The sequence below is a fragment of the Numenius arquata genome, chromosome 11 (assembly GCF_964106895.1).
Source record: "Numenius arquata chromosome 11, bNumArq3.hap1.1, whole genome shotgun sequence".
In the NCBI taxonomy this organism is placed as follows: Eukaryota; Metazoa; Chordata; class Aves; order Charadriiformes; family Scolopacidae; genus Numenius; species Numenius arquata.
Window position 1 is genome coordinate 41,635,005 of NC_133586.1, and position 66,629 is coordinate 41,701,633.

The 66,629-nt window shown below is 46.6% G+C and overlaps 1 protein-coding gene across 1 annotated transcript; it reads right to left on the reverse strand.

Annotated features, from left to right (window-relative positions):
* Positions 1-30,475: 30,475 nt before the first annotated feature.
* On the reverse strand, positions 30,476-52,824 carry TGFBI (transforming growth factor beta induced). The gene is made up of 17 exons (XM_074155660.1): positions 52,712-52,824; positions 48,227-48,325; positions 41,517-41,581; positions 40,481-40,638; positions 39,508-39,672; positions 38,865-39,011; positions 38,022-38,163; positions 37,220-37,432; positions 36,934-37,071; positions 36,552-36,697; positions 36,258-36,394; positions 35,511-35,641; positions 33,471-33,595; positions 32,409-32,511; positions 32,125-32,204; positions 31,737-31,761; positions 30,476-31,608 (listed from the first exon to the last, which is right to left on the reverse strand). Exons 1-17 carry the CDS (start codon positions 52,822-52,824, stop codon positions 31,553-31,555), a joined length of 2,043 nt encoding a protein of 680 aa, XP_074011761.1. The 3' UTR covers positions 30,476-31,552.
* Positions 52,825-66,629: the final 13,805 nt, after the last annotated feature.

Below are 66,629 nucleotides of genomic sequence, written 5' to 3' on the forward strand. Positions count from 1 at the left end.
CTTCCACTTCCTAAGAGTGTGTCAGGGCTACCAAACTGTCGGCAGTTATTTGTGAACACATTATTTTACCCAGCAGATGAAAGATAAATAATTGATGCTTCACCGATGCGGAGAGCAGGATGCTATAGCACGCTGCCCGGGTCCTGGGCTCAGGCAGAGTGGAAGGGGAACAAATCTGGCCTTTGCTTCCAGAACTGCTCCATCTGATGGCGAATTGATGTAAAACACGTTCCATAACCCTAGAAGTGAGAGCCCAGGTCCGGCCGAGAAGCTCTCTTTCGGTAGCATCTCAGCAGGGCGCAAGTGCTCGCACCCAGCAGTGATAACGCCTTCAAAAACAGTTGGGATTCACCTAAATAAATCCCTCTGCCTTCAGCTCCCGGCATCTCTATGCCAACACCGCTTCCCGGTCGTGGAACATTTCTGACACTGCAGACTACACATCCCTGCCGTATTCTTCTCTCTAAAGGCATGATCTTGGACAGAAATGGAGCAGAGAAATTGCCTCCATCTCTCCCAGTGAAAACGGAATAGCTATGAGTTGTCTATCAATATATTTTCACTGGAACATAGAAAATTGCTCTGATGTTTAGGAGGCTGTGGAAAGCCTGCCAGCGGACTGCAAAAACACCAAGATGCTCTTATCACAGCAGCTTGAGTGCTTAGGAGAGGGATGGCATGAAACTGCCCATCACAGCTGTGTCTGGAAGGGGACTCCAGACCACCAACTCTGGTCTGACAATCCCAGAGCAGCATCCCAGGACCCGGGCAAGATATTTAAAGCGAGGTGATCTCGGTCCCATCCTTCCCAAGCCTGGCAGTGCTCCCGGATGCAGTCTGTCACAGAATCATAGGATGTGGAAGGGACCTGGAAGATCATCTAGTTCCAACACCCCTGCCCTGGGCAGGGACACCTCCCACTAGACCAGGTTGCTCAAAGCCCTGTCCAACCTGGCCTTGAACCCCTCCAGAGATGGGGCAGCCACAGCTTCTCTGGGCAACCTGGGCCAGGCTCTCACTGTCCTCCCACCAGAAATGCTGCTGGTGAGCCCGCAAAAATCAGTATCATCCCCAGGCTTTGTCAAAGGGAAATCCTCTGCAGAAATGCTTCTGGACACAGAACAGCAAGGATGGTAGGAGAGTAAGCAACAGATCTGCATTGCTTGGCTACGTGTTCCCTCTGGAGGGTGGCACTGGGGGGCTCTCCCAGCTGGCCACTGGTCACCCTCCCACTCGCTGCTGGTGCCAGGCGTATGGCAGCAAAGGTCAGGATTGCAAACAGAGCCTCGCTGTTAGGCTGGGTAAAGCCTAACGTAAGACAACGGAGGCAGTTGGAAGAGATAAAAAGGGGATTATTCTGCTACTTCCCATAACGTGACTCTATATTGTGCTAGTGAGAGATGAGGACACCTTCTGTTAAGTAGAGCAGTTTGAAGCAATAATGCTATTTCCCTCCTTTCATTAGACCTTCCTGTTTGACACTGAAGAGGACAGTCCTTCCTGCTGTCCTGTATCTGCATTCCTCAGCATCCATGTCCCTTTCCCCCCCGCCTCTACTTATCTTCATTCCCAGGCAGGTATTTGCAGAGCAGAGCAACCAGCAGCCGATGGGCATGAGCCCCCCCTGCCCCTCTGCCCTCCGTTTCCCTCGGTGCCGTAGGTTTCTGGAAACAATGTTGGATTGCTGCTGCTTACTAAATCAGTGCCGTTTTTTTACAGCGCCATTTAAACTACTTCCTCAGGAAATTTCACAGGCGCACTGGCAGGCATTGATTTCAAGCAGAAAATATCCCAGCAGGAAACTTAAAAAGGAAAGATGTGCTGTAATTATATCTCTTCTGGGCTCGCAAGACGGAGGAAGACAAGATATAAACCAACACCGAAGCTATAACGCGCAGTAATGCTGTAATTAATACAATCAGAGCTTTCAGAGCACTTTTCTCACCATCAGTGTTGAAGGCCAAAGTGCACAGCGTTCCGTTTGGTCGCGCACACACGATCACAGCAGTGTCATCACACGGACAAGCTCATCTCATCGCTCCGCCATCCGGTTAAACAGGCACAAGCTATTAAATACCTGCGACAGCTTCTCATTCACAGAAAGGGCCTGAGACCCCAGCCCAGGTTTTCAGTCAATTTCTAGAAGCAATAAATGCTTTAATAAGAGAAAGACAACTGTGGATAAAGGCTCTGAGGAGGTGTGAAACTACTTCATGCTGCCACAGCAGACATTAATTTTAATATTTCTTTGAAACTACCTTTTCTCAGCCAGTTTCAGGATCTGCACACACGCTCCCCCCTTTAACCTAAATGAATGTTGAAAGGCTGAGGGACTTGGGTCTTTTTAGTCTTGAGAAGAGAAGACTGAGGGGGATCTGATCAATGCCTATAAATACTTAAAGGGTGGGTGTCAAGAGGATGGGGCCGCTCTTCTTTCAGTGGTGCCCAGTGACAGGACAAGAGGAAATGGGCACAAACTTGAACATAAGAAGTTCCATCTAAACACGAGGAGGAACTTCTTTCCTGTGAGGGTGGCAGAGCCCTGGCAGAGGCTGCCTAGAGAGGTGGTGGAGTCTCCTTCTCTGGAGACATTCAAAACCCTCCTGGACACGTTCCTGGGCAACCTGCTCTGGGTGGACCTGCTTTGGCAGGGGGATTGGACTAGAAGATCTCCAGAGGTCCCTTCCAACCTCGTGTAATTCTGTTATTCTGTAAATGTAGATCTGTGATGTCTTTTTGCTCAAAGAATACATGATTTACAAAGCATTGACAGGTTTTAGGGCGATAATTATTTTCAAATGACATTCCCACATGGATAAATGAGGGTTGGAGGGGAGGACTAGATTCACAATAGCATCCTACCTGTTGGACTGTGCTTTTTGCCTGTAGTACTTTTTAAAGGCCGATATCCTCTGGCTACAGAGCAGACATAAAGCAGATTGAAAGTCTCTTGGATTAGTTTGCTACCTGTCCGCCTTTTGAAAGGAGAACATTGCAAATAAAAAGGGACATCCCACTCCTCCAGTGTCCCAAAGCCACCCCTTCGTGTTGGACAGCAATGGGGAAAGTCGGGATTCAGACAGTGTAAGACAAAGGTTTAGTGAGGGATTAACCCTTTTAGCCAAGGTCAGTTGGAATGAGGTTGCCACCACAGACCAGGCCAAATGTCACTCAACAAGTGACACCAGGAGTCACTCAACAAGAACAGTTTCCACTTTTAACGACCCAGGCTGTCCTTGAACTTGCGCTGCAGAAGACAGTCGCCCTGCAGAACGCTCCCAGGAACTCAGCCAGTCCCTCTCTAAAATAACAAAACTTTTGGGTGAAAGTAACACCCAAAGGAAGAACACAAGGAGGATGTAGGTTTTGCTAGGTTTTGATCATACTATTGAAAAAAAAAAAAAAAATCACTACCCAGTACTTGCATCTGCAAATTTGTCAAGCAGAAACTTCAGTTTTATTATTCTAAACCGGATTTTTCAGGAGCATTATATAATAAATAGCTTTTTGTCTCCCGCTTCTATAATTTAAAGCCTATTTTGGCTTTGCCACATACACTCAGGTACAAATGTCCCCTTTATTTATAAAAAGGGGAAAATGTACTTGTTATTTTACATCTCTCCTCAGAGCAGATTTACCTGTTGTGGTTTGCTGGGAAAAAAACAAAAAAAAAAAACCCCACATAATAAAAAAATTCCTCATTTTTGGCACAAGCAGGAAATTCAGGCATAACTTTAGAACCACGCTTTATAGATCTGATCTGCGGGTGGGGCGTTCCTGGAGACGCTCCTTTCTCGCCCCGCCGCTGCCGTGCGACTCGTTCCACTTTTCCTCACCTCGGAGCTGAAGAAGGAACGAAGCTTTTATTTCAAGGCTCGGTTTTGCGTTATTACCAGCAGGGCTATTTATAATCCCGGGAACAATAGCTGACCTTGGTCCAGCGCGAGCACTTGGATACCCTGCGCCTGCATTGTCCCGCAGCATTCCCACCCCGCTGCCTCCCCTCCCCAAGGCTGCCAAGCCCTTGGACGCAGGGTGGGGACATCACAGAAATCATAAACAAAGCCAGGCGAGCCACCACACTCAAGGCTTGACCCACAAGGCGGCCAAAGCCGGGGAGAGGTGATTTCTCCCTTCCCCAGCAAGCGCAGGGAAAAACTTCCCCGCTGACCTCTGTAATGAGATAGAAGCAATTGCTGATAACACACGGCAAACTTCGAAGTATAAAGCAAACTCTTCCCCCCCCCCCCGTCCCCCCCCCACGGTGGTTTTCTTCCTGGAAAATAAGCCAGGTGTCCTGGTTTTCCTCCTGGGTTATTTTTGCAGTACGGAAACCGTGATTAGAGAGGAGCGGGGCACACACCGCTGCCTTGACCCTGCGACGCCCCGGCTGCCGGCAAGGTCCATGGGCAGCCCTGCTATGGGTCAGCGGGGGGAGACCCCCGGCTCTGCTGTGAGGGAGGGGGATGCTACCAGCCCCCACTGCCCTCCTACACCCCAACAGCACCTGGATCCCCTCTCTCGGTGCTTATCTGCCGGCCCTGGCAGGGCTCCTGGGCTGCACACTGGGCAAGTCCCCTGGCGTGTTTGCAAAAGCAGAGCTGTGTGGAGCGATAAAGCCAAGGCCACCGGCCAGCGTGCGGCCGAGGGGCCCGGCAAGGAAGGGCTAGTGAAGTGTGGGGGGGGTGGCGGGGGGCAGCAAGCAAAGAAGAGTGTCAAGAATCTGCCCCAGAGCAAGGGCTTCCCCTGCCTGCTGTGGGGTCAGAGTGGACAGACCTGTTGGTTTCCAACGGGGAGCAGGTCCAGGGGTGCAGGGAGCTGCCAATCAGACCGGCCAGAGGTCCAAGTGCTGCTGCCTTGGGCTGGCTTTTGAGCAGAGATCCCCACCAGAGGGACCTCTTGCTCAGAGCTGGGGAAACCAGGCTCCGACCGGGCTCCAGCCATCCTTCTGGGCTGGCTCCTGCCCCGGTGCCCAGGCTCCTGCTCCGGGGTGAGACATGGGCTGGCCAGAGGCCACTCTCAGGTCCATGGGGCAACACCTGGGTTCAGCTCTTCCAGAGAAGTAGCCTGGATTTGCTGGGGAAGGGGTGGGAGTCTCATGCGGGCAGGACCCCATCTCCTGCAGGTACAGGGGGGAGGAGGGAGGGCAGCCCCACACTTGGCTGTGTCCCCTCGGCACAAGGCCATCACGCTAATGTGAAATTTGGCTATCTGATGATGTCAAATCCCTGTGCAGTGATGGCCAGGAGCAGCAGCCCTTGCTTTGAGCCCAGGCTCGGGTGAACGTCTCGGGATACAGCTACCGAGCTCCCAGAAGAGCAAAGCCCTGTTCTCATTTTGCAGCAAACGACACATCTTCCTTGTTCCGGCAGCAGCTGCCGCCGGTGCACGTGAGGAAGGAGGTGCAGGAACGACAAGGTGCTTTTGACCTCACTTCTCGGCAAAGCTGCCGAGGGGCCACCAGGTACCAACCGCCGGGGCATGGGGACTTCAGCATGTCAACAACTCCTGCTTTTCTCCATCCATCCCAAATCAAACCTCATCAAACGAGAGAAAGCACGCGTGCACGGTCCTTGTGCCACCCCATCAGCTGGCCCAAAATCCCATAACAATTTCATTGGGAATCATATTCCTTTTCCACCCAATTTGGACCAGACGCTTGAGTTCGCAGCTTAAATCCAAAGGGGGATGGAACCTTTCACACACAGCCCTAACATTTGTGTAGGATTTTAATTTAATTCCTTCTGATTTTGGGATTTCCCAACCAGGGTGAAATCAAATCAGTACATTTGCATCAAAGCCTTTGAGAAACTGGATTCCCCCTCTCCCATTAAAAACCACTTCACTGTGGGATCTCCCCATCCGCACCTGGAGGAGAGGCAGAGCTCCCTTCTGTGCTCAAAGCCATGGAACCACGCACAATTAACCCTTCCATGGGTAGGTACGAGGCTGCACCGACCAAGTGGACTTTATGAGAGCGGCTATTTAAGGTTGAACGATTTCCTCCTCCCTCTCCTAATGGGATCCTCAGCTGGCACGGGGCCCGGGGGCAGGAGGAACCTGCCAAGGAAGCAGTTCTGAGCCCCAGCCCGCTCTGCTGGGAGATTTTTATTTCTCTCTGGCATGACTCTGAGTATAAATAAGCTCTGACAACAATTGGATTAGAGGTTAGTTTGCCTCCCCGAATCCCCAGGAGAGCAGCAAAAACAACAAGGGGAGGATATGGAGTGCCTGAGAGGCAGCTTGTGCCAGCATGTACCTGAAGCAAACCCCAACCAGCCTCACAAACAACCCAGTGGGTCGGGTAACGGGGGGAGGACGGGTGGCCCGACAGCACCCATCGCCTCCTATTGACACCACATTGCTTGTTCACCTTAGCATGAACAGCCTCAAAGCAGAAATGCTGGGATGGGGTTTAATTGCTGATGCTATTAGGGCAAGTAAACGCAGACACAAACATTTACGAGCAGAAGCCTGCGATTAAGCCCACTTTCCAGCTGGCTTCTGTGGAAATGCGCCAGAATCACTGCCCTATCACAGAATCACATGGGATTGGAAGGGACCTCTGGAGATCTTCTAGTCCAACCCCACCGCCAGAGCAGGTCCACCTAGAGCAGGTTGCACAGGAACGTGTCCAGGAGGGTTTTGAATGTCTCCAGAAAAGTAGACTCCACCACCTCTCTGGGCAGCCTATTCCAGTGCTCTGCCACCCTCAAAGTAAAGTTCCTCCTCATGTTTAGGTGGAGCTTCTTATCGCAGCCTGTGTGGTGTTACCAGGCAGCACCAGAGCTGAATAACACCTTAAAACCCTTTCCCTGGAGCCGGTTAAACACAGAGTTTTCCTTCCAGCCCTGCTTCCCAGCACCACCTGGTGCCTCCATCCAGGCTGGAGTTCTGACCCGCATTACCAATTTTAACAGAGCTCAGTTTTAAAAGCCCCTTCCTCTCCCTCATGTCATTGCAAAAGCCCCGTTGAGCAGTCAGGGGAGCGTGGCTGGGCTCTGGGCTCGGCCCGAAGGCAGCGATGCTGCTGGCGCTCAGCCAGCAGAGGGGCTGCAGCTCAGGGGCCAGAGCAACAGGGGTACCCCGTTATCTGGCATCTAGTCATAGAATGATAGAATTGCTTAGGTTGGAAGGGACCTTTCACACCATCTAGTCCAACCATCAGCCTAACACTGAGAAAAAACATCACTAAACCAGAGTCACCTGGCTCTGCACCGATCCAGAGTAACTGCCCCTATAAAGTATAATAATAATATATGTATATAAAAAAATGTATATATAATTCCATGTAACTCAGTGTAACTACCCTTATAATAAATATATATTTGCTATCACAGCATCAGATGTTTTATTGCCATGCCAGGGAGCATCTTTTCCATAATCCCATTGAGACCCACCACAGGCAACAAGCCAAGGGCTGCTCCTTCCTCTTTCCAAAACCGCTTTAGTGAGGGGAGTGAAGAAAAAAAAAATAAAGTATCTCAGGTCATCCTCCAAGAGCAATGGTGGAAGCAAGGGAACCAAAGAACTTTCCCACCTCTGGGAAAAACCTCAGAGATTAACACTGTCCCTGCAGGACAGGAACACTGCTCTCCGGGTGGAAACACCAGACATGGTTAGACAACAGCTCACTGGACACAGTGTTCATTTGTAGTTTGGAAATAAGAATGTGGGCATAACAATTTACCTTTTAAAATATTTTGGGGCTTTATGGTTTATGCTTTCATATCAAAGAGACTAAACCCTCGGGAATTAAACCACATGAAGAGCAAGAACTTTCCTGTTACATAGGCACCGGAAGCAGATGGACTCAGCTTTTGACTTCGGTTGGTTCTGGGGGTTTTTTTTGAACCATGAAGCCATAGTTAGAGCCCACGCTTGATTGCACCACACTTCAAATATGCTTTGAAGGCACCGTGAATCAGCTATTGATTTATTTAATTTTTTAATATATAAATAATTTTGCTGTGGAGCAATTTTCAATGATGATGAACATGGTAGTCCTAAATGGTACCTCAAAAAAGTGGTAGTCACCCACATGCACGACTCCACCTGGTTATTAATAAACTTTGTGCTGACAACTGAAACGCTTAATGATTATATGGTAAAATTCCAACCTCAAAATTGTTCCACAGCCTTTGCAAACAGCTTGTGCTTCCTTGCATGAGTGGTAAGGCCCAAAGCGAGCAGCTTTTCCACAAGTGAGAAACAATGGCTGCAAGCTAGGACTCACAAGTGCTCTGAATTATGTGCAGATTAATTCTCATATTGATGTTAAGGGGGTTTCCTTTCTTGATATGATCATTTCCTTTAACTGCTGAGCTTGGAAGGGAGCCGTCCCCTGTGCCATTGTGCAGGGCTGCGCCGCGCTGGCCGTGGGGAGGGTATTTTTGGGAGGGCGGTGTGTGCAGATCCTGGCTCCGAAGGAGCTGCCGTGCCCTGGGGTTTCATGGTGTGGCATGGGGGAGTCCTTCTGCAAACATCAGCAGTGAGCTGCCCTGGCCACGCTCTGCTGCCTGGCAGAGGAGGAAAGTCCCCAAAATCTCACTTTGTTTTGCTGCTCATACAGGGGTGTCTGGAGTACTGTTTCCAGTTCTGGGCTTCCCAGTTCAAGAAGGAAAGGGAACTGTGAGAGAGGGTACAGCAAAGGGCTACAAAAATGATCAGGGGACTAGAACATCTATTTTATGAGGAAAGGCTGAGGGACTTGGGTCTTTTTAGTCTGGAGAAGACTGAGGGGGGATCTGATCAATGCCTATAAATACTTAAAGGGAGGGTGTCAAGAGGATGGAGCCAGTCTTTTTTCAGTGGTGTCCAGTGACAGGATAAGGGGTAACGAGCACAAACTTGAACATAAGAAGTTCCATCTAAACATGAGGAGGAACTTCTTTCCTGTGAGGGTGGCAGAGCCCTGGAACAGGCTGCCCAGAGAGGTGGTGGAGTCTCCATCTCTGGAGACATTCAAAACCCTCCTGGACACATTCCTGTGCAACCTGCTCTAGGTGGAACTACTTTGGCAGGAGGGTCAGACTAGATGATCTTCAGAGGTCCCTTCCAGCCCCACGTCATTCTGTGTCACCACTCAAGTGTGACAGCCCCATGCCAACTTCCTGCTCTTCCATTAGGAAACCCAAGTCTTGTGCTGTTTAGTCTTAGTTTTCTCCTGTTGGACAAAGTACAGCTCCTCCCCAGCATTGCCTGGTGTCCTCAAAACACCCCACTCTTTCCTGACCCATCACTTGTTGCCTGTTCCAGCCTTTTACCTTCTCTGTTGAGCCCTCTCCAGCCCTCTGTGGTCCCTCTCCAGCCCCACAGCTTTCACTTAGTGGCACATGTGTGGATGCTGTTTTGATGGGTGATTAAGCAACATCTCCCTGCAGCACCACACCGACATCTGCTTCGAACCCTGTTTTCCCAGGGCCCCAGACATGATTTCAGCTCAAAGCAGCTCTTCATCATTAGCAGAAGCAACGATGCTCTAAGAATTACGTGCCTGGCTCATCACGCTGCTGCTGATTAACACTCCGCAGTCTTGGAAGAAACAATTCAACAAAACCCAAAGAGCTACAAAGGGAAAAATATTCCCTATAGCCAAGCTGAACTCCTACTGAAATCCCTGTAAGTGTTTCCACTGGCTCCGGGGGGAATTGGACCAGTCGCTGTCCAGGAGACAACCTATAAATGGATGAGATTTCTATGTGAGTCATCTCTATATATAGCCAAATTTAGCTCCTTTCTCCAGTGGGTCTTTTGTCTTGTCAGTGCTGTTTATGTGAGAAGCTCTGTCCTTCTGTCACCTCAATACTTTAATGGCCAGACACCTGGCATCACACACAGGCTGGTGATTGCAGACTTCAGAGCATGAAACATCACCTCCTGACTTTCTGCTTGAACGTGAATTCATTTGTTCCTTCACGTCAGCATTTGTTTATGAAAATCACCTTCCACAATACAAATCTTCTCCCTCCATTTTGAAATAACACTTCACCACAAACAAGAAGCAGGGCTTGAGGAGACCACATCAATTTGTAAAGGCATTTTGTTAGGTGGCATTAAAATAAATACCTGCCCAGACCCACTTCCCAGGAGGAATGCTGCTCCCCTGGGATCTCCAGCAATGCTCTGCGCAGTAGCTGTCAGGTAGCCCTTACCATCCTCACCGATAACTTTAACCAGCAACAAGAGACTGTGGGGTCTGGAAAAAGATGTCTGAAAATCATACTGGAAAAATGGCTTTCAAAAGCCAAAAATGGCTTTCATTTTTTTGGATAGGGAACTACTGGAAAGAGTCCAGCGAAGGGCAACAAAGATGATTAAGGGATTGGAGCATCTCCCTTATGAAGAAAGGCTGAGAGAGCTGGGACTCTTTAGTCTGGAGAAGAGAAGGCTGAGGGGAGACCTTATCAATGCCTATAAGTATCTCAAGGGTGGGTTGAAGGAGGAGGGAGCCAGACTCTTTTCAGTGGTTCCCAGTGACAGGACGAGGGGCAACGGGCACAAGTTGGAACATAAGAGGTTCCACTCGAATATGAGAAAGAATTTCTTCCCGGTGAGGGTGCCAGAGCCCTGGAACAGGCTGCCCAGGGAGGTTGTGGAGTCCCCTTCTTTGGAGATTTTCAAGACCCGCCTGGATGCAGTCCTGAGTAGCATTCTCTAAGCAATCCTGCTTCAGCAGGGGAGTTGGACTAGATGATCTATACGGTCCCTTCCAACTCTAAAAAAATTCAGTGAAAAACTTTACGCAGCACTCAGCCATGACCTGACATCTGAATGAGCAGCAACAGTGAAGGAGCTACACCACCACCTTTGTAGGTTCAGACATCAGAAAGTCATTAACCAGTAAATTCTGTAGCTGGAGACCTTCAAACTGTTTAAAACAAATAAGCAGCCTTATCTGTTACAAGGGTTTAAGCAAATTGAGGCCAAGACAGTTCTTCAAGAACACCCAGAAAAACAAGCAGACACAGGAAGTCTTCCAGATCCAAATCCACCCGTGTCTGCTTCACCAAACTACCACTCAAGTCAATTTAAGGGGATTTAGGAGCACTTGATGTGTTTTAAGAGGGGATTGCTGAAGACTCTGGCAGAGAGAGAAGAAATGCAGTAATGAGAGGGAAGCCCTTAAAAGCAGTGTCACACCATGTGTTTGAGACAGAGGAACAAACAAAAACTGTAATTACTAGAAGGAAGCATTTCCAGAGCCAACAATTATCTAATTTAAATAAAGGCAGATATATACAGGACAGACCAGAGGACAAGCAGCAAGTCCATGTCCCCAAACTGGCCTTCTATAAACAATGCTTTCTGCCAGAAAAACGGGCTTTCTGGCAAGACACAGCCAGTCCCCACTTTGAAGGATTCTTCTCTTTTTTTCTCCACCTCAAGCGCATCACACCAAAGCCAAGGTTTCTACCAGCCACATCCTTCCCCCTCTCCAGGGCTCCATAAGGACTCACGGCCTCAAAGACTCAGAGATCTGATGCAAAACAGGATGCTACCAGGTGGTGACCAGAGATACCTCTAGACAGTGTAACAGGACCGCATTCAGAAGGTGAAATTAAAGATCTTCATCTGCTTAGTGGATGTTTTTCCTTCAGGAGACAGGAGAGCTGGGTTTGGTTGGCTGCCTCCCATGCTTGAAACATATACCCTGTCCATTTGGACCTGTCCAGACTTCATTGACTGAAGTCACTCCCACCTTACTTGGCACAATTGGCCAAGTGTAATCCCAGAAGGTGTTTAACTCTCAAATTTACATAGGCTACAGCCAGAAGCTCAGTGTTATGACCATCTCTGATGTTAAAGTCATTGCTTCACGCTACGGAAACCGGGTATATAATGCCTCGCTGTCACCTTCCAGGATCATCTTCCCCACACATCCCAATGCTTTACTCTACGTTTCATTTCTTGGTATTATACATTAAATTGCCCTCACTCTGAAAGATGAGAGAGCAGATTTTATGGTCTCTGCAGTTAGAAGGAAAACATATTAAAATATAAACTTTAATGTAATAACCTCTAAAAGTGTGGGTGAGTGACAGCTGATTTTTTGTTAAGTGTAATTTTCAACTTGTCAAAAAATCCATTTAATTAAATTCATTTATAGCAACAAAACTGGAATCTAGATAACCAGGGAAGTTTCCTTTCATTTACATTTTTTTTTTCACTTTTTTAATTGCTTGGCTCAGAAGCAAACAGAGCTTTTCTTATCAGTCTTCCATGTTTATTGTTAAGTTTCTTCTATAAACTAAACTCCAGACATCTTCCCTGTAAACGCATGCCAGAATTTACAGTGGCACCAAGCTAAAGCAATAATTCCGGTAGAAACTAAGTAGGTTTCATTACTGTCAGCATGTTTTCCACATCAGAGGAAAAGGTTGGACAATTCAAATGTCACATAAAAGGTGGGATCATTTTACTAGGAAAGAGGGCTGGAGGATCTTACTCCCCTTGGTATTTTAGCAGCCATAATTTCTCCTACAAGACAGAGGACTGAGCTGCAGAAATCTAGAGACAAAATATGGAAAGAAAAGCTTTCTCTTGATTTCAGCAGAATTTGGACCGGCACAGGTATGCAGAAATAAGCTTGTTTTGCATCTCCTTCAGCTCTTACAGAAGAATTTGGCATCTTTTACCTGGAGCAGGCTATTCCCACAGAAGATAGGAGGTTTGCCAAACTGAGGAAGAAGCAAATAGACCTTCAAAAGATAAACCCGTACTGGAGGCCAACATCTAGATTTCTCATTAATTCTCTGGTCATCTCGTGCAGCCCCGAGGAATTAATCCAAGAGCTCAGGGGCATTGGGCATTTATCTTTAAATCAAAGCCTGTCCTATCAGCATGCCATTCATTTTATTTTTAAGTTAATTTTTAAGTAAGTCTCCTTTCTCTCTCCCTCTCCTCGCTTTCACCTCCTATAAACTCTTGTTTGAATGTTTGGGATCAACAAAACTGGATCCTGCAGACCAACAGTTTCTCAGTCTGCATAGACTATTGCAGCACAAGAATAGCAGATGGCCAGAGTCCTTCTTTCTATAACCTTGAAATACATTGTCATTTGGAGAAACTGCAGGAAAAGCAAAAAAAAAACAAACCCCAAGGGAATATAGGAGAAACCCAGCACACAGAGGGGAATACAGAGATACGTCTTTTTACCCCCACACAAGAGTAGAGGCACTTTCAGTCTGAAATCACGAACGTGGACTGGCAAATTCAAGACGACTCCTTAGAGCTAAGAACCCACTGGTAAGAGATGGAAGGGTTTCTTGCCCCAAGTAAGGGCGAGAGGAAAGGCAAACAGCCTCTAAAAAAAAAAAAAAAAAAATCCTTGAAGGGCTTCACACCTTTGGGCTGTTCTCCTGCAAGAACAGGCTGAGAGGGATGCCCAGAGACCTACATTTGTCTGCACTAGAGCTGAGTTTGTTCCCCACAGTTTGTGTACGTCGTGCTGCTGAACCAGTGGCAGAAGAAGGACTTAGGAGAATTTTTTTCCATTTACCAGCCCACACCCATGTTCTTCCACTTTTCAGTGGAGTAACAGGAAGCCTACCAAGTCCCGACACTGTTATATAAATGAAAATCATCTTAATTACATGGTAACAGGCACATATTTATGTTGATGTTTGACAGCTGATGAAGAAATGAAACTCAAGATTAATAGTTGTTTTTTTGAAGGAATTCATGACTTTACCATCAGTACTGACCCTGAAGGAGGTTCAGTCCCAGAGAGACTAAGGCTCCAGTGTGCCTTAACATCACTACCAGTGATTGATTGCTAGAGACATTAAATTAGGAGCCAACTGGTGCGTGCATGGCTCATGCGTGGCTCTTGGTCTGCATTAACATTCCACATCACACAACCGATGGTGGAATAACAAAACCACATGGAAAGCCGTAGCCATTGAAAACCACGGGACCCAGCCAAAGGCCTGGGCTTTTTGGTTGCAATAGAAAAAGAATATTTTCTCAGTAAAGTCAGAGCCAAATGCTTTCTTCAGGACCTTAGGGTCACACTTAGAATTTAACATGTTCGCTACAAGAAAAAAAAAGCACATGGTACAGCAACATTCAAGAATCCTCATGATGGTACTACATTGCTTTTGGTTTTGACCATGAATGTTCCTCATCACAACATAAAGTAGTTCTCCATCAATTTTTTTTTTTTAAATTCAAAATTAGCTGGAAAAATGTCAAGCTAATATGCAAACCATTAGCCACATCTTTTTTCCACTAACACCACATTCAAAAGCTTTTGTGTGACATCACTCCCATGACCTCACTGTTCACCATCCATTTCTGCTTGGCATCCGGATGCACTAGACTCCAATACATCCACCTCCCAACAGCTAGCAAGAAACAGAGGGGCTTTTGCAAGAAGAGGGGAGTCTAGGACTCTTTCCAGGAGTTTGGGGAGAACTTCCCTGATGCGAAGATCCACAGGGAGCACAGGGAACAGGAGTGGAAAGATGGTGCTGACAGACCCACACTCACAAGGCGCAGTGCTCCATTCGGGACCTACCCAAAAGTGCATGGGAAAGGAACCTTTCAGCCATTGCCTGACCTTCAACCAGCCTTGCAGCCACCACCTCTGCAGAGCCAGGTGAGATGCTCTGGATGTCACATTACAGCCCAAACCTGGCCCCAGGCAGGTCTCTTCCCTTCTGAAAAGTGATCCTGTTCAGATCCCCAGCACCTCTGCAGAAAGGACAAAGTGGCCTGGGACCGACAGGTCTTGGGTGCAAAGCTTGGTGAAAATCAATCCTGATTCTGCAGGGCAGAGTGTAGGCACTTTTACTTAGTCCAGAACGCTGGTTGTTGAGGAAACGGATCAAGATACAGTAGCACATTTAAAACGACTTTGCAGATGGCGAGTAGGCTGCAAAGGAAAACCCAGGACACGCAATATTAGAGACGAAATGAAAGCTTGAAACAGCAATAAATTTAAGGAAATGATTTCTGAAATCCCTAGACTGTCTGTGTCCAGTCTGACCATATTAAAATGACTGTGCTCTTTCCACAGCTAAAATACTTGACATGCCTGAAGAAACCTTATGTAAACAGGCAAATATACTTGCTTACATTTTATCCAGCAAAACTGCCATTTGTTGTGGCACTGTGCTGTGAGCGTTGACACAGCAAGTCATTTTCATTTTCAAAATGGAACAAGAAAGAGGAACGAGTAGTGGAAGAGACCCTCCCAGGAAAACCACACAAAACCCTGCAAAATACCCTGAATAGCAATGCTCTGCAACACCTGCCTTCCCTGCTCTGCTTCTAAAGGAGAAACTTCGGTGCCTGGAAAGAACAGACAGGGCAAAGCAATTAGGCGTTTCCAAAGGACAGTTCTAGTTTCTTTATCTAGGATTAAAATTTGCAGGTTTGTGTGACGCACCTTCATGGCCTCTCTTTTCCAAGTGTTTCAAATGGAACAGGCTGCCCAGGGAGGTCGTGGAGTCCCCTTCTCTGGAGATTTTCAAGACCCGCCTTGATGCAGTCCTGAGTAATGTGCTATAGGAAATCCTGCTTTAGCAGGGGAGTTGGACTATATGATCTCTAGAGGTCCCTTCCAACTCCGAAAATTCCATGATTCGGTGATTCTTTTTCTGTTAGCTGCTTACCATTTGCAGGAGATAGTTGCTTTGGAGAAACCATCAGTATGCCAGAAGCCAATCCAAAAAGGCTACAGTTTGGACATGACTGCAAGAAGGGAACAGCTTTCAGTATTAAAAAAAAGACATTTTCCATTAATATTTGGATGTCAAGTGAGCAATTTCAGCATGTGGAAGCTACTGCTGGGAAGGGATGTTCATGTGTTAGTTAATGAGCAAAGGTCATCTAGCCCATGCCACCTCTCTGGAACAGACTGGGTGCTGGAGATGGGACAAGTGGAGCTTGACTCAAAATAATATGGCCTGAGCCCAGCTTCTGCTAATGAGTCATTTTGATCTGGGAACATTTCTTCAGTACAGCTGCCTTCAGATCTGAGCGTTGACATGCACGGTTGAAGCCTTCAGAGACGTAGGAGAGTCAGCCACAGTTTCCAACACCCCCTTCAAGAACAGGGAGTTCAAGTGCTTCAAGCATCAGGCTCCACGTACGGAACCTCCTTACTCAAGTGTCACAAGTGCTGGAAGTGGCCAAATCTTCTCAGTCTTTTCTCCTCAAAAAAAAAAAAAAAAAACACAAACAAAACCCTGCATCAGCAGATGTTTCCCACACAGAAGTTGGAAGAAAAAAATTACTATCAATATTCACTGTCTTAGATCTTTGACTCTGTGAAGCTGAGGATTTAACCATCTGCAGTCAGAGGAGAGGGATTCAAACAGGGGTAGCTCAGCTACACTCCAAACTGTTTCCTGACAGCACCTGGCTCTGTTGGACAAGCAATGCTCAGATAGCTGACTGCATCGGAGCTGCACCTCACCTGGAGATGTTCAACACCATCCTCTGAGGAAGATGACCTCCTACAAACCGGGAAGCCACCTACACTGTGAAATCTCTGCTTGCTGGCTCTGCTCATAACCTGGAATGATTGAACGGTTCTGGATGTCTCCAGAGACTTTCCGGGTTTCTGCTGTTACCGAACTGCTCCCTGGAGAAGGAGTTCCACTCAGAGTGACTGATGGAAGAGCACACAGAGGCAGTATGCTGGATGTTTTCCAAAACTGATACACAGCAAGAAGGATATTGGTATGACCACAAGTGAAAGAGAAATATAACCCAGCAGAGAGGTTGTTCCTCTGAAGACTGTTTGCCGAGCTAGCTTAATGCGATATTTAACATTCTTACAGCCCAGTCAGGCAAGGTCGAAGATGAAGAGACAGAGCAAATGGAGGGAAGGCAGAAGAGCCAACGTTTGTAAGTCACAGGTGAGGAAGCCAAAGCTGAAAACACAGGCTCAGCAGCAATAGGAGGAAGAAAGCTGCAAATATGCTCCGCAGGCTCCCAAGGTTTGAATATTTGGGCTGGAAGCCACTGGTGCCCACATTCTGTATGCTGGTAGCTACTGGGAGCAGGAGAACGACTCGAAGAAGCCACATGATCCCAAAGCAGCCACCCCGGGACAGCAAGTCTGTCTGTAGGATCTCTGGGAAGAGATGAATCCAACAGACACCTTTACTAGAGCCATTTCTTTGCACCAACGACAGAAGGGAGGCTGAGGACCTGCTCCCAAGCAGCAAGAGACCGCTGGAGACCAGGATGATCCATTTAAAGAAAAAGTTTTGCAGGTATAGAAAAATTTACAGCTGCCCTATGGCAGACCAAGGCCTGCTCTATCAAGCACGACTTAATCAAATAATTTTACCTTTGTTACCATGATTTAATGAATGTAGGAGTAGGAGGGAAAAACCCAAGTGCCTCCTACATTCGTCCAAACCTTCCATTTGCTTCTGACATTCCTTCCTTCCCTTCTCCCCTTGGCCTCCCAGGGCCAATAACATTTCCATGCCATAAGCTGGAAACAATTAATGCAGAGACAACAGAAAAACATCCTTTACAGATTAGTTCACATAAGTAATTGCATTAGCCTTCTCAGCAAAACTGTGCTGAAGCCAAAAGGCTCCTGGCTTCAGTGACTGCAGGTGGTTCCAATTACGGTCACCCCCTTACAAGTAAAAACACAGGCTTGCTGCAAGTGACAGTGATTCTGCTCCTACAGTAATTGTGTGACATGGTTATGATATTTGACTGCTAGAGACATGGCTATCTAGTCTCCAGAACCAGAAGAGTGTGGATGGAGTTTATAGTAAGCATAATTATATTACTACCTTACAGCGGTGGTACATTTTCTACATAAGGCTCATAAAATGCAAGGCATCTGTATGTGCAAAATGTAAAGTGATGGAGAAAAAAAAAAAAAACCTCATTAAAATCCAACAGATGAAACACAGAACAAATTCCAGAGTCTTTGCCAGTATTAAGCTAGCAGCAATTACAGCCACTGGAGACCAAAACTTTACAGACGTCTGCATCCCATCAGCACATAGTTGCAAAAGGACAGGTAATGGTTCACGAACAGACCTCGTGCCATGGTTTGAAAGGCCACACTAACCTGAACATGCACTTCCTACCTGGATGGAGCTGCTGCTCCTGTAGACCTAACAGTGGTGTTACAGTACTGCATTATATATTTATTAAGTACTTATCTATTTATTTAGGCAGTTTACTTAAACGGAGAGGCAAATTTGCATGGCTGACAACACTTGCCACCGCGCTTGCAGCTGAGCTTCAGCATTGTCCCAAGCATGATGCCATCTGATACCATGTCTATGGCCAAGCTCGATGAAGTCGAGATGGGGTAGGGAGGGACCAAACCAGAAGCTGCTCTAAGGCAGGCAAAACCAGTGCCATCGGGTGCATTGCTCCCTATCACGTTTGCAAATCCTTGTTTGAATTCTAGCCCTGGTTAAAATTAACAAGGGAAACAGAAGGTAAAGACATCTTTTCCCAAAGGAGTGGGCTGGAAGTGCATAACTCCAGGGTACATCTATGATCAGATCCCTGGTGGATGGAGCTCTTTTGGAACAGCAGCACTAATACATATCTTTGCCTTTGGGCCAATGTGTGGCACACACAAGTCACCAAAAGGCGTTATTGTTAGGGCTAAGTCATGTGGCATGATCCATACAATTAAGAAGGAGCCCAGAATTACCAGGACACAGGTGCTCAGACTGCTGACCTGGGCTGATGGCCACAATACTCGTCTCCAACCTGCTGTCCTGAGCTGCATGATGTTGCATGGTTGTGAGTAGGTTCAACTGCAACCTCCAGCTGCAGCAGAGCCTTGTTCCTTCTGACAGATCCAGTTCTAAGAATCTGTCTAGGAGAAACTGATTAATTGACAGGATAAATTATTCCAAGGGGCTGTCCCACTTCCAGCAGGACAGCCTCATTCAGCTATGTCCCCCAGCATGCAGCAGAAAAGCCATTCGTTGCAGAGCAGCCCAAAACCCAGAAGTTAGTATTTCTTCCTCTTTTCCATCCCTCTCTAATCAGCTGCTGTCCCGAGCAAACAGCTGACAGAGTCCCAGAAGTCAGGGAAGAAAATAGTTTTGAGGTAAGAGTCATTGCTTTGGGGATGAATTATTAGAAGCAGGGTGTAAACAGGCATGGTACATTTTAATGCATATGGGGATTTAATTAAGCTTAATTTCCTCTTGCACTATTGCAACTAGGAAGAGTCTGTGGATCTGTAAGATGTCAAATGTTTAAACCTGACAAGTTAATTCCTGCATTGTGGAGCCAAGAACAGATGTGAACCCATTAACCTCCACCTGTTGTAAATCTCCAGCAAGCTCTGTGCACTCCAGGGATGCCTCATGACCATTGAACATTACATGGCTGGTCAGGGGAGATAGTCTAGTCTGGTCTCCAAGAGACCCCTTGGGCTTTAGGGAGCCAGCTGGCTCAGATGCTCCCTGACGTTTGGTTCATGGCACTGCCCGAGTCCATACAAGGAGATGGGAGACCTCCAGAATCTCTTGGAGGTGACGTGAGGGGAAACCACCGAGCTGCTGAGGTATGGGTGAGCTCCTCTCTAGCCTAAATCCACCCCGAAATACCAAACTCGGCTTCTTAAGCCAGTGGGAGCTATGCTGTGATGGCCTTCATCTCTGTTACTGAAAAGCCCACTCAGGATATAATGAAAAATCTTTATCATTATACTAAGTTTTGGGTTCAGTGAATCGACGTTTCTCAGCAAAGAAGGATTTTACTGGAACATTCCTAAACCAGATCTAATTTGCTCCTGAATGCAATAAAAATTCCAGACCAGGTCTTCAAGTGCTGCAGCTCCAGCGCCCGAGGCAAGGTGGAGTGATGCCACCTCAGCAGGGACCTGGCACACAGCGCTTTGGCCAGCTACTTTCCTCTCGCTCTTTTTGGACATTCCAGTTTGCCTTTACCTTAAACAACCCAGTCTGCAGTGGACAACTGTAATATTAGACCTGTAGCTTGCTCCTTTTTTCACATCTTGCTATTCAAGCTGTCATGGTGGTCTCTTGCTCTGAACTATCTGTAATCTTATGCTTGGCAGTGGGTGGTACAGGCCAACACATTCAAGATTCAATGTTTGTCTTGGTCTGGAGTGAGTCAACTTTGCCTTTCAGGACACGGTCATCTACTCCCTTATGGTGTTCTCCCTCAAACCTTGCAAAAGAGGCTCTCAGCATCGCTCTCTTCCTGTCATTCCCTATTAATCACATGGAGGTTGGAAGAAAAATACCAGAGTAGCACCTTAGTATTTATTTATGTTAAGATAAATAAAATGAAAAAAATAATTGGGTAGGAGTCAGGCAATGCCCATCCAAGCTGATGGGCAGAGACTTAAAAGTAATCTACAGCTCAAAGAGATATAGCACCACATTGTAGGAAGAGTAAAGTTCCTTCAAAACCACCTTCTTATTTAGAGCTTAGTGAAAGGCAGCCAGAATTTTCTCATCAGTTATGCAGAAAATGAGTTTAATTGCTGGCTTTTCAAAACTAGACTTGTAAATGGGCCTCCTTGTCACAGCAGTGGCATCTGACCGCAGCTCAAATTGATTTGTCTCGCATCTGCATGTTTAAGATGTTGCTGAATCCCTGTGGTCAGAGGAAGACGTTGACCATGGAGACATCTGAATCTAAACAAGAGTCACAGGACAGCAGACAGCGAAGAGCTGAGGCTGTTCCAACAGTGCTGATGCGCAAAGGCAGGGAAACACAGACCTTAGGCCGTCTCCTTGTCTATGCATGCAAGATCTACATCAAAGCTTTGACCAACCATTCGTTAAAACCGTCATCACGAATTATGAAAAGCCGTACCTCTGGAAGGAAAGTATGTGTGAAAGAGCAACCAGTTGAGTGCCGTGGCCTCACACTGTTAGATCTGTATTTAAGAGTGCATCAAAGAGCTCAGATACTTTCCCAGTGGCAGTGAAATGCCTTAACTGCATTTTCAAGCCTCACTTAGTGACACTTGGGGCTCTTAAGCATTAACTAAGAGTGAGACAAAACATTTCTCTCTGCTAAGATGTGCCCCTCCTGGCTGCCTACACATCTGCAGAGGCTCAGAGGCACATTTCTTTCCCACTAAGTGTCTGGCTTAAATTAGACTCAGAAACTTGTTCCAGATACCAGAACATGGAGAACTTGTGACTCACGCTCCATCATGCCTATTCTGGCCCAGGGGAGCCTGGTGCCTCCTATCAAGCAAAGAAAGGAAAACCCAGTGATGCTTTAAAGGGTACGGCAGGAGGGTGCTGCAGCATCAGGGAGCTGCACATCAAGACCAAGGGGTCTGCACATCACACATGTACTCAGCCAGGACTTGCATGCAGAAGTCAAGCCTCGCATGCAGGTGATTTAAGGTCTAGGATAGAGATTCACTGTCCACAACAGGACAAACACGCACTTCTGAGCAATTCCCAATGGAAAAGTCGCTCAAGCATGGCAGATTGTACCTTGGCAAACCTGTACAGTGAGGGAGATTCCACCTTAAAGGGAGCTGGAGGATTGATTACGTGGTGACAACCAACCAGTGAGATATCCTGTTTAAAACTCTTGTGATTGAGAGCATTTGGATGGATACTATCCAAAGATCCCCACCTTTCTTTTCGGCTGCTGCAGTGTCTTTCCAACCACTGAAAAATTTAACTTGGTTTTCCGTGTAGTATCTGCAGTGATAGCGTGAAAAAAAAAGGAAAAATAATTGCGAAGGGATGTTTTCTCTTATGCATGGAAAAATACAGGCAGGATTAATGCCAATACCATCTGCCTGTGCAGGAAGGAGACCAAACCCTTTCTTTTTCCCCACGTGCATCCTTCCAGGGTGCCTGGGTAACAACAGTGAGAGACCAATCCTGAAAGCCAAAAGTTTAGCAGCAACCTACAGAGATGATCAGCAGAATGGAAAGGATGATTTTTAGGGATAAAACTCCTGCAGTTCTCGTGTGATGAATTTCTGGATAGTGAGCTGGCAATGTAGCACACCACATGCCCAGGGAAGGTGGTAGAGACCCCTGAGCACCACGGTTGTTTCTGGCCATTCAGTCAGCAACACTCCCCTTCATCCCACACCGGGCTCAGACTTTCCTTCCTCACAGTCTCACAATAAAATCAAGTGCTCACAGGGCTGCCCACCTGGGTGCTTTATTTCCCACCCATAATTGAACCAGATAGCGTCCATTCAAGCAGAAAAGCTATGAATAAATTTGCTGCTAAACTCCACATTTTATCCCATAAAAAAGCCTTCGTAAGATCTGACTACTATTAGTCGCTAAAATTTACAGGAATCCTTAAAACTTCATTTCCTAATGCGATCTTTTTGCCTCTTGAAATGCATGCTGCTCCCCAAAAACCACCCAGACAGTGAAATGCAATTCAGTCTATGCACTGCTGCAGCCAAGCTCACCATACACCAGTGACTCGTTTCAAAGAAAATAAACTCATATAAAAGAAGTGGATAAGGATTTGCTACCAGCAGCCAGAAGTTAAAAATCAACAAAAAAAATTCTCAGCATCAGAAAACTCTTTTTCTTTCCATTAAGGTATCATAGTGAACAGAGTTCATTGAAAAAGGAGATCAGAAATATCTGTATATGAAGGTAATTGTGGGGATGGTAGAAACTGAGTTATTTTGATAATTCAGTCTTCAAAAGACTCAAGGTTTTAGATCTGTACTTCTCCACATCATTTTGAAGATGCTTGAACTGAAGAATACAGTTTCAGAGTTAATATGCACACTGAGGATATTTGCTTCATTTCATCCCTATTTCAATATCATTGACTATGAAATGAATCAGTTTTTAAAAGCCTAATAATGCCTTTTGCCTGAAAATGAATTTAGTGAATTCATAAACGGCAGAAGTTGTTTAAAACAGCAAATTCCACAAAGATTTAGTGTTACATTTTTTCCATGTTTTAGTGCTCCAAAATATTGCCTCAATACCAAGTAATGGATGAACAGAAACAAGAAAATCCTAGAAAAGAGCTTGAGAGGGGGAAAAAAAAGCCCAAAACACAAAGTGCAAGACAAAACAGGGCTCCTTTCCCTCGGGTGGCCACTGCTCCCACCAGCCTCATCCCTGGCTCATGGCTCTACATTCAAGTTCTATGTGTTATTTATTTCCTTGAAATTACATTAACCAACAGCTTAAAATGTCAGCCCTCCGAGACAGACAGCTACCACGAGAGCAGGTACAACAGATGGACCTTTACTGAAAGCTTCCCAACGGCCATTCCCGCTGTGAGACAGCCCTGACGTAGAGACTGTACCGTTGTGTGGGGCTGTCATGTCACACAGCACAACTGCCTGTGTTGAGGTATAACCCAATTTTCTTTTTTAGAGAAACCGTCTATCTCACTGTGCAGATATAATGGCTACAGAAAATGGCCTATCTGGAAGGGACCAAGTCTTCTGAACTTCTCTCAGGATATGGAACAGTGGACGCCTGTTGCTATTTAGACTTTTTTTTTTTTTAAAAAAAAAAAAAGAAATACTGGTCTTAGCTACAGTTTACTTTTCCCACTTAGAAACGTGGAAAAGTTTGTTCAGCTTAAAATTTCCTGTTTGGCATTAGCAGCTGCTGGCTATGATATTTATAAATATTTCAGCAGACATTTCTAGGGGCATCTGGTTACAATTAAACAGCAAGCAATGCAGCTCTGCTGCCCCTCACTCCCAGGCAGAATTTGTGCTGCCCGAGGTTACCCGTGGGAGAAGAGAGGGGTTGCTGCTGGGCGAGGCGTGTGTGCTGTGAGGTGAGCATTAGCCACCAGCGGTGTAACTTCAGGGGGTCTGTTTTTAAACAGGAAAGTGAAATCACTTGCTCGTGATGTCCAAAAGTAGTAGCCGGGGAGGCACATTTGGTCAGCAGACCTGGGACCACCTACTCCGAGCATTACTCATGGCGCTTCCCTCGTTCCCCAAAGCCCCTGAGCATCTCCAGGTTGTGAAGGGCAGAAAAGCGGTTCTCCAAGCTAAGCATCCCTCTCTGCCCATCAGCCCCACACATCCCAGCATTTCATGCTCTCCCTGGGTACACCCAGCCTCCATTTCTCCTGATTCTTGTTAGTAACGACCTAAAGCTAAGCAAGTTGGAGTGAAGGGCAGAAAGAAGAGCCCAGATGAAGACGACCCTTTGATTTCCCAGGCAGGGCTGCCCACAGCTTTCTGAATCATTCACCTCCGCTGAACCAAAGGCAGGTTATTTCTCCCCAGGCAGCCACCACCTCATTTCAGGGCTTCCCAGGGCCAATTTCTTCCCATCTGTTTTTAAATAGTCTCAGATATTATGTGGACTGCTCTGGTCCTTAAAAAAAGGCCTTCAAACATCTCAGCATCTCCTTGGACTCAGCAAGGCTTTTGCACAGTTGGTGCACAACATCCTGCGTGGATTTGCTTTCGACCCTTAGTGCCATCATCCAGTGATGGCAGAGAAGGAGGAGAACGTGGCTTCCCAACGAGCCAGCTCACTCTGAGGAGTCAGGAAACCCAAAATAAACAATGAGGCAATGGTATTGCCTCAGAAACCACTAACCTGACACAGCAGCTGCCCTTTTTACTGTAAAGGTACTTAGCGGGGGAGAGATTACTCACAGGAATGGCCGGTGGAGAGGACACATGCACCAATGAGTTGCTTTCCCCCAGGCTGTCTGGTTTTTACATCCTTAACACTACATCTCACCCTCTCCCTGTGTAAAGCCAGGGCAGTCCCAGAGGCTCTACACTGTGCCCCAGTGGCACCAGGCACACAGCTGGGACCTCACGGCAAGCACGGTTCCCATACCCAAGGCCCAAGCACGGGATGAGCATCGTTCTTGCCTGGTCTATGCACCCAATGGAGAGCATCTCCCAAATCTGCACCAGGAGCTTTGTAGGCACAGCACAGGACCCACAGCACATCTGAGCCTGCACAGCTCAACCAGTCCTACTGTGGCTCATGGTTCACTGCTGATCCAGCTCACGGTGTCCCATCTTTTGGGACCTAAATGCTTCACAGGCATTTCAGAAAAGCTTGGAGAACAGGTCATTTTATTACTCTTTCCCTACATTTCAGGGTAACAGCAGCAAGAAGGTGAGGTAGAAGCAGCCCAAAAGAAGAAAGCCCACAAAAGCTTTTGACTGCAGAATTGTTTATGGGAGAATTGACTTCAAGTTCCTCATTTGCTGATTTTATGTAAAAAGAGGCAAAATATGCTGAGCAAATAAAAGGTATAATTGCACAGCCTCACCCCCAGTTTCCGGCCGTGCGCAATAGCGGCGTGAACTTCTTAAAGAGCAGCATTTCCTGAACCTCAAGTGCTCGCAGATGGTGTTGTCCTGGAGCACTTTCTGCTGATGTTCCGTGGTTCCCTTTGCCTTGCGTGACTACTCTGCAGCTTGGGTTTGTTTATTCCACTTTTTCCTGCTCTTTATTTATGAGCTAAGGAAGGGAACCAGGCACTTTTGCTAGTTTAATCACTTGCTGGTGCCAGTGCACGTCGGCAGGGGTGATTAACGGGGTGGGTCACTACCATTCATGTGAGCGAAGATTGCAAAATCGGGTCCCTTTAGCTTGAGTGCGGGGATGGATGTCCCGTTGTCAGGGACGAGTCTGTAAATATTTCTATCTGAGCACTTTGGGGTCTACATGGTAGGAAGGGTGAGGGGATCTGTTGTCTGTCTGGGTGGAGAACCAGACACACAGGCTTGGTAGAGTACCCTGTCCAGCCAGATGACCATCAGAAGCCAGTTCCAAACTGGAAGCCACATCACCACAAGCTTGTCTGGTGTTCAAAGTCACAAACACCACTGTTTCTCTCGCTAGGAGAACACCCACCATGCTAGGTATGGGGATGCCTACAGTTTACAGCAAATGGATATGTCTTCAGACTAGTGTTACAAAAATCAGCCTTCATTATAAAGTCATGACTGCGGTCACTGTCATCGTGATACTTCACCTTTCTTCAGAGCCATCCTCTGGCTCTTTATAGGGCTTGGTAACTCCACAAGTGCTGCATGTACAAAGATAGTGTTGTAATACTTGGGGGTTATATGGGATTGCCACCTAACGGTCACTGAAAAAGGCCACATCCCAACTGTGTACTTTGAAACAAAAGCAGAAAGCTAGAAGAACTACACAGAAGCACTGGTGGAAATCCTGAAATCCATGAATTCATCATCCCCCGCCTCCACAAAACCACACATTCAACAAATGCCCTCAGAAGGCCTCCAGGTTTTACACAACGATTTTCCAAACAGGAGATCTCTGTTCTTCTTCCAGAAGTAACAGTTAAAATACAACCAGTTTTGCATAATAGGGCTTGATGCACAAGCTGCATGTGGAAAACAAAGAAGGTGTGACTTCAGAAGTCAGATGAAGTCCCATTGGAAAGACTGACTGAACAGAGAAGGAAGAGACAGGTGGCAAGAGCAAGTCAAAAGCCCAAGAGGCAGTCAAGTTCTCTAAAAAGCTGCAGAAAAATCAAGGGTAAACAAGGGTAAGGGAAAGAGATGTGCCCGGGCCAACTCATGACAATTCTGTAAAGAATTTTTCATTGTACCGTGAATGGTAGCATCCCACAAGCCCTTCCTGTCACCTTCCTTTCCAGGAGGGGATAACTGATCCTCAGCAAAGTTATTCTACCTGAGGAGGAGGATGCCTTCCTGCGGCGCCGTGTGCTGCCTGACTCACTGCACACTTGATACCCCTCTACTCCTGCACCAAATGACTTCTAGGAAAAACAGTGAGCTTTTGCAAATCATTTACTCATAAAAAATATTACAAAACAGTAAGGCATCATTCACTGTTGGAAAGAAAATCTCCCTAAGTATTTTACTTTGGGGAATTCACAGATTTCTGCAAAACTTCTCAAATGTCTCACCAAAAAGGACTCTGAAGAAAAAAAAATGCGAGAGTTGTCTGAGCCACAGCTGGATGCTTCCCATGCTGATTGCTCCTTTGAGCTCCTTTCACCAGCACTAGTATTACCCTTAGTTTTCCTTTTTGCTCCTCCTGAGACAACAGCCAACAGGTGCAATGACTTTCCAATAAATCACATGCAGAAACAAGAATTTATGTACAGCAGAAAAGCAAGGAGTATGATTTCTTCCAGTGGTGGCATGTGGGTGGCTTCACCCCTGCCTTCAGGTTTGACTTGCAGGGGTCATCCTCCTGCAGGACATCTGGCTGCGATGCCTTGGCTTCATCCAAGCCTCTGCCTGGCCTTTGACACCCCCAAAGGCTTTTGCCTTTCCACCTCTGACATTGTGAGGCTCCGGGAGCTGCCATCGCCCACCCCACGGCCAGATCCCCCAAGCACAGGGGGCAGGTCAACTCCAAACCTCCCTCATAAACCAAGCAAACAGTGCTCTGAGGTTTCCATGATGCTGGAAGAGCACATGTTTTCCGCTACAGCACTGCATGCGAGATCTCTCCTGGGACGAAGCACAGCCCTGCTTTTTCTCTTGCTTTAAATATATTTGCAGAAGGCCACTGGAAAGGAAAAGAATTTTCTAGAAGAAAAGAATCTCTGGCTCTTGTCTCAAATGTAAATGAGCGAAACCACCACATTAAGCTTCCTGCAATGCAGCATTTCACATTGTTGTGAAATTTTGCTTTTCCAGCCCTTCGGAGGTGCTGCTTTCTTTTCACTGTCCCAAACCAGGAGAGCCCTGGTGCTCAGCCGGGACAGGAGCAACCCACCAGCTCAGGCACAATCAGTAGGCATCAGCGGGATTTCAGGACTTAGCAGAGCACACACTTAAAAGCTGTATTTTTCCTAAATGGATTTCTGCATACATTTAATTATTTTGTTGAACTGGAGCCACTGCAAGTGAAGGAATCATTATTCTAAAAAAGTAAACAAGGGCGGCTGCACATTCCTGCAAATTTTCAATAGAAAACCACTCTTGACTCCAGAGTAGGAAAAAAGCAAGATTCTCCTCCAAAAGCCCCATATTTGCTCTCAGTTTGGCTCCTTTTGCCCTCTCCCTGGAGGGAGTTCCTGCAGAAGACAGCCCTGGGTAGAGCTTGCGGTGGCATGTCCCCATGCACTCTGGGTTTCAGATGGAAATACTCTGACAACATGAGAACCCAAAACCCACTGGTGCAGTTTGGTTATGTACTGAACACCCCAGTGGTGTTTGCCACAAGAAGGCTAATCCTAAATGCTGCTTGTCACGCAGCTGCCCCAGGGACTCCACAGCAGCCTGGACCCTCACCCAGCAGCACCTTAACTGGGATTTGTTTCTTCCCACCCCCCATAGCGTTGCTGCCTGGAGACTCCTGGAGCTGTGTGGTGGGTTCACAGGGGAACCCCAACTCCTCCATCCCATCACAGCCCTCAGCTGGGATATCCTTCAGGTTCCCACACCCAGCCAGGCTCACAGGAGCTCTCTGCCCCTCAGCCAGCACTTCCCCAGGAGACTTATGTTTCTCTTCAGCACCAGCAACTTCCTTCTTCCTTTCACTTCCACCTTTTGTCACATCAAAAAAAAAAAAGTTAAAAAAAAAAGTCTTTAGAAAATGACAGATAAGTTTTATATTCCCATCATCTCAGCACTCCTCATTTCCCCATCTTTCAGCTGCTCTCCTCTCGCTTCCTCCCTACGCACTCCTCAAAGGCTGAAGCAATAACATCTCGCTCCCTTAGGTGGGGTGACTGCCAGCACCCACCCTCACTCCACAGGGACATCCATTTCCCCCATGGCACGGGGGTCCATAGGGGAAAACATCCCCAAAGCGTCACTGAATCAAAGCAAGAGATGCAGTCCCCGCTGATCAAGCAGAGCAGCTCAGCCATGGCTGCTGATTTAAGCCATCTGGGTAACCCTCCCTGAGCACAGTGGGGTGAGAAACCAACTTGGAGCAGGAAAAGGGAGGGAATTAAGTCATCTCAAGAGTTTCCACCAACATGAACTGTCATCTGGAGACACCAAAACCCTGGGGGGCTTCCAAGCACAGAGCCTGTGGGAAGGCACCCTGGGATGGCTTCTCAGGATGTGGAATCCCAGGGAAATTATAGAGGAAACACAATGGGGACACCAGCCCTGCATCCGTGGCACTGTGGGAAGCTGCTGCTGGCACCCACAGCAGCTATGGGGATGGAGCAGGCAGAAGGAGGAGCAAGGGAGGGAGCACTGCCAGAGGGCCAGGGAGGATTAGCAATGGGAGAGAGCAAAAAGGGAACGGGATTGAAAGGATAACACACCTCTACCTACTGTAAAGTCTGCTGGGACTTGTAAACCTGGTGTCCCCCTCAAAGCAAGCCTAGCAACACCAGGCCATATGCAAAACATGAAGGAGATAATTGCTGCATCACCACCAGCCCCAGTGCCTGCCCATAAACCAGGCAGGGGAAAGCCAGGGCTGTATTCTCAGGAGATGAAAAATGCTCTCTCAGCAGATGGGATTTCTTGTAGCTATTAAGCACGTCCAAGCAAAGTTTCCTCTACTACCATCTACTCAAGTGGCTTCATTTTGCAAAGAAACACTACATTAGTCACCAGGCCAAACACCAAGAAGGCACCAGCAAGAGGCACTCACCTAGATGAGGATTGGATCTGCTTTCCACCTTCCCAAGTTGTGAAGGACTTCATATCACTTAGTCACGAAGCATCACAAAGGACAAAAAAGCAAAGCAAAACAAACAAGAAAAAAAGGCAAAACTCTACCCTTGCAATTACACATACTACTACTCAGCAAGATGCAAAGTGGTTTTCCCTCTCTCTCAGGCTTTTGTAGGAGTTAGTAATTAATTATTCTAATTACAAAAAGCTGAGCCTCCCCCAGGAGCCAGTCCCTTGATAGGACACTTCTTCCTTGGGCTGCTAGGCACAGGTGGCTCAAAGGGTTCCTCATCACCTCTCTGGCCTTAAATAACAGGACTGAGTCATGCCAGAAAAATAAAATGATGAGATGGAAGGTTGGGGAAGGGAAATAAAAGAAGAGTTTGATTATTTTTCACACATTTAAGTTACGCAGATGGCTCACAGCATATGGGATTTCACTTTGGGCTTTTAATAGAAGAAAAGCTACGATCCTGTTTCTCAGCCAGAACGACCAAAACAATCTGGATTTTTTTGTATTCCGCACTTGATACCCCTTTTCTTTTTTTTTTTTTGCCTCGTAATCCTGGGTTTCACCAAGGTAATAACTGGCCAGGGAGTGAATATAAAGCCCTGGTGGGGTGAATCAGTGCTGTCAGCACTGTGCCATGGAGCGCTGAGCTCCAGCTGTTGGTGAAGGTGGCTGAGCATCCAGTGGGAAGGATGCACATGGCTGCCCTGGGCTCCTTGAAGCGTGTGACAGCGACTGCTCGTGAAAGTACTGCCAAAAAATGATGACAGGCGAGGATCAGGGAGGATAAATGCTTTGCCATTCCTCGCTAGTAACTATTAGACCTGTAGATACTGATCCAGCCACATCTGACCTCCCTTCTTGCCACTGTTCAGGTGGTCAAAACGTGCCATCGGGCAATTCAAACCAAACAAAACAACCAAACAAGCATTATCATCACTTGTCATATTTATATTTTTGATTTTATTTTTAATTTTTATTAAAAAAACCCAACCATTATTAAAAATGAATCATTTACTGGAAGGCTTCAGCCAGGGAGAACTCTCATTTCAATCTCGTGAACAAAACGCAGCACAGTTAAAACCCATAGGCATAAACAAAACCCGATTAAAAAAAAAAAAAAAAAAGAGAACAGCTCAAACCGTAGCTTATAATTATGCAGTTTCCTCAATGTCAATAGAGAGGCTTTTGTTTAAAGCCTTCAATTCAGAATTTCATGGAAGACTTTAAAAACACAGGGGAAGAAGGAAACACATGCTTGTTTAAAATAAAACAAAACAAAAAAAATCAATACAAAAAACCCAGGAAAAAAATTTGCTTGCGTAATGGTTAATTAATTCAACAAATTTACTTCCTCCAAAGCAATCACTGTTCGCCCAGCCATACAGTTGGCCCCCGGTGATGTATTTGCTCAGAAAGCTGAACATACACAATACCTGCCAAGTCATTCTGGCCAAAATTTCCCAATTCTGGCTCTGGTTTGGAGGGGGTTTTCAGTGAGATCATACCTTGCTTCCCGCTTTGGGAGCTTGGAGTTTGCAGTGCCAGTAGGTACCACTGGGAGTCTGGAAAGGGGGCTTTAGTTCAGCCATTTTCGGACCCCCCCCAGTGAGACAGCACCAAGATGAGCGCTAAGCTTCTCTCTGAGCTCCTGAACCAGAGCACAATTTTAGCACCTGCCCTTGTACAAACAAATCGAGCCCAAAACTGGGTGTGTTAAAAATTGCAAATTAGTGACTACTTTGTAAAATTAAAAAAAAAAAAAACAACAAACCAAACAAACCCAAACTTATCCTCAGTGTGGGAACTTTAAGGTCAAAACCAAATAAAAATGGTCTTAAAATATATACATATATATATGGCTTTTCATTTTTCCTATCCATTTCATTGGAAACAAAAATAAATTTACGGGTGATATTTGGTTTTTAAAAACGATTCTGTCCTTCTCTTCAGGTGTCAGACGGAGCGGACGGGATGGAGGCGCTGACTGCGATTGCTCACGACGCGGCTCAGAATCCACCCGAGTTCTCCTTGATCTTCTCTAGTATCCGGGAGTAGACGGGTGCTGCAAGGAGAAGACAGAGTTGGGTGGGACAAACAAAGCATCTCCCTGTCCCCTCCCCTCTGAAACTCCTCTTTAAGGGGCAAGGATGTACAACGGAAATTAGAAACAAGTTAGAGAAGTTGTTTTACCTAGTCGAGGATTCCTCTGAGAAACCTGCATTGAAAGAAAATAGAAGGTTTGCATAAATACAACAAATCTCTGGCAGCTCTAAGAACAGTTTGCATGTCAGTATATTTATCCCTAGTCTCCAAAAACTACAGATGAATGACTCCTCATTATTGGAAGGTGACATATATAGTACCATGCCAAGGTTACATTCACGGTAGGCTTCATGTTGCAAAATGTATTATTTCTTATATAATTAAAGCATGTGAGAAGAGAGGATTGGTCATTCCATGAAACACATACCCTCACTCTCTTTGGAAGTCAAAATCTGCATGTGATATTATCTTCCAGTCATTACTACCAAAATGTAATTTCAGTAGTTCTACAGAGAGATATTTTTTTGTCCTTTACCTTGGATAACGCAGATGCCTGTTTGAAGATTTCTAATGCGGGATCCGCAGGCTCGTCACCTCTCTCTTGGGGCCTTAAAGCTAAGGGTGGGACATAGATAGCATTGAAATACTTTTCAAAGCACACAGGCTGCTTCCTTCTGATATTTTGGAGGATGTGTTGAAAATCCCAGAACAGACTAATCCTCCTCAATAAACTGAAGCAATTGCCATCTGTCACCTCTCCCTCCCAAAGCATCTCTGCTGTAACGGTGTGGCTCTAGATGTTGCTAACCAAGGACCTACCCTGCGGCTGTAACACAGAGTTCACGGCATAAATCACACCATTCGTGGCCATGATATCACTTTCAGCAACCGGCTCCTTGTTGATATGTATTACGTTGTTTTTCTGTTCAGGAAAATTAAAAAAAAGTAGAAAATGAGAAGCTTTTGTCATCAGTGGTTTCCAATTTTATTAAAAAAGCCCCCACTTTGCATTCATTCATTTACTTTACGGCTGTAGGCGTTTTCATTCCTCTTGCCAATTAAGGAGAATATAAAAACAAATTGTAGCCTGAGCAGTTTGTCCTGGAGTGGCTGGCGGGCTTTGGAGCACGGATTTTCTCAGTGCACTGGCTGGGAACGCTGTCTCGTGGCAGCAGAGCACATCCACCAGCTCCCTGGTGGCAGCGGGCACTGCTGCTCGTGCCAAGAGGGGTGGCTGCGGAGATGGCATCAGGAGAGGGCAGGTCAGGACTGGACACGGGAAGAGTGTAGCACACAAGCTGGCCAGCTCAATGCCCTTGAGAAACACTGGCCTTTCCTTTTTTACCCTACATTTTCTTCCTTGTGCGCAGAGTGGGTCTTGAGTTAGTTATTTTCTGAAATAATTTTTTTTTTTCCTCAGTAGAGGATTCTATATTTTCTTAACGTTGTGCAGAATTTGTGAAATGAAATTATACATCTAAATAAATCCTGCTGCGTTAAAGGAGCCCATGCCGAGATCATTTTTGTTACACTAAAAAAGATGTGTTAGCTGAACAAGCTATTAGTTTAATTTATTTATGCTTTTTCCCCCATGACTCAGGTTTAAATTTATAACAGCTCCTGGAAATCATTTACAATTGGCCTTCTGGGGAGAAAGCTGAAGCAAACCACATTTCAAGACTGCCAGCTTGTTGAATTGAAGACATGGCAACATTCCCCCCGCTACAGCCCAGAAAACACTGTTTGGTGGGTCTGTGCACACATATAGAAGAGGTTCCCACACCATCCAAATGCACGCAGACAAACTTTGGTCCTCGAGGTGGACAGCTAAAACACAGCCCCCAGCGCTGCTGACTGCAAACCCCATCTGAGGTGACTCACCATGCTGACTTCCAGTTTATCTCCCTGCATGGACTTCAGCCTCACAAGGGCATTGACTGCGCCGCTCACCAGGATCTCATCAGCGATGTGGAACTTGAGGATGTTGGCAAGCTCCTTGGCATTACCTGGGGGAAGAAAACATTTACATTTGCAAAACAGCATCAGTGCTTGCTTCCCGTATTTCATGTGCTGAAATGACTTTACATGGAAAATACCATAATTTCCTGAAAGTGCAAGGAAAAAAATGTAAAACTGAAAAGACTGGGCAGAAGGACCGTGGTTGGAGCCGATTAGGACATTGAGGCCATTCCTGCCTGGACAGGTCAGGATCCCATCAAGTCCAGAAGGACACTCTTCTGATGTCCAACCTTGGTACTTACCAAACCTGCCCTATACATGAAAACCCTATCTCTTGTTTTTTCAGTCCCTCATTCTCTCACTGTGCACAGCATGAACCTGCTTCTGTTGCTGCTTTCACTTCCCAGGGAAGTCTTGGGGGGAGGAAGGCTGATGTGAAATAAGGAAGCAGATAGAGCACACAGGGTATTTGCAAACGTCAATACTTTCACCAGGGCCAGTGTCACTTGTTGATCTTCGTCAGGGCTGAAACTGCAGAATTCCTGGGTAGGAAGGGGAAAAGTGCAGCAGAAATGTCACTAATGGCTCACAGGTTGCTGCCCTGATCCCCATCCCACTGGGTGTCTAGTTCTCTAGCTGAGCTTTGAAGCAGATCTTAGGAAGACAAGATGCTTCCCCTTCGCCATCTATTTTCCCGAAAAGGCAATGACGTGCACAGCATGGCCCAGCAGCCCTCCTCCATCTTCTCCTTTAGAGGATGCAGTGTCACTGGCAAAACCCACAGAGAGGCAATGGGGAACAGCTAGTGCAAAGACTGCCTCCATCTACAAAACCAGAGCAGCTCCTTCAGGGAGGGGGACTTTATCTTTCACTGCCTGTAACTGAATACACTGGGAGCTGTTTTTCCATTACGGTTTTCTAGGGTGGCCCCAGTTCACACTGCATGTTCTCACCAGTATGATTCACTTCTTCATCAGAAGCATAAGCTAAATATTTGTGTGAAGAAAGAAGAACATCTGAAGTGTCTGCATCTGGGATACTTCATTCCTGTAGCCGTTTACAATAGCTGCAAAACAGTTCTGAAATATTTATGTATTAAGCATTAGACTGAATGTGCAGCCTGATATTACCAGTTCCTCCATCCCTGCACTTAAAAGGATAACCAGCTACCATGGGCAGATGCTTCCCAAATTATGCTGTCAATGTTTGGTTGGGGTTTAATGATGAGAAGACATTACACTCAAATACCTGACATTGTTTCCAACCACAGCTGGTTTTCAACATGAACGAAATAAAAGATCGTGCTGCTTATCCAGAAGACTGTTATTAAACATGCCCATGCATTTTTCCACACCCAGCCTGCATGCCTGTGCTTTTTGGGATACTGGTCTTCGTCTGTGCTAGACTGGAATATTTGTTGTCTTCTCAGGATCAGATTGGGCTTCCTCCTTTGTCCATGTACACATAGATGGAGCAACAGCTCCATCCTTTCACTACTTAAATTTCATGCAGTGTAACTTGAGGCTGAATGTGGACCATATTTTCTATTTGCAAAACTTCCTTTAGACACCCTGATCCTATGTGGTTGACTTCCACGTTCTCACTTCTTTCATCCCTGACTTGCAAGGCAGAGATCTCATTGGTTCCTCTAGAAACACCTTGAGGTTTTCTTGCTTACACCAGCCAGCACAGCCAAATTTAAGTCATAGTGAGTTTGTAGCACAGAATACAAACGTGTGTTCCAAGCACTAGAAAAGTATAAGCCCACGCTTTGTGTGAGAGTCGAGTGCCATCCTCAGCTTTCTGCTGGACAGGGCTTATCCAAATGAGTTGTGTAGGAAGCCCACACTCCCAACAGACAGGGCCAAAGAATGAGATATGGCAGAAGAACTTAGCCATTCCTCCCCTACCATGCCAATAACCCACAGTGGCTGTTCATCTAAATGCTCTAAAAATGCTCACCCATTAGTTTGTTCAGTTCCCCTTGGGGCATGGCTCGGAAAGCTTCGTTTGTTGGAGCGAACACCGTGAAGGTACCCGGCCTGTTCAAGTTCTCCGTTAGACCTGCAGACTGGATTGCAGCCACCAACGTACTGCAAGACAAACATACATAAAATGCTTCACTAAAAGTTACTTCTGGTGGTCTTGGAGCAACTGCATGTTGTGTTCAAAAGAGAGCTGTGAAGTTACAATTGCAAAATCCTGCTGGGGTCCAGCAAATCACAGAATCATAAAATTGTTTGGGTTGGAAGGGACCTTAAAGATCATCTAGTTCTAACCCCCCTGCTATGGGTAGGGACAATTAACCATATTAATTAACCAAACAGTTGATTAGGTAGGAAATGAGCCTGTGAGGTCCAGCCAGAACATCTGAGAAATGGCAAAGCAAGCTGGGAATGCTGAATCCTTGGGGACCACATGGTAGTGAGGAGAAAGAGAGGGCTGGCCACAGTGGCTCTGATGGGCAGAGATGGATTCAGAGCCAGCTTCTTACTGTATTAAGTGGGACCACACACTCTCGGCTCACAGTTCATTGAAGGGTTATTTGAAGTCTCGCTCCCTATAATTTAGGGATAAGACCATGGTTTTGGATGCTCTTTCTATGTTAAAAAAAATAATATATACAGTCATGACTACGACCCATAATAAATAGAAACTGCTTTGGCAGCTCTTCTCCTAACTAGCACTTAAGAAGAGCAGAAAGGTCACCTGAAGCGATGGTCTGCCTTGAGAACATCCATCACTGAGCCAGATGGTGGAGTCAACATTTTGTCCACACTAAACAGGGTCCCAAATCTTCCTCTCTTGTCATGGGCAGCAATGCAGGCGTTTTCAATGCAAAGGTTCTGCAAACAAAATTGCACCAAAAAAAAAAAAAAAAGATTTTATTAGCATATGCTTCAAAAGAGATATTTTAATACTTTCTCCACAATGCTCAATTACACTTTTTACATGATATCCATAACATTACAGACATCAAGCATCATTCAGGCAGGAACTTACATTGCGGTACACAAAAACTCTCAGCTCCCTGTCACCCAGAGTCTGTAGTTTCTGCCCATGGTAAAGATATTTAGAGGAGAGCTGGTCTTTAACAATGTGGTTCAGAAGCAAGTTTTTCATGTTGCTGTCAATGATGGGGAGTCCATCTGCAGCAAAAGTATGGAAGGAACCAGTCATTCACTTAAAATGACCATTGAGACACTAAAAAAGTGCAAATACAGAGTATTATCTGCATCAGGTTTTAATTTTAAAGCTAGGTGTCTATAGCTGAGACATTTGAATGAGCATTTCCATGCTCCTGCACTGAAACTTGGCTGAAGACTGTTTGAAGCAGATCTGTGGCCCAAACGGATGGAAGAAAGGGCTTTACTCCCCGGTTTACCTTTAAACGCATCATTCACTGGGGCAAGGAGGGTCACTTGCTCACTGCCAGTTAGATGAGAACTGAGACCAGCTTGTCTGAAAAGGTCCGTAGACTTGGAAACTTCAGATTCTTGTGCCAACTCAAACAGGGTCTTAGCTGAAAAGAAAAGCAACACATAGTAACCTTACATTGAAGGCAATCCCTCATAACTACAAAATATCTACATCCTCTAAATCCAGTATTTCCTTGGCAAAATAGACAAAAGAGAAGCCACAGAAAGAACGATGCAGAGAGGCATCAGTACCTGAGTCTGGGATCAGCAGCTCATTAACAAAATGTACGACGCCGTTGGTAGCCAGGACATCCTTGTTGGCAATGATGGGCTTCCCGTTGAGGGTCAGCTCTTCCCCACTGCAGCCCACGTCCAAGGTGGTTCCTTCCAGAGTCTCCATTGTCAGGCCAGCGATGATGGCCTCAGCACACATGGCTGACTTCAGGATGTGATGGTTCAGCAGGTCTGTAAGAGAAGCAAGTGTCTTAGTGAGCTGGAAAAATCAGCTATGAAATTATTGCATCTTTTAGGGGTCCTGTTTAATGGCAAGGGCCTCCTGCACAGCATTGTATATGAAGCTCCACTCCAAAAGATGTGTCATTTTAAATTGGGCTGGTTTTAATCCAGAAGCCTGGGAGAGTGCCTAAAAAAAGTAGTTTTTATACACCTTTGTCAACTTCAAAAGGTTTTATATGGTTATTTGACTCAACTGTTAGGGGGAGTTACATTGATTAGATGCTAATTTTCTTGCATCTTGCTGGATTGATAGAAATTGCCATCACATACAGGAGTGCTAAAAGAAAACTTGGAAAAGGGACTGCTTCAGCCCCCTCTTCCATATCTGGGTAACACTCTCTGCCACGTCTACATGTCTACCATGTCTACAACCAGAGAAGTCTTGGCTGTCCAGTTTAAAAAGCTGGAGTCTGTCAAATGTGTTTACTGCAGCTGTTACCAGAGTGTACCAAGGAGCTGTTCAGATGCCCTCGAGAAGGAATTCAGAAGAACTGAATACCCTTCCGTCTCTCGATGGGCTCAGTAAACAAGCACTTACCCCTCAGGGCTTCTGGGTCCCCCAAGATCCTGTTCAGTGTTTCTCGTGGGATCTTCTCAAAGGCTTCATTGGTTGGAGCCAAGAGCGTGTACTGGCCTTCGCTTTCCAGCAAGCTGTTGAGGTCAGAAGCAGCCACAGCAGCCTTCAGAGCAATGAGAATAGAGGGTAGAACACATTCAGCCAGAATACAAGGGTCAGCAACTTTGTCCAGATGCACGCTAAGGGCCAGATTTATTAAGGCTTTTATAATTTCAGAGGACTTACAAAAAAACATGAATAGCTTCTTTCAGCCCTTTGGTGCCTTTATAAATTTGACCTGGCCCCGTGGTTCTTTTGTGCTCCAGAAATTTGAGTACAAGAGCCCTTTTTGGCAAGACTGAGCGCTAGTTCAAATACCCCAATGTGCCTGGAAAGGGTCACAGCAGTTCCAGTGAAGAATTCAGATCAGAACCCACAGCTGGCTAACTGCAAACCCCTTGTGCTTTTTAAGTTATTCCTTAACTTGGCAGATACAAAGGCAAATAAATTGGTGGTCATAAAATCTGAACGCTTAATATCTCCTAAGGCTAAGATTCCTATAGAAGAGTGAGAAGCCAGACTCCGTCTACATCTCTTTACTGACAGCAATAGCAGGGCAACAATTATTCTCATAAAACCCTACTTGCGCTGATATCAAACACTTTTCTTCCTAAAGCAAAATGAACGATATCGAGGCAAGGATTTTAATCAGCAGCTTCAGGGTCACAGCACCCAGGGACTAGCAAGCTCTTCATGACAATTCACTGGGAGTGGGACGACTGACCATCTTTAAGGAGCCCTGGAGCACGCGTGGGGTGGACTCACCCGAAGAGTTTCCAGGCTGTCCTCAGTCTCGATGATCTGCTGAATGCTGTTGGTCGTGGTGGCGATGACTTTGTCGATGACGTGAACCACTCCGTTGGTGGCATGGTGGTCAGCTTTCAGCAGCCTGGCACAGTTCACGGTCACAATCTGCAGAGGGAAAGAGCCGCGGGGCGTTATGTGCACAAAAACAAGAAGGTAAAGCAGCCTCTGCTGGTTTTCTATTTCAAACGCAGCGAGTGCTGTAATATTGAATCAGCAGGAGCAGAAATGCGGTTTCCTAAGAAAACACACGAAGAATGAGAATGCTCTATCAAGAATGTTTGAAACAGTTCGTGTTTAAAGAGCTTTGAAAATAATCAGTGGTTTTGTCTACCCTGCATCACCAAGACTAAGAAAATATGCAAAACCCAATACTCTAGGCAAGCAGACTGTTATACAGCAATGGGGGCAACTTCCCTGCAACAGCACCAATGAAACTATCTGCTTACAAATATTATTTACAAGCTCCTTCTAAATATGTATCCTAAATCAATAGCTGTCAACATAAGCATTGCAGAGTCCTGGAGGTCCAAGGAGAGCGTAGGAGGCACAAGGCAGCACAAAAGCAAGCCCGCTGTGGGTAGGTTTAACAGAAATGTCTTACCCCGTTGGGATAGTGGTGAATCTGGATAGGCAGGTCCTGGTACATTGAGTTCAGTGTTGTCCCATGTTTCAGATCATCTGTGAGGACCCGTTTGTCCACCATGTGGTAGCGAAGGGCATTGAGCAGCTCAATGTTAACGTTACTGACTAAGGAATCCAGAGTTTCCTGAAAAATCAGATAAATGCATTTTTCAGTGCTGACAAATACACTGGGAGACCTTCCCCAACAGCATTGTCCTCGCAAAAGGCTCAGCTGGTGCAGGTTTGGGGAAGAAGCTTGGTAGTGGGGATAGCCAAAAAGAAGCCCCTCCCTGCCCCAGTAACTGTTCTTACATTTTTATGGAAAAGTGATTTAAATGTGGGATATAACTGGATAGGGTTTGTACAATCGGGACTCTCCCTGAGATGCTCCACTAGGGTTGGAGCAACAGCAGGACAGCAGTGACAATTTCAGAAGTGGAAATTTTGCAAGACACAGAGTGAGAAAATCAAAACCAAATGTAAAGGAGATTTATATGTAATGGAGCATAGGAACACACTGATGCAGAAAGGCTGCAGGTTTACAGAGGCTCTGGTTGGGACTGGCTGCTTGTGCAAATTAGTAAGAACAACCAGAGTGGTTACCACCAGTAAGGGTCAACAAGAAAAAACAAAAGTGATGGAAAGTCTGTTGTTGTGGGTCTTACTGCAATCTCTCAAGGTAAGAAGCAGGGAAAACTGAATGAGGTGATTTTTCCATCCACCTGCTGGAGAGCATCCACATCTATCTAGTGTTAGGTCTTTCAGAAACAAAGTTCTGGTGCTGATAGACCAGTACAGTTATATTTCTACAATTCCCATCCCAGAAATTTAGAGTCTTTCCCACATTAGGACTGTCTGTTCCTGGACAGGAACTGGATCCAGACCCCAGCAGAGCTGGATCTCCACTAGACAAAGCCAAAGGAAGAGGAGAAAGAAGAGGAATTATATCTTACAGCAGACAAGGATGCCCAGGCCTCATTACTCGGGGCAAAAATTGTATAACTTCCAGGTCCTTCGATTTCTGGTCTTAGGTTAGACCGGTCAGAGTAGAGCTGGGTGGTGGCAGACCCAACAACTCCCAGGGTTTCATAGATGTTGGAAAGCGGCAGCGCTGAAAGAAGAGAAGGTTATGTTCGCAACACATCATTCATCCTTCCCGCACCACACTGAATTAAAGGAGAGCTGCTGGTGAGAACACTTGGGGAAGTGAAGCACGTCAGGGAACTCATATCTGTTCATTAATTAGATAATAAATAATCATAGCCTGACAGCTCCAGCCTTCATTACAGCAGTGTAATCCAGGCTCTCCTGCATCTCTGCAGGTTTAAACGGAGTTACTCTGGATTTATATGGATGCAAATTGAGGCAAGCAAAGGTGTTCATTGTTTTCACCCAGTCCTTGTTTGTACTCGGGCTTTTGGTGTTTGGAGCTGGCAGTTCACCACTGGCCTCAGTCTCCACTGACCCATCCACACCAGCCCACGTGGTTAACTGGGCGGCATCAAACTTTTGTGGAAGGAATTGTTCAGAAAGCAAAAGCAGAATCTGTCTTTCTTCAATAAACTCAGTTAATTCCCTCCCAACCCCCACCAGTGCCTGAGCTCTGTTTTCTCCTAAATGCAGTTTTGCTAACCTCATGCTTGCCAAAACAAAAATGAGCATGGATTGGCAGAGCTGTCTGCTACTCTATCATTCCTTTGTATCGCATTTCCAATGCAGCTATATTACTCTTTGGAATAAGTAGTTCCCCATGGCCCTCTCCTGCTTGATTAAGTTTAATTATAACCACGGCTTTAAGTTGTCTGGAACATTTTGGAGCAGATCTGGCACTCAGCTGGTGCTCTGCTGAGTCCATTTTTGACGTGTTCAAGGCAATATTGTGCAAAAATTACAAAAATCAAATCCACTTTGAGTAATTTTCTAACATTTCCCTTTACTAGGCAGCTGTATAGTTTTAAGAAGTCTAAAAAATGTCAAACATATTTTTACCAGCTGGGCAGCCTTTTTCTCCAGGAACTTTTTCATATCCAGGACAGCACTCGTAACTGATTACTCTGGAATAAGAGATGGATATGGCAGATTAACTGACAGCGTCTCCTGCTTTTTCCCTATTTGCTATAGTGTTTTTTTTCCATCCATATTTGGTGATGCTTCTAAGCAGACTCTTCATCAGAAATATAGACTTGAACAAAAGACAAACCACAATTTTTATCTCCTTCAGGGCTGCATGTTGCCAATTTCTCCACAAACCAAAAGCAGACACAATTTCTTTTCAAAATCACGCTTTCCAGGAGACTTTGTGCAAACAGCGGATGGAAACCGATGCCTCAGTCCCAACAAGATAACCTACGCGAGACACTGCAAGCGCTGGTTCATTTTGGGCACATTTCCCGCGGGATTTGGGGATCTCCCCGGCTGACTGCTGCTGTCACATCTGATCACTGTTTGTGCAACACATCACAACTCCAGTTACAGCTGCTTGACCAAACCGGCCAAGCCTTTCCCCTTCATTTCACCCCATTCCTGTCCACCACCAGAAATTATTTGCTTACTTATGGCAAAATCCACAAGACAGCTCTGGAGGGGAAGGGGCATCCTTGGTCTTGGATGCACTGGCAGAAGGGCTTGGGATAAGCCCTGCAAGGACAAACTTCACCGGTGGTGGCATGTGCATCCATGGGCACCCTGGGCAGTACAGCAGCACACCCATCTTTGCTAACGTTGGATATGTCCGTGTACCCTCAGCACAGCATTTCCTTCTGGCTGGCAGCAAACCCTGCTGCTCTGACCAAGCACCATCCTCTGGTAAAACCACAGGGGCCAGAGACCCCATCCTGGGAACTCGGGGACATCCTGCGGATTTGCAGACCCCGAATAAGCAAGAGCCACCTGAACGCTGCATCCGTCGTCTGCAGCTCAATGCGAAATGAAGGTCATCTGATTCTCAAAGCTGGCCAGTTGAGGGAATATGTTTTGATATTAACAGGAGGAAAAAAAAAAAAAGGAAAAAGGAAAAAAAAAAAACAATCGAGAAGTTGCCCATTTATTTCTCACAGGGGATTCTTTCACCTTATGCTTGGTGTGAAAGAAGCAAGGCCATCTGATTGATGGGCTAAGACAGGGAGGGAATAGGTGTTCCTCCCAAAGACAAGCGTTTCCTCTGTGCTCCCGGTTGGATTCAAGACAAGTAGGATGCTGTAGCGCCGAGCCTCAGCACACGCACTCAGAGAGAAAGGAAAATCCTCAAGCTTCAGATATTTGTCATCATTTTAACACTGTTAACAAACACTGGAAATGCCTGGGGTTTAAGAGGGAATTCTTCAGGGTAATTAAGAGCCAGTAAGTGAAACAAATACCTGCTTTTCTGTGACAGAAGCAAATAAATTCTGTGTCACGGTTTCCTAAGAGAATTACAAAGCAAACCCAGACTGATTGTCTAGACATTATATATTCCATGTGGGAAAGAGTTTGCCTAAAGCAATCCCTTCCTTTGACTACTGGAGATCTTAACACCCTGCTGCTCCGCTTTCCCCAGCCCCCCGTCTCATGTTCATTAGAAACACACACTTTCTCCCCCCGCCACTTCCCTCCCTACCTCTGATTTTTCTTTTTTTCACCCTAGAAACTAAGTCCAGTCTAGACAGTTCCCCTGGTTCAGACCTGTAATCAAAGATGAAGAGCTGATTAAAGAGAAATCATTCCAAAGTTCAGCATAAGTAATTCCTGAGTGCTGACGTAGGCTTTAAAAGGCTTATTTATAGATCGATCAGAGATTAATGAGCTGTGACGAAGGGGCAGGAGGCTGATGCACTCAGCCTGCAGCGCAGGGAGCTCGCTGGCTCGGGGCTGCCCCAGCAGCCAGACGCCTGCCAGGAGGGGAGGGCACTGGGAAGGGATGGACCACATCGCTCGCTTTTCAGCAGGTTCATGGGCATCTCCAGCACCATCCCACATGGGAAGAAACACAGAGGCCAGTAATGGGGCCAGCTCCACCCATACAGGGGCTTATTCAAGCCCAAAGTCTCACTCGCCCACTGAAGTTGACACGCCAGCATCATCTGGTATGCGTTTTGCACGCCAGCATTTTGAGTTGAGCACCAGGAAACTTCTGCAAAGGGCCAGGTGAACTCAGAGGTGCTCAGCCACTTGGCTTTTTTGCACCTACAAGGATGGGGTTTGTAAAAACAGCTTCAGCTTCAGCCGTTTGCCCCCCCATGGCTGGTGGGTTTGGTGGAAACACAAGGAAACACAAGACCACCCAGCCCACCCAATGGCACGTGGGCATCATTCAAGAGGTCGCTCAGGGCTGGGTGAAGGGCATCCTCCCAGCTGGTCCTGCAGCCACCTCCAGCCCTCGGGGAGGAGCAGCACAGCCATTGCTGAAGGCTGCTCTGCCCCACGTGCAGGACTCTGCATCTCGATGCTACAGGACCCTACACATCCATATGGGATGAAGGCCGCTCCTTTGACACGTCCTCCTCCAGTTGGGTCAGAGCCACAGTCTGCTGACTAGGGAGGAGCATTTCTCTTACACCGCCGGGGCAAACAGCTCATGGGAGAGAACATGGAACACTCACAACCACCGCACCACACGCCAGGTTCTGCACAAAAGCCTTTGGAGTTGCCAAGTCCATCCCCGTTCCTGGTGCCCGCTCAGCAGCTACACACTGCTACACTGGGACACGGCGGGTGCCAGCGATGCGGGTTAAATAAGCAATGCCCTCGTACAAAGAGCATTAGTCATCTGCTCTGCAACCCTTCTGCCCGCAATTTCCTGACCTCCTCATTGAGTAATTTGGAGTCACATCTCAACTTTTTCAGCCACTGGTTTTGAAACACTGTATTTCTGAAATGTCTATCTGTGTCTGACGGCAGAAGCAAGCTCCCCGGCTTTTATTAGTCATTGTTCCACTGCTGTTGCAGTCTTAGGATCTGAAATTAAATTTTAAGTGCATTTTTCAAGGTAATAAAAATAAGCTTAGGCATATATTAGTGAATAAAGATCCATTTGTAATAATTTCCTGTAATAAAATCCATATGTTTTGTTTTTGTAAAATAAGTGCCAGAGAGTAATTTTTTTTCCTGAACTGAGGAAAGTACATCAGACAAGAAAAGGAAAGTTAATTTAAAAGGAAAAAAAAAAAAAAAGGAATGTATTAAGGGGAAACTTACTGCCACTAGTTATTCCTCAAAAAATAATCAACCCCCAAATTTCTGTAAGTTGTCTTTTCATTCTCAAGACAAAAGAGTGCGTGGGGACGCCTTCAATTGCAACCCCAGTTCTGGAAGAATGAGTCCAGTGCATAAGGGAGGTAGAAAAATATAAAAAAAACCACAGGCACAACGATGAGAATATACTCTAAATAAACTATTTCTTCGGCTTTGGAATAACCAACAGTGGAAAATTACCTAATTACCAAAACAGTCTTGTTTCAGTGCTCATTAAAATCAAAGCAGTGTCAGACTTGTTGCCAACTGTCTTATCTCACTTCATCAGCAAGTAATGCAACGATAAAAAATGTACATAAATCCCCTATCTAATTTCTCCCTGACTGTGTGAGTCAATACGTCAGCAAAGAGAAGAAAAACAAAGAAAAAAGCAGGAAAGAGTCCTCTTCTGATGCATGAGTTGAAATTTCCATCAAGAAATCCAGGCGCAGTACAGCACTCCACCTCCATGGACCAAAAGATGCTGCTCAAGAGGAATGCCTGCAGAGCCTCACCAGCCTCTTACAGCCATGACCTATTTGTTTCTGGTAAGAGCTATGGAGCTCTTAGGTGATGTACCTGGAGACGAGACCAGGCACATCCAGGTCTTCTGAGCTGGCTTTACTTGCTCCTCCAGTCACTCTGCAGGACCTCAGCTTTGCTTCTCTGCAGTACCTGGTCTCTCACTGATCTCCCTCCCTCCTACTTGTTTGAAACAGTGCTCAGAGCACGAAAAGAAAATAAATTAAAGCAGTCAAAACTATCTTCCTAGAGCCAGGTATTGGTACCTGCAACACACATCCAGCTTGTGGCACCACTGATCCTTTAAGCAACTAAGAAGGATAACAGCCAGGTTAAATGTGAAGTAGGTGAGATGGGTCAAGTGTCCCCTATCCCAGGACTGCTCTTCTCACAGGTGGGAAAAATCTCTTAGGAGGAGGAGTGCAATGACCATGCTCATCCAGCTCCACCATCTCACCTAAGCTGATGGCATGGATCCTCCTGCCAAGAAGAGGACCAAGCACACAGCTTCAATAGAGGACTTCTGACCTCAGATCCCAAGCAAAGGCTGGATCCACCCAGTTAAGCTGATGAACATGCCAAATCCTGACTTTTTCTGGGATTTAAAGGCAGCTGGTATTCTCAAAACCTCTCATGGACCAGCTCAGTCCCACAAAACAGGCCAATTTTAAGGGTTCATGCTGAACACCATTAACTGTGCCCACATACTCTCTTGGGTGCTGATGCCCTGAGCACACCACAGCATGAGGCCCCTGACACTGGTTTTTAAGAATTTGACTGCTGCAGCAAAACGCATCATGTCCTTTATGGCCCAAATGTCTCCTGATTGCTTCCATACGCCAGGAACACCACGTCCAGTGGGAGCCATCACCAGCAAACATTTGTAATCAGAGCTGTCCCAGGGTCCTCCAGAAAATGTGAGTCAAGGCACGTGTCTTTTGTTCTGCACAAGCACTGCTAAAGGGCAAAGCGGGGCTCAGGCTCAAAAATGACTAGGAAAAGAGAAGAAGACAATAACACCCATTGTGGAGGTGATGCAAAGCGAAGAATAGCGAGCAAATTCTATGTATAATGGGAACATTAGCTCATAGGTTAACAGGCAGGTTAATGCTGTGCGTGCTTTTCTCTCAGCAATGCATCATTGGATTAGACACTTGGGTAAAGGCAGAGAAAATGAGGTTAGAAGAGATCACCCCTTCTCCTCAAATGAAATCAGGAAACATTGCCACACGCCAGTAGTTCCACCTCTTTCTGGAGATAAGCGGATGAGTTTGTCTCTGTAAAATACAGCTGCACACTTGGGTTACTTGAGCTTAGTTTCTCATTTGCTTCAGAGCTGAAGAAATCCGTGGCAGGATCGCTTTGTCTTTCAGTGCCTCTAACAGCAAAGCCATCCCACATCCACAGCTGAGTCATGTTTTCTTTGGAGACCTACTAAGATACTCTGTTATCAGAAGAGGCAATGATGATTCCATATTGCCATTCCATAATCTTGTCCATTTTACGTCAAAAAAAGCCACCATTTGGCCAAGATGAGAGCCTGAACTCTAATCACCCAAATAAGTCTTCCCAGATTTGGTGGTTTTGTAAAATCAAAGGGAGGGACTTGTTTGGTTTTTACAATATTGCCTCTCCTTTTTGTTCTTTTTTTTTTCTCCTGTAAAGACAATTGGACATACGGGAAACCACTATACATCCTCACTATATGGTAGTGCAATATATCCTCCCGAAGTACACAGTTTTCCTCTTTTAGAAGAATTAATGGGTAGCACGATGAAAGGCTGAAAGCCATGCACAGTGACAATTCTTGTTTGGCCCTCCCTCTTCACAACACCAACACCAGACACACAAAACAAATGCCAACGGCCAAATGAATCCCATCACAGCCAAACCCATACAGGCAACCAAAATAAAAGCCATATAGCTTATGACAGTTCAAGATCTCAACGTCTGCTGTTTACTACAGAAAAATAATTTATTTAATGTGCAGTAAAGAACACAGCATGTTCCTATGGATCTAATTGCAAATTACATTGGACCATACCAGAAACGCATGAGACGATTTTCTGCTGTTTGCTCTTCTTGACCCTGCAGATCCACGACCAGGCTCTGCTCCCCACAGCCAGGGACGTTCAGGGCATCTTTGCATTGATACTGGGTAATGTGGTGGTGTGTGCTAAAGCGTGGGCCAGCAAATGTGTCTGAAAGCCCAGTTTGGCCTACACCAAGGAAAAAGATTCTCTGCTCCTGAACTACAGCCTGGCAGATAGTCAAGCATGCATATCCTTAATTATCTGCTGACTACATCTTTCAAAAGAATGTCCCGAGGCTGCTTACACAGATACTTTATGCAACAGCTACTTGAATATTATTGTTTGTGCTTTTAGACGTGGAATTGGCCTGCAAGTCTAATTAACTTTCCTGGTGGAGTCATCAGAGAGTGTTGGCTAAAACCGACACCTCTTTCTCCTTATTTCTGTTTTCCCTTCCAAAGCAAACATGTGTAGATGAATTTTACGTTCCCTCCAATATCCATCAGCTCTGGGTTGCCTTTTCCCCCGCCCCCTTCTTTTTTTTAAAATCTAGGCAGCATTGAGCCTAGCATGGAGAGAGACACAGCGAAACACTAGAAAACATCTGGTACGCACTTCATAACAGCATTGAGAGCTACATAAGTATACATAGAAATGCAATTAGAATAAACCATCAGGGTTTGTATTTACATGGTACTTTCCATTCTTAACATCTAAGCGTTTCAGGATCGTGTTTGCCGTCGGAGAAAAAAAACAAGGCACAAGTATTTCTTCGGGAGTAAAAGGCTAAAAAAAAGTTCTTCAGATGTACACACGTTAAGCCCACGCTGTGGGCTCTGCCACCTCACATCTGTCACATTGCCTCCTTCTCCCACCCAGTACCCACCTCCACAACAGGGTCTCTGGGGAGACCCCGGCTGGCACTTGGATACTTACGTTGCCTTCCCGCAGATCTTCCTCTGGTACCATTGCTTGCAGTTGGTGAAATATTTCCTGTTCGTGCCGATCAGCTTCTGCACCGCGCACACGTTGGGGCTACAGGTGACGACAAAGCAGAAGAGGGTCTGGTAAGCCTCCCTCCTCTCCATGCTGACCCCCCAGCGAGGAGCCAAACCCCACCTGACAGCACCCGAAAAGCCCCGCTGGGATTGCAAGAGAGGAAACTTTGAGAGCCGCAAGTCAACTTGCTAGATCTGACTGTATAATGACTATCATGAAGCAGAGGAAGCAGTCAAAGAGATCTCTTTTCACTCTGCCAGGCTATTTTTTTCTTCACAGAGTGAAAATCTTGACTTTTCACCAAATTATCAAGAAATTAAGTTAAAACTAATACTTTGGTCAGTATCTCTATGGTCAACAGCTACTTACAATTTGGGATCCCAGCTAAAACCTGGAAAAGTTATGCAATAATTCAAATCCTTCCCCCCAAAAAAGCCATTATTTTATTGTTTAGCACATAAAGAAGGACAGATGTTTATCAGCCTATGGACCAACTTGTACCAAAACCAGAAGGGGTACTTTTGCTGTATGGTAGATTCAGCTCATTCTGGACGTGGACATTGAGCTGCTGATGGGGAAAATGAGCAGGTGGCACTGCCCACTCTGGTTGAGGGCACACACCAGGTATGAGAGCACAGATAGACAGTGGCTATCATAAGGTATCTAGAGCTGCTTCTCAACCAGAAAAGTAGACACTTAGCATTACACATGTGAATAACCCCACTGAGAGCTGACTGCAGCCTTTCAGCTTTCTAAGAAGTGGTATCACAGCCACTAAAGATGTGGTCAAACAGGAGCTGGGAGTTTACTTGTCGCTGGTTTGGCCAGCGCAGCATTTCCCCACTCAGCCTGGCTCATCATCTCCATGGTTTGTGGCCAGCAGCCCTGGCCATGGATGTGGACAATGCACAGCTAGTTCATATGAGATATGATTTATGGATCTGGGTTGCGAGGCCACTGACTGTCCATGGGCTTGCGTCAGAGGTGTAGCAAACATCCAAGCAAGCTGGGGATGCTCAGCTCAAGTGAGACTGGGTTCCCATCACCAACACGATGGGCAGCGGCACCAAAAGTATGTGCAGTATTGGCTGCCAGGCAGATGGAGAGAAAACAAATAATTAAGCAAAATACATAAATCATCACTTCAGCCCGTCAGACGTGCCCTGCACCGTCCAAGCCAGAGTTTTCATTTGCGCAAATGAAACTCCGGATGGGGCCTGGAGATGCTGTTGTAAAGGTCTTGTTGATCTGTTTAGAAAAACAGACAGCAGCCTGTTTCACGCTGTGTCTGACCGAGACGCTGCCCGCTTGCCTACCAAAATTAACAAAAACAGAGTTTGTAGCCCGACCACCAAGTCTTCCTGCTGCCGTGCTTGCTTCTCACTGGCATCCCAAATTTGTCTCTCTCCAAAACGGGCCAGCCTGCCCATCATTAGCGTGAATTAACGCAAGGGTCTCCTATATGTTGGCTAACTCCAGTGCCGGTCTCAGCAGGAGCTTGGCTTGCTTTCAATGAGCCTTTGTTGATGTGGCTGCTGCGGAGGCAGGATCCGACCCTGTGCAGCCCCAGCACCTTCATCCTGCCCCAAGGGGAAAGTGAGGGCGCAAGGGACCCACGGGAATTAGGCTCACCATTTTCCTCATTACTGCCATATCCAGTAATGGTAGTTTGCATCTGCACTAAAGCATTTATTTCCCCTTCTATATATAAGGTGAGGGGCATGGAGAAAGAATCTACTGAAAAAAAAAAAAGTTAGAAATCAGAAAGCCAAACTTTCAGCTGGTGCAAACTGGCCCAGGCTCAGTAATTTCCACACCAAATCATCGCTTAGAGAGACGTCTGTGCTCTCTGACTCAGCCCACCTCAGCTACCCCGGTCCCGCCGCACCGAAATATGGTTCCAATTACATCGAAATTCCAAACCTTGCCTCGATTTCAGCGTCTGGCTGACGGCAGTGGACAATCCCTCTAATATTCGTCTTGACAAGCCTGGCTACTGAAGGACTTGTTTGATCATTTCCCCCGTATCCCCGGGAGCAGCCTGCCAAGAAAACCCTTGCGCCTTCAGGACAGTATTGAACCCGGCACTGCCTTGCTCCCTCCTCCCTACCCAGGACGGCAGATCCGTGGGACTGCTGCTTCCTCGCCGATTTATCAGGGAAAACTTCTTCCCAGTTTTCCCTCAGTGTGGAAAAAATCCCACCCCAGGGCCGTGTTATCAATGATTCCCACAGGCAGGCTGTAGTAGCGGCTCCCCGCGGTGCGTGTTCTGGTCCTTTGCCCAGTCTGGCTTAAAATGAATTTGTCAACACTCTCCCCTCTCCTCGTTGGAGTTCATCACCTCTGCCATGCCGTTCCCAGCCAGCCGCGCTGACTCGAGGATAAAACTGCCTATTGTTCCCCTTCAGCTGAAGCCTTCCACTTGGCAGGCAGCAGCTGGGAGCTGCTGGGGGCAGGGGCTGCCCTTGGGAAGGGGCAGGGAAGAGCAGGATCTACCCTACAGCCCCAGCTACCTGCCATGATCATGTCCATGAAGCATCACGTAGTGCCCACAAAGCCAAGCATGCTCCTAGGTTTTCATCTTCAAATATTAATGTTCCTTATATACTTCTCAGCTCCTTTCCCAGACATGAACTGATTCACTTTTTTAAGAAAGTTAATTAAGATGTACAAGTTTTGCTGCAGAGCCAAGCTCTGCCACCCAACTTGCTCTCGGCTCAATGGGAGCATTGATGGTGGGGGGGAGGATGCTCACAGCAGAAAGGGTGGCAATCCTCATAGCACATCCCTCCGGAGCTCCCTCCTGCAAGCAAAACAGCACGCCTCACATCCAAGAACTTTTTTGGCTGGTTTTGTGTCACTGTATCTTTTTGGCACATCATTACCCAATGTTCAAAATTCAGTTGATGTTTAAAAATTTAGCTCGGTATAAATTGCTCTCTCCATCAGAAGCGGACCAGTGAGCAAAATGCTGCGGCTGGATTTATCTCAGCGTAACTTCACTTCATCTGGAAGCCTTGGCATACTGATTCCTTGCATCTCTCAAAGATTTCAGGCACCAGCATGGACCGCGATCACATCTTACCTCTATTACTTTGTGCCTCTATTGACTGTACAGGGAGTAACAGGCTTCTCTCTGCAGAGGTGACTGCACTGATTTACACTGGGACTGCACTAACTTCCCGAGTCTGAGCAAACTTCTGCCCCAGGGCTATCAGCAGAACTGGATATTTACTTAGTTTCAGAACACGTAGAGATGAAGGACAAGACTCACTCTATTTGTACGTAAATCACCGTAATTCTGTCATTATTGAGATTTTACAAATAGACATTAGCCCAGAATTTGTCTGCTGGGTCCTGTACCTCATAGACACATAAACAGCACACCCCTTCTCATAAATACTGACCTGGAGCCCTGCCAGATAACGTATCAAACTGCAATATTTCAGTCTTGTTTTTTTTTTTTTTTAAAGCGTTCCATGACCCTGCCTTCAGCAATCCATTTAAATGGAAGCTACAGTTCAATCAATGTCACTCTCCTGAGAGGCAAAAGCCAGCTGAAAGGTCCGTCACCCTTTCACCCTTCCTAATTCCCAATAAATTTTAAATACAGTGGGAACAACTATTAACCTTGGGTTAGTTTCCTACCTATCAAAGAAGACTCAAACTACTCAATCCATAACACATTGTCCATTTAGAGATGTCTACACACGCTTTTTTGGATATTCCTTATCTCAGAAGGCTTATGAGTAACTAAGTGATTACTTTTGTCCAGAAAACTTTCAAGAGCTACTGGGGGGGTTCCAGTTAAGAATAAGCTGGTGCCCACTCCACAGAGACACTTCTCTGCCATTGAACCAATTTTCTTTTTCTATAAATTCATGAAAGCGAGAATTCCTTCCACAAAATGTTTAACCGTTCAAAATCTGTGGGTTTCCCCCCCCTCCTTTTTCCTTAATGGGCATAGACCGATAAAGAATCATTGAGGGGTCTACAACGACATCTGGGATATTAAGCATCCTGAGAGGAAGGAAGGAAGGAAGTTATCCAAAGAAGAAAGAAAAAAAAAGTTATTCCAGGATGAAAGAAAAAGTCGTTATCTGAGGAAGAAAGAAAAGGTCTTATCCGAGGACGAAAGAAGAAGTCGTTACCCGAAGAAGAAAGCCCCCAGCCCGAGTTTCCCCGCGGGCAGGGCCGAGCCGCGGGATGCCCCGCACCGACCCCGGGCTCGGCGGCGCCTCCGCACCCGCGCAACGGCCGGAGCCCGGCGGCGCACCGAGCCGCCGCCCCCTGCAGGGCCGCTTCCCACCGGGATTTGTGGAAAAATAGGGGAAAAAAAAAAAAGTTTTCTCCCTCTCCCCTTCTTTTTTTTTTTTATTCCCGGTGGGGGGTGGCGGAGAGCCGCCGGCCGTCCGCGCTTACCCGTGCTGCCGGCCGCGGAGCCGGCTGTGCTGCAGGACCTGCTGGTACGGGGACTTGGCGGCGACGGCGAGGCCCAGCGCCAGGGCCAGTAACAGCAGCGAGGGGTTCGCCATGGCCGGGAGGCGACGGGACGGGCCGGGACGGGCCGGCGGCGGCCGCGCTCCCCGTTAAATGCGGCGGCGGGGCGGGGGCGGGGAGCGGCGGCGCGGCCCCGCGGGGGGAGCGGAGCCGCCGCCCGGCCCGGCCCGGCCCGGCGGGAGGGGAGGGGAGGAGAGGGGGCCGCCCCCCGGGAAGGGCATCCATCCATCCATCCATCCGTCCGTCCGTCCGTGCCCCGCCGCTGCGGGAGTCAGGGGCGTCCTCCGTCCTCCCTTCCAGCTCGGACTTTCATCCACAATTCCTTCTTCTTCTGGACTTTTTTTCCTCCATCCTGCTCCCACCCCAGTCGGCACTCCGAGCGGGGTGGTTGGACTGACACGCTCCAGGGGTTCCATGGATCCCAGCCCCTCTGTGACCCCCCCACACACACCCTGGGGAGCTTTCCTGGCTGCCCTGCCCCACAGCTTGGTTGAATGCCACCCCATGTTGTCTCGCCTGACACCCTCTTAGCGCCTTCTGGCATCACACCGCCCCCTCCCAGCATCTTCCAGCACCGTCAGGGGTCACGCATGTTGGGAGGTTTCTGATTGAAACCAAAGGAAGAGCAATGAGGCTGCCATCGGCATCCCCCCTTGGCCAGGTTGCTTGTGTTTACAATACGGCTTGGGGGTGAGTTTTGCAGCAAGCCGCATGCCACCCCGTTGCTCTGAAGGGTCACAGACACCAAGGTGCTGGTTGGTCCATCACGGCTGGTGGGACAGGCCCCAAGGAGCCAGCCCTGGCATCGCATCCATCCTAGCAGCTCACGTGGGAAACCTCCATTCTAGCCGAGGGCAGAGAGGGGTGTGTGGTGCTTGTAAAGGTAATGGCAGCAGAGAGGTCAAACCCTCACTTGAGGCTGTCATCGCCACGGGCTTCCCAGAAGAGAGCCCTTGCAAAAGTCCTAAAGGGGCCAAAATGTGGGTGAAGCACAAACAACTGAGGTCCCTTGTGCACAAAGGGGCAGGGAAGACTTGAAGTCACCTGGTCCCCAGGTAATCCAACCTGACTCACCGCAGCATCCCAGTGTTTGTAATGGATTTGCTCTGACTGGACTGACACCAAAGTTGAAGGGCTCCTTCCTCCCTAAATCCTCCTGGGAAGCAGAAGGGGTCTTTTGTGGCCACTTGCCCTTAGGGACAGACTTCTGCAAAACCCTCGTGTTGGCTTTGCAGACTGGGCAGTGGCCAGAAAGGGCAGCTGCTCTGTAAAGGATGGGAACTGAAACGTATCCAGCGAGCAGCCACCAAGCCAAACAGAAGAAGTCTTTAGGAATAATAAACACTTTGAATTTACAAAGATTCTTTTTTCCCCCCAGTAAATAAATCTGATTCGTGTAAACAGCATTAACGCTTCTTGGATAAAATACACAAAACCATTCCTCAGTCATGTTTCCTCTCCCTGGGGAGTGCCTCATTGATGCTTCCATCTAAGTAGGTAAATCTTGATGTCTTACCTGCAAAGGTTCATGACTCCAGCCTAAAAGACAAGAAATAGAGGTTTCAGGTCTTCCTGAGAAAAAGGTGAGGGTTTGAACCCTCTTAGGTACTGCCTAACCCAAGGCTTTCTCAGCTGCACCTCTGTAAAACAGAGATATTTTATGAGTACCCCCAGTGCTCTCTTTAAAAGGGAGGAGTGATCTACACTCTCCCCAGAAAGGAGCGACCCGATTCTCTGGCTCTGGGAAAGATTTAGGGCTGCGAAGCCTGATCTGATGGATGTGCATTTTTCCAGGTCAGAGCTAGACCCCTTGGCCCCAGAAGGGAACGAGCCTTAAAATTCACTCCTCCTCCACTGGCTATCATAATTTATTGCTTAAAGGGAAAGGCTTAAAGCTCCTAAAAAGTGAAACGAAAAGAGGAGGGAGATCACAGCAAAGGCATTGCCAACGGCTGAGTCCTCCGAAAGCAGCAGCAGGTTGCAATTTCTCTGCAAAAAAGGACAGTGAAGCTCCCATGGGGTGTCGGGGCCAAACACCTGGACATAGGCTCCTGCCTTGTCTCCCCCATGCTAGACTTTTGCAAGGTTCCTCTCATTCACACAGCTGGTTTATAGACTTGTGAGCTTCTTTCCTGGACACCCCCAAGGAACAGGAACCCCAGATCCCGGGAAGAGCATCTTCCCCCAGAAGCTGCCTGTCCTAGGATGAGCTCACCAGGATCACCATGTTCGAGTTACAACTTTCCAAAATGAGGGTTGATGTCCTCGAGAGACCAAGCCCCGCACCACGGTCAGCAGAAGTTTGTTGAACCCAAAACGTTGGAAAGCAACTTGGCAAAGATTTTTCCCAGCAAAGTATTTTCCTGGAGACTGAGCAAGCAGCAGCTGAGGAGGGACAAGGGTCTGCGAGGAGTCAGGGCTGGGAGGGATGGGGCAGCCCTGCCACCTTCCTGCACCCAGCACTGGCACGTTTCCTGAGTCCCCTGAGTGATACGCTGCTTTTCCTGCCCCAAAAAGAGTGGATTGCTTGTGCCAAGATACACAGAGCAAGGCACAAGCAGGACTGGAAAGCACTCGGTGTGCAGGAAGATGGTCAAGATCCATTTGGGATCAGAGAGCTCACTTGGAAAAGCATCTCCCGCAAACCCTGCGGGCAAATTCCCTGTTTTTATCCACCACTGCTGGCTTCCTTCCTCCCCATACCTCCCTCCCAGTCCTGCTGCCTCCTCGTTCTTCTCCACTGCATCCCTATTCATTATTCCTCTCCAGCAGGACTCTCTGTACCGCCTAAGCCTTCAATTAGCTTCTGTGGATCTGTTTGAGAGCGGTTCAACTGTTGCAAAGAAATATTCAAATATACTAGGGCTATCAGACTGTGACCAACTTATTTGTGAATGACCATTGCTTTGGTTTGCACTTGTTTTAACCTCTGCTTTCAGACGGATGTTTAGTTTGAAATGAAATCCATGGGCAGTGGACTCTCTGCACATTCATACAAATACTCTAAAATCAATCACGTAGAAAATTGCACTTACACAAATAGACACTTCTATACACATTTCAGAGCAAGCAATAAGCAGAAATAACAGCTGCTCCACTAAAAGGGAGGAATCTTAAGACATACCCTAAGCCAAAATGAAGAAATCTTCAGCAATAATAAACATCTATTATTTAAAAACCTTTTCCTGTATAAACAAATCTGAAGGCTGAAATTACTGAATCATTAAGAACATAAATATTTTTTACTTTATTCTGTGAGCTGCAAAGAAAGGCCAGAAGGAGAGCTTTTAAAGAAAAAACACCTTTCCAGCTCTCCAGTAATAGTTTTAGGAGAAATGATCAACAGCACAGAACTAAAAGGATTTTTGTATTTGTCTGCCATATTACATTTCTGCTGTCCTCATAATAGTATAAGCAATAATTCCCATCGTAAAAAGTTATAGTGACATTTGGTATAATCCACACCCTTGCAAGAGGCTGAATCTCCATTTCATTTTGATCTCTAGTTAATGGTGATTTCAGGTCAGATTTTTTTTTTTTAACCCAGACCAGCCTTTGCTCTCATTTTCACAAACTCTGAGCAAAAAAATAGCTCTGAGCGTGTTTGCTGTGCTCTTGTTTTAAACTCAGCAGAATTTATTCAGAAGAATAAATAGATGGTCCTTCTTTCATTTTACTCTCAGAGCATTTGTGAAATGCCCAGCGGGCGGACTGCTGCTGTGGCTGGAGATGCAGCCCTGCATGGGATATGGCAGGACCTGAGTGGTTCTGGGACAAAAGGGGTTGAAACATACAAAAAATGATCCAGAAAGATGGAATCAGAGTATTGCAGAAAAATATTTCCCATCGACAGCAGCACTGACAGCCAGCGGTGCGTGCCTGGCTTGGGTCGGGAGTTCAACAGAGGAGTCTATTAACTGGTGGGAAATGACCTTAACCATCAGCCTGTCAATATTTGTATGAGATATATCCCATCTCATCCCATGCTCTCACTTCGTTACCTGTTTTCACTACCAGTACTAATATCAAGGGAAAAGATTTCCCTTCTGTGCCTTTTTAGGTCTTTTTTGAACAACAACTTCACCCCAAATACTTCCACACTCAACTTTTGGGCCTTCTTTCCATGTTCTATGTGTTAACGACGTGGCAGATGTTCCTTCACACCACGCTCTTGCTTTCTCTCATCAGTCTTGTGAAAAGATCCCAATAAAGATCTCATAATCCTCTTCGTTTCCCTTTGTAGACAGCTCCATTTGATGTGTCCAGAGCCTGCTGAAAAAGGAAGAGAACTAATCCCGCTTGCTTCCACCGCACACAGCGGGGAATTCGTGGGATTTACGTTCCAGCTCCACTCAAAGCTGTGTCCAAAAGGCCCTCTGTACGTGTAAAGTGTTATTATTAAGCACAGTAACATCTAGGTCAGCAATTGGAGTAGTGTCAGGCAGCGTGAACTGTCTTTTGAAACCTCAGAAGAGCCTGTCCAGCCCTTTAGAGAGGTGACATGCGGTGGAAATTCAGAATAAAATAAAAATCAGGGTAGCGTTTGGGGGAGGTAGAGTGGAGAAGAACAGAAAGGAGCAAAAATAAGACATGCTTTGGCTACCAAATGCAGTGCGAGGGACCAGTGCTTCATTAGAGCCCGAGAAAGGGAAAGCCTCCTGCTCGGTGCTGCGGTGGCACAGCCGACTTACCCCCGTCAAAAGGCATGAGCCTCTGCCAGTTCCTCAGTCTACAGCATCCATCGTGGCCTTCATCGTGAGCTATAGACCATTTGGGTATCCAGCAGTTCCCAGCCCAGGCGTTTGCCTGGGAGGAGCCGCGATGCTCCTTGGCGAAGGCAGTGCAAGCCCAATTCTGCCGCATCCCCCAAAAAGCTGCTTAAAGGGAATCAGGTTCGGTCATTGTTTATTTTCTCTCTCCTTTCTGATTAAGGGTGAACTTACCGCTGAATGTCTTAGGTCTGGCCAAATTAATCTCCTCTGAGCGATGCTCAGCTGCATCCCCACAAGCATTTAGCAGGGTAGATGCCCTGAGTTTGCTCGAGAGCTTGAGAAGGCACCACCCCATCCTCCTGTCCTTGGGGGCCTTCAGGGAGCACTGGCCAAGAAGGCAATTACACACAATATTCTGCTTCCTTTAAATATATCATTGTGATGGAAGAAATATGTGCTTTATCTTCTCTGGTATAAACAAAACCATTCTCTTACTTCATCGTATAAGCTTGTAATTATCTTCCCACATTAGATACTTTGAGATAAATCTTTTCAAGAACGCCTCTCCGTTGCTCTCTGTTTCTCTCTCATACGCTGACAGGCACACACACAAAATAAACCCATTGAAACTCCTGAGTAGTGCTATGGGGCCAAACTGATATCCACCCTCATCTGTTTTCTATTTTCCCCTCCTTCCCCCTGCCCCATATTGCAGATATATGATACAGTAAAATTATAGAGCAGGAAGTCACAAGAAGCAGCAGTTCAACTTTCAGGGAATAATTCAGTGTCACTTAGTTATATCGTCCATATATGAAAAAGGAAAAAGAGAGATAGAAAGCAGCTCCCACAAGGCATTTCTAGCTCTCACATGTTCTCATTTTATTCCTTATCCTGCAATTTATCTTCCTGTTTTCAGCAAGCCAGCAATGAAATAGAAAAACCCTAAGAAATCTTACTCTGACATATCTTTCTGGGGAGTATTCATTTCCATGCATAGCTGCGTAAGCTATGGAAAAGTCTGTGCCATCACTGGAGAGCAAACCACTTGACAAGCAGAGTCTACAGACCTTAAAATGGATAAAAGCAAGTTTTTTCTGGCCTGCTTCAACTGATTTAAAGGTCTGATAGACGCCCAACGTCAGTGCGGTAATCTGCTGGGGTTGGCCTCAAGCCATTTTGTAATGCAGGAAGGGAGCAAACGTTTGAGCATCCTGAGCCAAATTACAGCAGACTGTTATTCTGGGATGTTAAGCTTTGAAATCTGAATTCATTTAGTTTATTATGATATATTGGAACGTCCTAAATTAAAAAAAAAAAAAAAAAATGCTCGTTAACTTCAGTTAAATAGAAGAGGCAGAAGAAACCATTGCCTGCCAAAAAGATACACAAACTATGTTGTGTCAGTAGACCATCTCGTAACGGGAGATGCGTAGCCAGAAGGCTGCTTCTGTTAGCCCACAGGCTTTGGATGAAATTCAGCTCACCGAAAGCACGACAAAACTCTGACTTCAAGACCAACCTCAGAACAGCCCTCCATAGCTCAGCACAGTAATTTCTTCAGCAAGATTTAAGGAGCCACTTTCTTCTCCATCTCTCTCGATCATAACAATATGCTGCACCCAACGTGATAAGGTGGTCATTACCTACTGATGACAGGGTCTCTGAGCAATTATCTCTTGATACATTTCACATGGTGTTAATGAAGCAAAGGAAAAGAGAGAGTAGAGCATGGAAGTTCAAGCATGTTCCCTACTGTACATTTTCCAACATACCATCCGCATTTCTGAAGTGAACCTGAGGATTTATATAAACCCTGTGGGCTCTCGCAGCGAGGAGCATATTAAAAGTATTTAGAATCACAAAGCGCTGGGAAGTCAAGAAACTGGAGAACAGTAGAATATTCCCAAGGCTGCAACACTTTGATTCACACCCTCATCAGCAGGAAGAGATGCTGCATCTAAGAGAAGAAAGAGAAAGAGCCAATAATAATAACAGTAATAATAATAATAATAATGTGATTGGTAGCTATTTCACACAGCATTTGCACATCACTGATATCCCAGTTCTGCAAAGTTACACAAATGCTGGGTGTTTTTTTCTGGTTACTCCATTCTTCAGACAGCAGCCGCCTCAAGCACCAAGGTGAAGCAGGTACAGAACAAAGCGCAGGACAGAAAATGAAGTGAGAAGAAATAAACTTCAGGAAAACTAGATCCTGTTAAAAAGAAGTCTCCCTTTTCAATTAAGAGAGAACAACCATCAATGACACTAGAGGGACATCTTGCAACACCGTCAGTCGTGTCTCGTGCCAGGCCACCACTGAGGAGGCACAGCCCTCTCCCACCGTGCATCAGACCAAGTGCTTGGACCCAGCACCACCCTCCTTCTGACCCCACCACTTTTCTCTGGGCTCTGTGAGCAGATCCAACCCACCGTGCGGTTGTGTGATCACAGACCTGACGTCGGAGAAGGTTTGTCCAGCTGAGAGGGAGGAAGACGAGCAACCTCCCCTCTTGCTTTCAGTAACATCTCAGACAGACGTCTGCTGGGAGAAGAAAGCTAGCGCCGAGCCAGCCCTGGGATGGGGAGATGGACTAGATGACCTGAGCTGTCAGTGGGGATTAGATCCATTTACAGACTCCTGGACCAGTTTCTGCTGGGTAACCTTTGACAAAACGGCTGACCGGCTCCAAAAAGGATGCTCCTCCTTCTCCCACACGCCAGCTCTTCTCCTGCCTCCATCAGCCCAGCACGGAGGTCTCAGGAAGCTCCTTTTCCCCCAGCAGAGTGGGACCCTCTTTGTAGGTCCAGCTTCCTGCTGGACTCATGGGATGAAGTGGCTCCCCAGCAGCAAGACCATTTCTGAACAAGCAGGCACCCCGAAGTGAATGATACCAGCAGCAGTGGGGACTCAGGCACGGGCTCTGTCTGCCCCAGCTCTCCCATGCTGGCCACCTCCCCAGCCATCACCATGGGGCTGGACCGTGGTAGGTACAAGAACCAAACAACCACAGTCGGCACGTTCTCCTGCCTGGCATCACACTGGCAGCAGCAGAAGACCTTCTCAGGCTTTCCCTCTGCTTTGAGACTGCGCATTGAAGGTGATTATATACCTCACCAGCTCTTTCACATCTGGATTTTACCTTCTCCTCCTGCTTCCTCATGGCTAGAAAACTCAGACGGAGACATCCCATTAACCACTGTCTGCCCCGGGGGGCTGAATGCCAAGCAGAGCTTCACCCAAGCCCGTGATTCTGGAGCATTTCTATCTGTGTACCTGTGTACATACAAACACAAAACCCATACACCTACTTCTCGATTAGGTATTGCGAGTTCATCATCACTGCAAGGAATTATAGAGGACATATGGCTTAATTTAGTTGCAGTGGTTTTGCAGTTACAGCTGAGTAGATAACATGACAAGGCTAGTAATCGTTTCTAAGAGGGAATGATTTAGTAATATAGTCTACAGCTCTTGTAAAGACTCCTTGATAAAGGGCCAGGGAGAGCTGGAACCGTTTGGATCCATTTCCTCACCACTGCTGAGAACGAATGTTGCAATATGTGTTAGGGGGGTTGAACGGAAAATAATTGCCTTCATTATGCAAGTTCAATGTACAGACATATGTTCCTGGATAAACCCTTTCTACAACTAGCCAGGTCCACGTAGCTTATTTTCCATAAAATATAAGGAGCAGCATTTTCTACAGGTTTCAGTCAAGTATTTGAAACAGGCATGCGCTGTTTTATCCAGCAAAGCACATGCACATCTCTGAGGTTCATAGGCACGTGGGTTTATTGCTTTTTACAAGAGATGCAGGTGTGGGAATAGGTCTCGTAGAGGATGTCTCGACATGCACCAGGACTTTGGCCTGTGGAAAGCAGAGAGAAATTGGAGACATGGATTTTTATAGGAGACACAGCACATCGTGAAGCGAGATATCTTGGGCCAAATCCAGTCCCTCTTGTTTAGGCAAACCAACCTCTTGATTTCAGTGGTGCTTCTCACTCAGACAAGGAAAAGAGAAGCTCAGCTTTGGGCATTTACGGGAAGAATCAGAGAAGTGATTTCTTTAGTGTGGTACGATAGGACTTTGTATTAGCATTAGCCCCAACTGCCTGGAAATCTGGAATTCAAGTAAAGCAAAACCTCACTACAAATAAAAAGCTTCTTAAAACCGAAGTCTCTTCTACCACTACTTTTAAAAAGCAGAGTTGCCAGCTACTGAGAAGAGTGAACAAGCGATGCTCTGGCCTGGGAGGATTCCAGTAGGATTAGTCTGGCAGTTGTAGCGCGATCAAGACAGACTAATTTCTTCATTATTAGATTTTAATTCTTCTAAGTCTGCTTTTCACAATGGTTTGGCACCATCTGCACTCATCACTCTCCGGCTCCGAAGCTGGCAAGCGGACACATTTGCTTTCTTCTTTTATTATAGCCGAGGGATGGGCTAATTTACGCCGGGAGTCCGATGTGCCTGCGAAGCCGGGAGAAGGGGGAAGGCAAAGCTCCCTCGCTCTAGCTGCTGCAGGGGAGAAGTTTCGTCCACGAGCAGGAACAAATATTTATCAGACAGGCTTTCCAGTCATATGGTCCTAATCCTCACAGCAATGTGAAACTCCCAGGATGAGGTCATGGTTCTTTAATCCCAAACTGCACTTTTTCTTTTTTTTTTTTCTAGAGGCCAGATCAGGCAGGTAGGAGATGGATCACACTTCTCCCCGCCTGGGGCTTGCTGAGAGCAAACTGCAGGGTTTTAGGGACATGATGTACAAATAGACACCCACAGACACGCACAAAGACTTGCTCCAGAGCACAGCAGGGCTGCCAGAGTGCAACATTTAATTTCCAGCACCGACACCAGGTACCTTTTGCCCTGAGTTTTCAGAACTTGTCAAATTCCCTGAAAGCTCCTTTAAACAAAAACCCTTCTCAGAAGTGAAAAAAAGAATAAAATAAAACATTTTTAAAGGTCATCAGAAGGTCTTCCAAGCTGATTGTTGCTGGGAATACTTTTTTAGGTGGCTGAGGTATCTTTGGTTTGCTCATTAGCCTTTCACTGGCCTTTGGTGATTCACACCTTAAACTGAAGAATCAGGGAATTCCACAGCCGTTTTCCTTCAGGGACTGTTTGGATCAGGAATTACCCAAATTAGGAATTGTATCTGAATCCTACTGAGGTCTGAGCTAACAGGCTGGCTTATGGCTCCCGGACAGACCCTTATTTTAGCCCAGATGGTACTAAAAAAAGACCACCTCAAAACCATGAGACATCCAACAGCATATTTTAGGACTGTGCATTAAACACATAAACCTCCTATATTCCTTCAGTTTTCTCCTTACATAAAGAGAGGGGTGCCATGCATGTGGTGATATTTCAAATATTGTGTGCTATTAAGTAAACCAACTTAAAATATGTTGCTCATCAGTACGCAATGTATAGCAGCACCACAACTAGGAATGAGGTTATCTCAAGCAGGACTGAACCAAGGGAAAGAGCACAACCAACATATTGTCTGTTGTGTTTTCTGCTGCAACATTTCCCAAACCTTGGACAAGATGAAAATTGGGTCACTCCCAGAAGAAGATGACAGCCAAGTAATCAAGGAAGTTGGAAAGTCAGGTCATGTCTCTTATTTTGAACCAGCCTTTGGCTCGGCAATTTTATGTAAGATTGAGTAATTACTGAGTGTGACTAACCTGGAGCAGCCCAGTTCCCTGTGGCCAAGTGCTTCCTGAGAGGGGAGCTTTGGTCTCCCACAGCCCAGGTGACCCCCAACCACCAAAAACCAGATTTGGCTTTGGGAAATCTCTCTCTTTCTCTGCACAGTTTTTTTCCAGAAGTCTTGGGGTTTATGTCACACCAAAAGAAAAACAACAATTAAAAGCTCCGGGTTTCCGTGTCCCAGCCCCATGTCTGCGGCAGGACTCCCACGTTCATCTCCGGTCAGTGATGGGGTCTGCTTGGGTCATGCCATGGAGCAGATGCACAAGGGTGCTGGGCCAAAGGCAGGGTCACAGGATGAGCCTCAAATGTACTCAGAAAATCTGGATGAGAGTTTCTACCAGGTGATGGTTTGGGGTTTAGTTAAAGCTCTGCTCACCACCTCCCCAGGAGGAGCATTGTTGAGCCCCAAGTGCTCAGTCCAAGAGGGGAAGATGGCCAGGAAGCCAATGTGGGGGAGAGTCCCTGAGCCTCCCACTACCCTGAAGAAACTTAGACCCCTCAGGGCTGAGCACGTTTTACTTTCAGCACATTGCAGTCAGCTCTGATAAAGAAGGGAAAAGCAAGAGAAAGTGGTTGATGCTGCAGAGCTGGGTTGTTTACCCTCTTTCCTGAGCAGGTTCTTTATTTATTTCACATGTGGCAAGAATCAGGCCTTGGATCTTCAGTTTTCTTTTCTTCTACCTCGTTCCCTTTGAATCCATCAGCCAGAGAGATTAGCGGTGTCACAGGAACCAGACCTTTCTGCTAAATCCCTTCCAGATGTCCAGAGCCACAAACATGTCAGTCATTGACAAGAGCCTAATGACAAGTTGCTCCCTGTTTGTTAGCAAGGGCTACTGTTCCCTGGCAGAAAAGCTTTTTCTTCCCGCCCCCCAGAAACTTCTGAAAGCAGTTTTTGCAGGGAGGGTTTCTTCTTCCTTCTCCAGGAACAGGGCTGCTGATGGCTTACTAGGAGCTCCCTGGCTTGACAGTCCTTGAGAGCTGCTCGGAAAACCGGGCACAAGACACCACATCACAGAGGCATTTTAGGATCTGCAGAGAAGAAACAAGTGCCAGACCTGGATGCAGTTGGTGGGGTTTGACAAACCCCAGGCCGTGAGGTTCTCCAATAGCTCGGTGGCGTTAGACGGTACTTTTCCTGTGTTGGCTCTGCCAACCCCAAGGACCCAGGTATGAACTCGAGTAGATGCTGAGGGCAGGATGGCTTTGGAAAAAACAAGCAGGTAGGAGGACTTCCTGGGAACACTTCAGGATAAAAGAGAGGGAAATCACTTGGCTAGTTCTTTCCCCTAAGCAAAGAGAGCCGTGTGGTGAGGTTCCTGTCTTAATAATGGAGAAGGGAGCTGTGTGCCGAGGAGCTCTCTCAAACACAGGATGCAACAGGATTTTGGCTCCAAGCCTCGAAGCCAGGTCCTTTCCTTTCTGCTTGCCCAAAGACATGCCATGGTTTTCTGAACCTGTTGCAATACATTAAATTTCACACCCTTCGAGTGCATTTTGATCAGTCTGTGATTGCTACGTTAGATTTGTCTTACAGCCTCAGCTCCTCAAAAGCTCAGGACATACTTTTCCAAGCTAAAACTATCCTCAGAAAAATCAATACTATCCATTGTGAAGATTTCCGACGTTCGTATTTTCCCCTTCTTTCATCTCAGTTAATGGATAGAATTTTAAAAAGTCCAGCTGGCCAGGAAAGGCTGTTTCTTCCATGGAAAGTGCCAGTCTTCTTGCTGGGATGGGCAGGCAGGATGGACTGAGGCAACATCCTCTGCCACGCTCCCAACCACACCACCACAAGGAAATGATATTCAGCAGCTCGTCCCACCTTGGCGCAGAGGCTGCAGGGAGATGCCAAGCCAAAACTTATGCTGAAGTCTCTGAGAACTGTTCTTTTAATGTAGCTGCTTATTAACATGACCCTACTTGGGGAGATTTCTTCCTTTATCCTTTGAATTATGAAAACCATTTCAAAACTTGATCCCCACGAAGGTTGGGCATTGCGTCAGCTTTAAGAAGTTGAAAATAGCGATGGGTTCTTTGCAGAAGCAGAAAAACCCACTTGGAGTCTGTCATTTGGATTTATGAATGTAAAATGAATGTAAAGTCTGCTCTTTTGACATAATCTTCTTGATTTAAGCTTGTGGTTTCCGCACACAGTTTCCATTAAAATTAATGTAAGTCATCTGGGCAAATCTCTCCCAGGTTGACAGGATGAAAGGTTCAACTCCTGGAGCTTTATTCCTGGTTTATGGATTCAATGCTGATCTGTGCAGGATCCAGCCCGGGTTGGAGCTTCCCAGACCTGCTCAGCAGGACTCCCAACGATCAGGTACAAGATGCCTGATCCGGACACCCAAAGCACCAGGGAAGGTTAGCAAATACCACTGGAAACTGCTCTTGAGCACAGTGTCAGAATAGGCATCAGATATTTGCTAGATAAATCAGAAAGTTGAGACCTTGCTCACCTCTTCATGCTGCAGAGCTGCTGTGGGCTGAGATGTTCTGCTTGGTGTGAAACCAGCTCCAGCATCAAGATCACTCCCACAGCAACATACTGTAAATGGGCAAAGCGGAAAATAGAGCAACTCAGCAGAAATCCCAAGCCAGGAGGTCTGGTTGCAAAATGATACAAATATATTCTGTAAAAGAACGTAGATAGCACCTCAAAGACATCTGCACCTCAAACCCACCAGTTTTGCAGGGAATTGGTCACATCACACCCATTTGAAAAGCAGCTGGAGGCTGAATCCTTCCCAGATCCTTCCCAGATTCATCCATGTGAGCCCACCACAGCCTGCCCAGGAGAGCACTGCTCGAGAATCCAAAGTTCCCCAGATAAAACCACTAGAAGATGCAGGTCTGTCTGACAGCGAGCCCACAAGTGCTGACTCAGTTCGTCGCCTCTCACACAGTTCCCAGTGATGATTTCTTTCTTTTTTTCTCCACGACTATCACACTCTTGACACTAGGAAAGGACCACTAGCTCTCTCCAAAACAAGACCCGTCTCTCCTTCCCAGCACGCATTAACACACATTTGCTGGGCACTCAGAAGTAGGGTGCTTCATATTTTCCACAAGGAAAATTGGAAAAACCCATCTCCCAGAGCGCTCTTCCTCCTCTCCCCCCTGGGAGGTGGGTTTGTTTCTCCATCCCACAGCCCCCAGCCCTGCCCCGTGCTCCCTGTTCCCTTCCTCAATGTCCTGGGTGGGGATACCTCTCATGGAAATTGTCCCTTAAAGCAAGTAGGCATACGGAAAATCTCACCAAAACCTCACAAACCTTCAATATTGGGATTCCCTTGCACTAATACAACAGCACTTCCCCTTTCCCTTGAGCCCTGTGCATCCCCAAGCCTGCACCCACCCGGACCTGCTACCAAATGCCACCTCAGGCTG

What these genes read in the sequence shown, in the direction of transcription:
- TGFBI (XM_074155660.1), bottom strand. Translation starts at nt 52,824, where the DNA reads ATGGCGAACCCCTCGCTGCTGTTACTGGCCCTGGCGCTGGGCCTCGCC. An exon ending in AGAAAAAGGCTGCCCAGCTG is followed by an intron (nt 40,639 to 41,516) that starts GTAAAAATATGT and finishes CTCTTCTTTCAG; the next exon opens with CGCTGCCGCTTTCCAACATC. An exon ending in ATAAACTGGAAGTCAGCATG is followed by an intron (nt 32,512 to 33,470) that starts GTGAGTCACCTC and finishes TTTCCTGAACAG; the next exon opens with AAAAACAACGTAATACATAT.